The sequence below is a fragment of the Rutidosis leptorrhynchoides genome, chromosome 8, assembly GCF_046630445.1.
Source record: "Rutidosis leptorrhynchoides isolate AG116_Rl617_1_P2 chromosome 8, CSIRO_AGI_Rlap_v1, whole genome shotgun sequence".
Classification (NCBI taxonomy): Eukaryota; Viridiplantae; Streptophyta; class Magnoliopsida; order Asterales; family Asteraceae; genus Rutidosis; species Rutidosis leptorrhynchoides.
The window spans coordinates 26,978,393-27,050,481 of record NC_092340.1 but is presented as its reverse complement, the minus strand read 5'-3'; the positions used below and the strand labels follow the sequence as shown (position 1 = coordinate 27,050,481).

The following is a 72,089-nucleotide window of genomic DNA, read 5'->3' as shown; positions in this document are numbered from 1 at the left end:
TATATCTTGACAAGTTTGTCATTGTTTTCATCGATGACATACTTATTTACTCAAAGAATGATCAAGAGCACGAAGAATATTTGAGAAAAGTGCTAGAAGTATTGAGGAAAGAAAAACTGTACGCTAAGTTTTCAAAGTGTGCATTTTGGTTGAAAGAAGTTCAATTCCTCGGTCACATAGTGAACAAAGAAGGTATCCAGGTGGACCCGGCAAAGATCGAAACCGTTGAAAAGTGGGAAACCCCGAAAACTCCGAAGAATATACGTCAATTTTTAGGACTAGCTGGTTACTACAGAAGGTTCATCCAAGACTTTTCCAGAATAGCAAAACCCTTGACTGCATTAACGCATAAAGGGAAGAAATTTGAATGGAATGATGAACAAGAGAAAGCGTTTCAGTTATTGAAGAAAAAGCTAACTACGGCACCTATATTGTCATTGCCTGAAGGGAATGATGATTTTGTGATTTATTGTGACGCATCAAAGCAAGGTCTCGGTTGTGTATTAATGCAACGAACGAAGGTGATTGCTTATGCGTCTAGACAATTGAAGATTCACGAACAAAATTATACGACGCATGATTTGGAATTAGGCGCGGTTGTTTTTGCATTAAAGACTTGGAGGCACTACTTATATGGGGTTAAAAGTATTATATATACCGACCACAAAAGTCTTCAACACATATTTAATCAGAAACAACTGAATATGAGGCAGCGTAGGTGGATTGAATTATTGAATGATTACGACTTTGAGATTCGTTACCACCCGGGGAAGGCAAATGTGGTAGCCTATGCCTTGAGCAGGAAGGACAGAGAACCCATTCGAGTAAAATCTATGAATATAATGATTCATAATAACCTTACTACTCAAATAAAGGAGGCGCAACAAGGAGTTTTAAAAGAGGGAAATTTAAAGGATGAAATACCCAAAGGATCGGAGAAGCATCTTAATATTTGGGAAGACGGAACCCGGTATAGGGCTGAAAGGATTTGGGTACCAAAATTTGGAGATATGAGAGAAATGGTACTTAGAGAAGTTCATAAAACCAGATACTCAATACATCCTGGAACGGGGAAGATGTACAAGGATCTCAAGAAACATTTTTGGTGGCCGGGTATGAAAGCCGATGTTGCTAAATACGTAGGAGAATGTTTGACGTGTTCTAAGGTCAAAGCTGAGCATCAGAAACCATCAGGTCTACTTCAACAACCCGAAATCCCGGAATGGAAATGGGAAAACATTACCATGGATTTCATCACTAAATTGCCAAGGACTGCAAGTGGTTTTGATACTATTTGGGTAATAGTTGATCGTCTCACCAAATCAGCACACTTCCTGTCAATAAGAGAAGATGACAAGATGGAGAAGTTAGCACGACTGTATTTGAAGGAAGTCATCTCCAGACATGGAATACCAATCTCTATTATCTCTGATAGGGATGGCAGATTTATTTCAAGATTCTGGCAGACATTACAGCAAGCATTAGGAACTCGTCTAGACATGAGTACTGCCTATCATCCACAAACTGATGGGCAGAGCGAAAGGACAATACAAACGCTTGAAGACATGCTACGAGCATGTTTTATTGATTTCGAAAACAGTTGGGATCGACATCTACCGTTAGCAGAATTTTCCTACAATAACAGCTACCATTCAAGCATTGAGATAGCGCCGTTTGAAGCACTTTATGGTAGAAAATGCAGGTCTCCGATTTGTTGGAGTGAAGTGGGGGATAGATAGATTACGGGTCCGGAGATTATACAAGAAACTACCGAGAAAATCATCCAAATTCAACAATGGTTGAAAACCGCCCAAAGTCGACAAAAGAGCTACGCTGACATTAAAAGAAAAGATATAGAATTTGAAATTGGAAAGATGGTCATGCTTAAAGTTTCACCTTGGAAAGGCGTTGTTCGATTTGGTAAACGAGGGAAATTAAATCCAAGGTATATTGGACCATTCAAGATTATTGATCGTGTCGGACCAGTAGCTTACCGACTTGAGTTACCTCAACAACTCGCGGCTGTACATAACACTTTCCACGTCTCGAATTTGAAGAAATGTTTTGCTAAAGAAGATCTCACTATTCCGTTAGATGAAATCCAAATCAACGAAAAACTTCAATTCATCGAAGAACCTGTCGAAATAATGGATCGTGAGGTTAAAAGACTTAAGCAAAACAAGATACCAATTGTTAAGGTTTGATGGAATGCTCGTAGAGGACCCGAGTTCACCTGGGAGCGTGAAGATCAGATGAAGAAGAAATACCCGCATCTATTTCCAGAAGATTCGTCAACACCTTCAACAGCTTAAAATTTCGGGACGAAATTTATTTAACGGGTAGGTACTGTAGTGACCCGAACTTTTCCATGTTTATATATATTAATTGAGATTGATATTTACATGATTAAATGTTTCCAACATGTTAAGCAATCAAACTTGTTAAGACTTGATTAATTGAAATAAGTTTCATATAGACAATTGACCACCCAAGTTGACCGGTGATTCACGAACGTTAAAACTTGTAAAAACTATATGATGACATATATATAGATATATATATATAGTTAACATGATACTATGATAAGTAAACATATCATTAAGTATATTAACAATGAACTACATATGTAAAAACAAGACTACTAACTTAATGATTTTTAAACGAGACATATATGTAACGATTATCGTTGTAAAGACATTTAATGTATATATATCATATTAAGAGATATTCATACATGATAATATCATGATAATATAATAATTTAAAATCTCATTTGATATTATAAACATTGGGTTAACAACATTTAACAAGATCGTTAACCTAAAGGTTTCAAAACAACACTTACATGTAACGACTAACGATGACTTAACGACTCAGTTAAAATGTATATACATGTAGTGTTTTAATATGTATTTATACACTTTTGAAAGACTTCAATACACTTATCAAAATAATTCTACTTAACAAAAATGCTTACAATTACATCCTCGTTCAGTTTCATCAACAATTCTACTCGTATGCACCCGTATTCGTACTCGTACAATACACAGCTTTTAGATGTATGTACTATTGGTATATACACTCCAATTATCAGCTCTTAGCAGCCCATGTGAGTAACCTAACACATGTGGGAACCATCATTTGGCAACTAGCATGAAATATCTCATAAAATTACAAAAATATGAGTAATCATTCATGACTTATTTACATGAAAACAAAATTACATATCCTTTATATCTAATCCATACACCAATGACCAAAAACACCTACACACACTTTCATTCTTCAGTTTTCTTCATCTAATTGATCTCTCTCAAGTTCTATCTTCAAGTTCTAAGTGTTCTTCATAAATTCTACAAGTTCTAGTTACATAAAATCAAGAATACTTTCAAGTTTGCTAGCTCACTTCCAATCTTGTAAGGTGATCATCCAACCTCAAGAAATCTTTGTTTCTTACAGTAGGTTATCATTCTAATACAAGGTAATAATCATATTCAAACTTTGGTTCAATTTCTATAACTATAACAATCTTATTTCAAGTGATGATCTTACTTGAACTTGTTTTCGTGTCATGATTCTGCTTCAAGAACTTCGAGCCATCCAAGGATCCGTTGAAGCTAGATCCATTTTTCTCTTTTCCAGTAGGTTTATCCAAGGAACTTAAGGTAGTAATGATGTTCATAACATCATTCGATTCATACATATAAAGCTATCTTATTCGAAGGTTTAAACTTGTAATCACTAGAACATAGTTTAGTTAATTCTAAACTTGTTCGCGAACAAAAGTTAATCCTTCTAACTTAAGTTTTAAAATCAACTAAACACATATTCTATATCTATATGATATGCTAACTTAATGATTTAAAACCTGGAAACACGAAAAACACTGTAAAACCGGATTTACGCCGTCGTAGTAACACCGCGGGCTGTTTTGGGTTAGTTAATTAAAAACTATGATAAACTTTGATTTAAAAGTTGTTATTCTGAGAAAATGATTTTTATTATGAACATGAAACTATATCCAAAAATTATGGTTAAACTCAAAGTGGAAGTATGTTTTCTAAAATGGTCATCTAGACGTCGTTCTTTCGACTGAAATGACTACCTTTACAAAAATGACTTGTAACTTATTTTTCTGACTATAAACCTATACTTTTTCTGTTTATATTCATAAAATAGAGTTCAATAAGAAACCATAGCAATTTGATTCACTCAAAACGGATTTAAAATGAAGAAGTTATGGGTAAAACAAGATTGGATAATTTTTCTCATTTTAGCTACGTGAAAATTGGTAACAAATCTATTCCAACCATAACTTAATCAACTTGTATTGTATATTATGTAATCTTGAGATACCATAGACACGTATACAATGTTTCGACCTATCATGTCAACACATCTATATATATTTCGGAACAACCATAGACACTCTATATGTGAATGTTGGAGTTAGCTATACAGGGTTGAGGTTGATTCCAAAATATATATAGTTTGAGTTGTGATCAATACTGAGATATGTATACACTGGGTCGTGGATTGATTCAAGATAATATTTATCGATTTATTTCTGTACATCTAACTGTGGACAACTAGTTGTAGGTTACTAACGAGGACAGCTGACTTAATAAACTTAAAACATCAAAATATATTAAAAGTGTTGTAAATATATTTTGAACATACTTTGATATATATGTATATATTGTTATAGGTTCGTGAATCAACCCGTGGCCAAGTCTTACTTCCCGATGAAGTAAAAATCTGTGAAAGTGAGTTATAGTCCCACTTTTAAAATCTAATATTTTTGGGATGAGAATACATGCAGGTTTTATAAATGATTTACAAAATAGACACAAGTACGTGAAACTACATTCTATGGTTGAATTATCAAAATCGAATATGCCCCTTTTTATTAAGTCTGGTAATCTAAGAATTAGGGAACAGACACCCTAATTGACGCGAATCCTAAAGATAGATCTATTGGGCCTAACAAACCCCATCCAAAGTACAGGATGCTTTAGTACTTCGAAATTTATATCATATCCGAAGGGTGTCCCGGAATGATGGGGATATTCTTATATATGCATCTTGTTAATGTCGGTTACCAGGTGTTCACCATATGAACGATTTTTATCTCTATGTATGGGATGTGTATTGAAATATGAAATCTTGTGGTCTATTATTATGATTTGATATATATATGTTAAACCTATAACTCACCAACATTTTTGTTGACGTTTTAAGCATGTTTATTCTCAGGTGATTATTAAGAGCTTTCGCTGTCGCATACTTAAATAAGGACGAGATTTGGAGTCCATGCTTGTATGATATTGTGTAAAAACTGCATTCAAGAAACTTATTTTGTTGTAACATATTTGTATTGTAAACCATTATGTAATGGTCGTGTGTAAACAAGATATTTTAGATTATCATTATTTGATAATCTACGTAAAGCTTTTTAAACCTTTATTGATGAAATAAAGGTTATGGTTTGTTTTAAAATGAATGCAGTCTTTGAAAAACGTCTCATATAGAGGTCAAAACCTCGCAACGAAATCAATTAATATGGAACGTTTTTAATCAATAAGAACGGGACATTTCAAACGGTACCACCATCATCAACATCAACAATATCATTATCACCACCAACAATCATATCCGCATCACACACCTCAACATCACAATCTGTACCTCGGATATCAACATCACACACACCATAGATACCAAGGAATACCAACAACAACAAACGATGAAGTATTAATTCATAACTTCATCGGAGAAACATCCTGCGGTGATTATGTAATCTCTAAAGTCTTAGAGATTATCTATTTCAGCCTTATCCATAAATCAGATGAGTAGAATAGATAGAGATGATAGGGAGAAGAATCAAAACCCTGACAAGAATGGTGAGCGATTTACAAGCTAGACTTGTTATACAAGCATCACCAGCAGTTACCGATAGTATCATTAGCATCAACAATATCATCAACACCAGCACCGTCAGTACTGTCAGCATCATCAGCACTAGCAACACCTATAACATCACGAGTTCCGCCAGTTCAAGAATCGTCGTGGACGTCATCATTGATCAACAACGAGTGTTTTGTATCAACTAGTTATGAAGTATTAACTCATTCTTTTGAAGAAATTATATATATATATATATTTTATATATATATGAATTCTGGAACTATATAAATCTTTCGTACTAAGCTATTGAGTATGAATTGAAAAAGGGTAGATACTACTCGGTTAAATTCATATTACTAATATGCTATGATGTACATCCTTCGTTAACAATCTAACCATGGTTAACTACAATATCTATTTCAATTAAATGAATTCAGTTTCATAATAAATCAAGTGTATCATTCGATAACATGTTTAGATTTTACACTTTCATCTTCGACGTACTCGAAACTTACTGGAAAACAACATTCGTATTTTACGAAGTTAGCAAGAGTTCCATGAGCATCAACATGATTTACTAAGGAAATATCTATAAGAATAGATAATGAAGTATTGATCACAGTAGTGGAAAACTCTGTGAAGATTATATAATCTCTAATGTTTTAGAGATTATTCATTTCTAATTCAATCCAAAAATCAAATGAGCTTAATATGATATTAACTCATTGAATCTATATTACATCTGAAGAAAATATATCCACAAATATTTTCATAAAGACTGTAATGGAAAATTCTTGTTCAAAAATATTATTTGTGAAATTTTTTTTAACGGGTAGGTAGTTGATAATGCTAAAAACGAACATATATTTCATAGCATTATTTCTCAAGAAAGACAAGCTTTTAGTTGCAATTGTTCTATTTACAAGTGATATTCGTTTAAATAATAAAAGGTGAAGACAAAAGACAGATTCGACGAATTGAAGACGCAAACGACCAAAAAGCTCAAAAGTACAAAAGATAATCAAAAAGGTTCCAATTATTGATAAGAAACGTCTCGAAATTACAAGAGTACAAGATTCAAAACGCAAAGTACAAGATATTAAATTGTACGCAAGGACGTTCGAAAATCCGGAACCGGGACCAGAGTCAACTCTTAACGCTCGACGCAACGGACTAAAAATTACAAGTTAACTATGTATATAAATATAATATAATATATAATTAATTATATTAATTATATATATATTATATTTAAATAAAAACCGTCGGCAGAGAAAGACTCCAAGGGTGTGAGCTGTAAATTCATTCTCCGCGACTCGCGGAGTTTGAAGGCAAAAATGCCGCGAGTCGCGGAGCCCAAAAAATCGAAAATTCCTATAAAGCTCGCGCATTCTGATCGTAAAAATTCACAAAATATATATCTCTCTCTCTCAATATATCGTATATATTTATATTTATATTTTAATTTTAATTTTAATTTTAATTCTAATAATAAGGGTATGTTAGCGAATATTGTAAGGGTGTAAGTCGGAATTCTGTCCGTGTAACGCTACGCTATTTTTAATCATTGTAAGTTATGTTCAACCTTTTTACATTAATGTCTCGTAGCTAAGTTATTATTATGCTTATTTAAAACGAAGTAATCATGATGTTGGGCTAATTACTAAAATTGGGTAATTGGGCTTTGTACCATAATTGGGGTTTGGACAAAAGAACGACACTTGTGGAAATTAGACTATGGGTTATTTATGGGCTTTATATTTGTTTAACTAAATGATAGTTTGTTAATGTTAATATAAAGATTTACAATTGGGCGTCCCTATAAATTACCATATACACTCGATCGGACACGATGGGCGGGGTATTTATATGTACGAATAATCGTTCATTTAACCGGACACGGGAATGAATTAATAGCCACTAGAATAATTAAAACAGGGGTGAAATTACATTCAAGGGTAATTGGTGTAATTGCTAACAAAGTAGTAAAACCTTGGTTTACACGCAGTCGATAACCTGGTGTATTCATTAAACAAAGTATTAAAACCTTGTTACAATTCGAATCCCCAATTAGTTGGAATATTTAACTTCGGGTATAAGGATAATTTGATGAGGACACTCGCATTTTATATTTATGACTGATGGACTGTTATGGACAAAAACCAGACGGACATATAAAATAATCCAGGACAAAGGACAATTAACCCATGGGCATAAAACTAAAATCAACACGTCAAACATCATGATTACGGAAGTTTAAATAAGCATAATTCTTTTATTTCATATTTAATTTCCTTTATTTTATATTTAATTGCACTTCTAATTATCGCACTTTTATTTATTGTTATTTAATTGCACTTTTAATTATCGTTCTTTTTAATTATCGCAAGTTTATTTTATCGCACTTTTATTATTCGCAATTTCATTATCGTTATTTACTTTATGCTTTAAATTAAGTCTTTTATTTATTTAATATTTTACATTAGGTTTTAACTGCGACTAAAGTTTTAAAATCGACAAACCGGTCATTAAACGGTAAAAACCCCCCTTTATAATAATAATATTACTTATATATATATTTGTATTTTTATAAAAGTAAACTAATATAGCGTTAAGCTTTGTTTAAAGATTTCCCTGTGGAACGAACCGGACTTACTAAAAACTACACTACTGTACGATTAGGTACACTGCCTATAAGTGTTGTAGCAAGGTTTAAGTATATCCATTCTCTAAATAAATAAATATCTTGTGTAAAATTGTATCGTATTTAATAGTTTTTCCTAGTAAAATATAAACTATTTCGTATCCCTTAGCTTTGACATCAAGTATTTTTGGCGCCGCTGCTGGGGAACTTTCTAAACGCCGGAAGCGCAACGCTAATATAAAAAAAAAAAGAGATTTTTTCTATTAAAAGTCGCTTTTGTAAAAATACGTTTTAAATATTCGAAAATATAAAAAGAAAAACAAAAATATAAATATTTTTAGGAGTTTGATAAATATTTAAGTTTTATAAAGTTTCTTTGTTTTTATAAAAACATAAGTTTTATTTAAGTATTTTGTTTTTATTTAAAAACATATAAATATAAAAAAAATTATATATATATATAAATCTAGTTTTAAGATTTTTATTTATAAAATTATAAAATATTTCTATTTTAGTTTTTATATATAAATTGTTATTATATAAATACTTTTATTAAAACAGAAAATTAAAAACAGAAATTAAAAAAATAAATAAAAAAAAAAGAAAAAAAAACGCGTAAAATTTCAAACTGCTCCAGATCTGAAATTCTGAACCCCGCGACTCGCGGGGTTTGATGTATTAAATACCGCGACTCGCGAAGACTTTCTGACAGGCGACAAAACCCTAAACTGCATTTATTACGGATTATTATTAATTATTATTATTATTAACCCTAATTATTATTAATATTATAATTAAGTTTATTTTTAATTTAAGTTTTATTTAATTTATATTTTAGTTAAATTAGTTTTATTAAATTGTAAAATTAATAGTTTTAATAAACAAATAATATAAAAATAATATTTTTATAAAAATTGTAATTTTTACAACTTTTTGTATATTTTTATATTTTGTCCCTTTTTAATCGTTTTAGCGTAATATTTGTATTTTTAGCTCATATTTAATTTTAAACTTAGTTTTTGCTATAGTTATTTTTACTCCTAGATTTTTAGGCTTTGCCGTAGAATTCCTTAAGTGCTTTTTCTTTAGACTAAGATTTAGGTACTTTAGAATTTTGCGACGGCTTTTTAAGTTTTAGTTTCTTTTTAAGTTATTTCCATTTGGGATTTAGTTTTTCCTGTAAGCTTTAATATTTTTAGACAACTTTTACCTATGTATCAATTATCATTCCAATTAGTAATTTCAATTTGCGATTATAATTTTAAGTTAGTTGTAGTAATAAGGTTAGGTTAGTCAAGTATTTTTAAGTTTTTATAAGTTTCTTTTATTTTTCCGTCACCTTTTATTTTTCAACCATTTTTTTTCTTTTTCGACCTTTTTCGACGAACTCTTTTTCTTTATTATTTCTCGCTATTCTAGTTTTAGGACATAGATTTTTATTCTACTTCTTATCTAAATTTCTTAAAATTACGAAAATTTATTTTAAGTGGTTAAATTGATAGACATCAAAATTTTCTGGTTCGTAGTAATAGTTGGATTTGTACGTGGACCGGGTTATTGGAGCCAAACAGTCCTCAATTATATTGAGACCAAACGAATCCTGCCCCTTTGCTGCATCTTTTGGCTATTCGAAATGTGGGCAAAATCAGAAAAGTCTATTGATTGGATAACTTATTATAATTTTTCTTTCCTTTTTAAAACTAATAGGATATTCAGTGAATGCACCGAGCAAGACGTTCATCACCTTTTGTACGTTCACCACCTGTAACTAGATCAAGACATTTAGCAAATATAACCGCCGTTGATTTTTCTTTAGAATCGTCATCCAGTCGACCAAGTACTTCAGTTCAAATTTCCGATAATCGATTTTTTGAACCCGACCTCACAATTGAGAATCCAGAGAATATTCAGGAACGGTTCGTAGATCCTGAACCATTAAACTTTCCTCCGAAACCACCAATCATTCAAACAGAGATTGTTGAGGAACGAACCATTAAATCAGAATCATCTAGTGATTCCGATTCAACAAATTCAATTATGGAGAATCTGGAACCTTTAAGTATGGAAGACCGAATGAGAGCTAAACGCACTGGCCAAGGTCACGCAATTACTCATCCAGACATTAATGCGCCAGATTATGAAATCAAAGGACAAATTCTACACATGGTGACTAATCAATGCCAATTTAGTGGTGCGCCGAAGGAAGATCCAAATGAACATCTACGTACCTTTAATAGGATCTGCACACTATTTAAAATACAAGAAGTGGAGGATGAACAGATATATCTCATGTTATTTCCCTGGACTTTAAAGGGAGAAGCCAAAGATTGGTTGGAATCGTTACCTGAAGGGGCGATTGATACATGGGACATTTTAGTTGACAAATTTCTTAAACAATTCTTTCCTGCATCTAAAGCCGTAAGACTTCAAGCAGAAATTGTTACGTTCACACAGAAACCAAATGAAACTCTATATGAGGCGTGGACTAGATATGGAAAGTTGTTAAGAGGATGTCCGCAACATGGTTTAGACACCTGTCAAATAGTACAAATATTCTACCAAGGATGCGACATCACTACAAGAAAAGACATAGATATAGCAGCTGGTGGTTCTATTATGAAGAAAACCGAAACTGATGCTTACAAAATTATTGATAACACTGCTTCCCACTCACATGAGTGGCACCAAGAAAAAGATATCGTTAGATCATCTAAAGCAGCTAGAGCCGATTCTAGCCATGACTTAGATTCCATTTCTGCAAAGATAGATGCTGTGGAGAGACGAATGGAAAAGATGACTAAAGATATTCACTCAATACGAATTAGTTGTGAGCAGTGTGGAGGACCACATTTGACAAAAGATTGTCTCAGTATTGAATTAACAATGGAACAAAGAGAGAATATTTCATACATAAACCAAAGGCCTGGAAATAATTATCAGAATAATTATCAACCGCCAAGACCGATTTACAATCAAAACCAGAATTATAACAGAAATATTCCATACAACAACCAACAAGGTCCTAGCAATCAACAAGTGTCCAATAATAATTACAACCAGCAAAGACCTAATTTTCAAAACAAACCACCACAACAAACCGATGATAAACAGCCGAATTTAGAAGATATGATGACGAAGCTAGTTGAAACTCAAACGCAGTTTTTCACATCTCAAAAACAAACCAATGAACAAAATGCTCAAGCATTTAGAAATCAACAAGCTTCTATTCAAAATCTGGAACAAGAATTGAGTAACCTAGCAAGGTTAATAGGTGAAAGAAAACCGGGAAGTCTACCTAGTGATACAAATGCTAACCCCCAGAATGAAACAGCTAAAGCTATTACCACAAGAAGTGGTACAACACTTAAACCACCTGAAATACCTGTAACTTCTGATGAAGCTATTCCTACTCCACAAGAACCACAACCTGATCAAGATAAGGAAAAAGAACCGGTAGTTGAAAAGGTTAATGAAGATAACACAGTTAAGGATAAACCTTATGTTAAACCATATCAACCACCACTTCCTTACCCGAGTAAAATGAAGAAAGAGAAACTTGAAGCCGAGCAATCCAAATTTTTGGATATGTTTAAACAGATAAATGTAAATCTTCCTTTCATTGATGTGATTTCAGGAATGCCTAGATATGCTAAATTCTTGAAAGATCTAATCTCAAATAGAAATAAAATGGAAGAACTCTCGGCTGTTACTATGAATGCTAATTGTTCAGCAGTGCTGTTGAATAAGATACCAGAAAAACTATCTGATCCAGGAAGTTTCACAATTCCATGTTTTCTGGGTAGTCTTAGTTCAATAGAAGCATTGGCAGACTTAGGTGCTAGTATAAATCTAATGTCGTATTCACTATACGCTAAACTAGACCTTGGAGAATTGAAACCAACCAGAATAAGCATACAACTAGCCGATAGATCAATAAAATATCCTAGAGGGATAATGGAGAACATGCTAGTTAAAGTTGGTACTTTAGTATTTCCAGTAGATTTTGTTGTTCTGGACATGGAAGAAGATTCTCAAGTTCCTCTCATATTAGGAAGACCATTCTTAAACACGGCTAAAGCAATGATAGACGTGTTCGGTAAGAAATTGACCCTAAGTATAGAGGATGAGAGTGTTACCTTTTCAGTTGATAGAGCAATGCAACAACCACAATCTGCAGATGATACATGTTATTATATTCAAACTATAGATGCACATGCAGAATTATTAGAAGAATTTCCAGAATTACAAGGAACAGGAGAATGTTCTTTAGGAGAAGGTAATGAACCAATTGATGAAGCTGAAATGTTAGCTACACTTATAGCTAATGGATATGAACCAACAACAGAAGAAATTCAAATGCTAAAAGAAGAAGACAGATATCGATACAAATCATCGATAGAAGAACCTCCGAAATTAGAGTTAAAGCCACTTCCAAACCATTTGGAATATGCTTATTTACATGGTGAATCTGAATTACCTGTAATAATATCGTCTTCTCTTACTGAAAATGAGAAATCACAACTCATTTCTGTGTTGAAAGCTCATAAACCAGCCATTGCATGGAAGATTCATGATATTAAAGGAATAAGTCCTTCGTATTGCACACATAAAATCCTTATGGAAGAAGGTCATAAAACATATGTGCAACGCCAACGAAGACTAAATCCTAATATGCAAGATGTTGTTAAGAAAGAAATTATTAAACTGCTAGATGCAGGTTTAATTTATCCAATTTCCGATAGTCCATGGGTAAGCCCAGTTCAATGTGTACCTAAGAAGGGTGGCATGACTGTCATCACAAATGAAAAAGATGAGCTTATTCCTACTAGGACTGTAACAGGATGGCGTGTATGTATTGATTATAGAAAATTAAATGACGCCACCAGAAAAGATCACTTTCCCTTACCTTTCATAGATCAAATGTTGGAAAGATTAGCCGGAAATAGTTACTATTGTTTTCTAGATGGATTTTCCGAATATTTTCAAATTCCAATAGCACCCGAAGATCAAGAGAAAACCACATTTACGTGCCCTTATGGTACTTTTGCTTACAAACGCATGCCATTTGGACTTTGTAACGCCCCTGCAACCTTTCAAAGGTGTATGATGGCGATTTTTCACGACATGATAGAAGAATGCATGGAAGTATTCATGGATGACTTTTCAGTCTTCGGTGATACATTTAAATCATGTCTAGTTAATCTGGAACGAATGCTAATTAGATGCGAAAAATCAAATCTAGTACTTAATTGGGAGAAATGCCATTTCATGGTTAAAGAAGGCATCGTTCTTGGACATAAAATTTCAAAAGAAGGAATTGAAGTGGATAGAGCTAAAGTAGATGTAATTGCTAAACTTCCACATCCCACCAATGTTAGAGGAGTTAGGAGTTTTCTAGGGCATGCCAGTTTTTACCGACGTTTCATAAAAGATTTTTCTAAAATTGCCACTCCTATGAATAAACTCCTAGAAAAGGATGCGCCATTCATCTTTTCAGATGAGTGTATCAAATCTTTTAATATTCTTAAAGAGAAACTCACTAATGCGCCGATCATGATAACACCAAATTGGAATCTACCATTTGAACTAATGCGCGATGCAAGTGATTTTGCAATGGGAGCCGTTTTAGGACAAAGGATTGAAAAACGATTTCAACCTATATATTATGCTAGTAAGACGTTACAAGGAGCACAAACAAACTATACAACTACTGAAAAAGAACTCCTTGCTATTGTCTTTGCTTTTGACAAATTTCGATCATATCTCGTTCTAGCAAAAACGGTGGTCTATACCGACCATTCTGTTCTTAGATACCTATTTTCAAAACAAGATGCTAAACCAAGATTAATCCGTTGGATCTTACTCTTACAAGAGTTTGATATTGAAATCCGAGATAAAAGAGGAGCAGAAAATCTCGCCGCTGATCATCTTTCTCGTCTTGAAAATCCCAAGTTAGAAGTTCTAAATGAATCAGCCATACAAGACAACTTTCCTGATGAATATCTATTGAAGATAGATTATAATGAAATCCCATGGTTTGCAGACTATGCAAACTACTTAGTTTGTGGATTCCTTGAAAAAGGATTATCGTACCAAAGACGAAAGAAATTCTTCAGTGATATAAAACACTATTTCTGGGAAGATCCACATCTGTTTAAAAGTTGTCCCGATGGAATAATATGCCGATGTGTATTTGGAGATGAAGCTAGTAAAATTTTAAACCATTGTCACACAGGACCAACAGGAGGGCATTATGGGCCTCAACTAACAGCAAGAAAAGTTTATGAAGCTGGATTCTATTGGCCTACAATTTATAAAGACGCACACCTTCTTTGCAAATCCTGTGATGCATGTCAAAGGGCCAGAAAAATAAGTCAACGTGATGAAATGCCACAAAATGTCATCCAAGTATGTGAAGTATTTGACATTTGGGGTATTGACTTTATGGGTCCATTTCCAAAATCTCATAATAATCTATATATACTCGTAGCCATTGATTATGTATCTAAATGGGCGGAAGCACAAGCTCTCCCAACTAACGATGCACGAGTTGTAGTCAACTTTTTAAAACGTCTTTTTGCAAGGTTTGGAACACCGAAAGCTTTAATAAGTGATCGGGGTACTCATTTCTGTAATAATCAACTTGAGAAAGTTCTTAAAAGATATGGAGTAACTCATAAAATCTCCACCGCATATCATCCACAAACAAGTGGACAAGTTGAAAATACCAACCGAGCTTTAAAACGTATTCTAGAGAAAACCGTAGGATCAAATCCGAAGGAATGGTCCATTAAATTGGAGGATGCACTTTGGGCTTTTAGAACAGCCTACAAAACTCCAATTGGAACCACACCTTTTAGACTTGTTTATGGAAAAGCATGTCATCTTCCAGTAGAAATTGAACACAAAGCATTTTGGGCTTTGAAGACATGTAATCTTGATTTACATGAAGCCGGACGTCTACGATTAAGTCAACTAAACGAATTAGAAGAATTAAGACATGAAGCATACGAAAATTTGTTAATCTATAAAGAAAGAATGAAGAAATGGCATGATAAAAGAATCAGAAGTTCAAAAGAATTTAAAGAAGGAGACAGAGTTCTTCTTTTCAATTCACGATTCAAGCTATTTCCTGGAAAATTGAAATCAAGATGGTCTGGACCATTCATAGTCAAAAGAGTTTTCCCATACGGAACGATAGAATTGATAAATTCAAATGGGATTGAATTTAAAGTTAATGGTCACAGAGTTAAACATTACATACATGGTCCGATGGAAGTCGACAACGAAGTTAATCACAATTTCGACACCACAGCTAACTAAGTGTGGGGAGAATCAAGTCTTTAAAAGGATAATATGTATTTCTGTTAGAGTTAGATTGTCTGTTTTCGTGTAGTTCTCGAAAATGGAACCCGAATGGTCTTTCCCTAACAGACCCTAAAGAACTAGTCTTCTCCCCCCATTCTGAATTTTTATTTTTTTAGGATTTTACAAAATGAAGACTGCCTGTGAACTAAACCATGGTCTAATGCTACACGCTTTGATCACTAAACGTAATAATGACATACTCTCGAGTGAATTAGTATCAGTAATCAGAGAAAGAATGGACGGAGTTAGAAAAGAATCCAGATGCGAAGATAATAAGTTACAATTTGGTAAAGGAAAATCAAAATCCACAGCGAAAAGAAGAGCACGACACCTAGAAAGATGTCACAAATGCGGAAAATGGTCACATGGAGGTAAATGTTCAAATAATCAAACCTATTCAAATACCGAATTTGTTACTTTATGCAGAGACGGACCGTTCATATGTTTAGAAGAAAAGACACTGAATGCTCGAGGTTACGCCTATGTAGCCATGGAAAACCAATTAAACCGACTATCTTATGAATGTGATAGATCATATAACTAAGAAATCTATTTCACAGGTATGTCTGTACAGTTTTTATTTTTATTTTTATTTTTAACCTTTTGATAATAAACGCTAATTTGTTCGCTAAAAAGTATTAAATTGGTATTGAATAAAATTAGGTTTGGCGACCGAAATTATTGATATCATTCAAAAATTTATTACATCACTGCGAAATTTAACGTTTATTCTTAAGGTATAAATATCTTTAATCAATCAACCCAAAATATTTCAAAAATTCGTCATGAGTTAAATTAGGTCTTGGAACCGAAATTACTTTACCGAAAAGAGGGGCGCATATTTTTGATAATATTTAATTGATTAAAGTGGGATAAAAAGACAAAAAGATTTTTAATTTTATTTTTACCATGTTTTTAAAATTAATATTTAAATCTTAAATTAATATTGTAAACTTTGTAAAAACAATATATTTAAAATTGTAAATATTCGAAAAATTAATATAAGTTTGGTGTGAATTTATAATATGAATTTTTAATTTTATGCATTTCAAATTTTAAGTTTGGTGTGAATTTTTAATATTAATTTTGAACTTTAAGTTGTGTGAATTTAAAAACAAAAATTTACTTTATCTCATTAAGTTAAGAATATGATTTTTAAAATTCGTCGTAAGTTGAAGACTAGGTCTTTGAACCGAAATTGCTTTACCCGAGGGAGGGACGAGAACTTTTATTATCATTATTTTTAATCTTATTGAATTAAAGTATGCCAAAAACATTGAAAAAACCCAAAAATCTTAGCTTTTAAAACAATCGCTACAAAAAGACAAATTTTAAAATTTTGTCGAAGGACGGACTAGGACATCGATCCGAAACGACCTCGTCCTAAATAACAAAGGAAACAAAATTTTAAAATTAAGTACTTAATTGTTTTATAAGTTAATGATTATAAAAAAAAAAAAAAAAAAAAAAAAATATACCAAACTCCGCGACTCGCGGAGTTTGGAGCTTAAATCTCCGCGACTCGCGGAGGGATGAAAAATCAGAAAAAAAATAAAGAGCTGGAACAGATCAGTCCCAACCCCAAAACAATAAAAACCTGCGAAAAACTACACGCAAAAAACCCGAAAAATACACCCCAAAATCACAATTTTTAACCGTTAATCATCAAATCTTTTGCTAAAATCATGTTGAGAAGGATGCTATCTAAGAATTACTCAAGAAAAACGGTAAATTTCTACACCTAAACACCATTTAATCCGAAATTTGGTGTTCTTGAGTCATTTTTTCCCAATTTGATTTTGATGCTTTTTAGTGTAATTATGCTTAAATTGTTTATGTATTATGCTTGTATAACCTAGATTGATGCTGTTTAACATGATTAGAAGCCTTAAACTTCAATTTTTGAGTAATCTAGGGTTTGTGTTCTTGAGCAAATTTGGGGCTTTTTGATATAAACAGGTTATGGCCGATTTTTGTCATGAATTGTTGCTAAATTGAGTAGTGTAACATGTCTAGGTAGTTAAATGATCCAAACTTTGAGCCTAAACATGATTTTGAGAATTAAAGTGGACTTTTTCAAGTCTAAAAATTCATGAACTTGATTTTTGAAAGATAATGCCATTTGAGACTTGTTTAATTGCTAGTAATGATTATTTTGACATGTTATTTGAGTTGAATGCTTATGAACTTGGCGAACATTTTCGTATATGCTTATTTGAAAAAGTGTAGATTTGATAAAAATGTGAAAATGAGCTTAAGTTTGATATAAATTGATAATGTCATTGTAATTATTTTGATTGATGATTTTGCTGACACTAATGCATATTTGGATGCACAAAAATTGTGTTTGATGTGTTTTGCAGAATGAAAGGGGTGAATCTTCATCCCAAGCCCGCAATGCTCCTGCTGAGAATTTGGAACAACAGGAGGTGGATAACTACTACAAGCAGGATATACCTCATCCAGTCATGACCTTTTCCGATATGCACTTGGAAGAGTTGCACCCGAACCTGAGATTTGACAGACTTTGGATAGATTATCCAAAATATCAAAGGGGTTTGCATACTCTTCATTCTAAGGTTGTTGAGGTACCGAGGGTCATAGAATGGGGACCCTTAGAAGCTGTAGAATTGGCCGGGCCAATTAGGGAATTACTTATACAGAGGTATGGTAATTCTTCTTTTAATGACTGGGTACATTTATTCACCATGCGTAGACCTGTATATAAAGTATGGTGTGAAGAATTGTTATGTAGTATAGAGTTGAATGATCGGGTAGCTAGTTTAACCGATCGTTCTTTTATTAGATTTTTGTTAGGCGGTTCGATGCGCCACATGTCTTTACTGGACATGGCTCAGGCTTTACGTATATATACGCCTGAGGAGTTAGCGTCTGCCGATTGTAGAGGATTGATACTAAACGGTAGAAAGATAGATGAAAATTTTGATACACACGGTGTGTGGAGTCAAATGACAAGCCATCACCGTTTCAAAGGGGGAAATTACTCTTATTTGGATATAGATAGAGCAGAATTAAGAGTGATACATAGGTTTTTAGCTAATTCGATTACACAAAGGGGTAAGAACAAGGAAAAAGTAAATGAACAGGATTTGTTTTACCATATGTGTATTCGAGACCCACAAAGCGCTGTAAGTATACCATATTGTGTGGGTTATTATTTATCAGCTATGGTTCGGGGGATGCGACCGCATAGCATAATAGGAGGTGGTATTTTTATTACTTTGATTGGTGAATATCTCGGTGTGGATATAAGTCGGGGGGGATTATTAGTAGAAGAACCAGAACCCCAGGATACTATAGGTTTAAATGTATACCATGGTGCGAAAGTTTTGAAGAGGCGAAATAACGCCGCAGTACGATACCATGGTAGACATCCACAGGTGGAGAGAAACCAACAGCAAGGTAATGTAGGAAGGGGGAATGAGATGCAAGAAATGCAAAGGTTTATAGCTTCTCAGGAATACGAAAATGCTAGACAGAGAGCATTTGAAGATTGGGAAGTTCATCAGAACCAAATCATAGCTCATTGCCAACATATAGGTAGAAACTATATTCCTACACCGAAACCCATCTTCCCTCCTTGGTCTATAGAGATGCAGCCACCGTATCCTACGTATGACCCTGCCGAAGCATTCTATAGCACCTATGGTTATGCCTGGAACCCCTATTGGTACCAGTATCATCCCTAGTATACTTATTATTATTTTGTAATTTGTAATGATTGATACGTTTAATACTTTTGTTAATATTGTAATCATTTTTATAATTGTCTAACTTTTATTCTTAGATTTTAATAATTTTTGAATGTGGGGTAATATACCAAACTTCAAAAATATGTATATATATTTGCAGTTTATCTTATGTACACAACAGGGTAAAACAACGCATTTTCAAAGACTGGCATTAAGTTCAGCAAAAGCAACTAATTTTGACGACAAGATGCAAAATATAGGTGAAATAACAACAAGACGGAATGAACAAATGATGTGCACCATTTATCATTCAGCAAACAAACGCCAATATATTTGGAAACTTTGGTAAAAATTTAATCATTTTCACACAAATCACCCTCAATAATTTAAATTGTTACTGATTTCTTGTAAATGAGGGCATTGCAAGATCTTAAGTGTGGGAAGGGGTTAAATTCTTTCGGATTTTAAAATTTTTATCTTAAACACTTGGTTACCATTAAAAATACTAGTAAAGCAGTAGTTGTATTAGAATCTAGTGCTCTCTGATAAAAAAGAACAGCCCTAGTCTTATATACTGACTACCCAATTCTAGTAAAATTTTTCAAAATTTTCAATTAAATGAATTCAAAATCATGTTTATACATATTTATGATCGATAAAACTAGGTTTTAACACCGAAATTATTGTTACCTCGGAAAGGACATAAATTGAGAAACAAACTAAAATGTTAAAATTCATTTAAAATGGAATAGAGGACGATAAAAAGTAAAATAAAAGCCAAGTGTGGGAAAATTTACCAAGTTATCTTAAACATATGTCACATATATCTGTAACAAATAACTGAAAATACTTTTGCTTTGGACTAAACTAAACTGTTTTAACTGCTGAAAGAAAAGAAAAGATGGATCAACACGATGAATCAATTCCATCATTAAAAGGAAGTAAAGTCTTCCGAAAAAGACACGCGCTTCTTGATTTAGGTCATGAAGTTGTCGTCCAGACCAGCTGTAGGTTGACGAAAAATCTAGAAAAGTCATCACTAAAATCAGCAGGAAATCCACGGACCTCAGCATTAAACAGGGTCGCCAAGTGGTCAGATTTATCCTAACCATGAGAAGGATTTATCTCGTACAATGGGGGGGGCACCATGCAAATTAGCTGGATAAGACTAATGAATCAGATCCCCAGAAAGGATAATCTCCTTAAAGATTAAAAAATCAGCTTTTAAGACTGATATTACTCAATCCTAGAGATTGACCTTAAAGATTGAGAATTCAAACTCATGGAATTCAATGATATCTAAACTCGAGCTTGAACGAGAAAATATTTTGATCAAAATTATAAACCGATTTGTTTTCTGAAAACCCATTTTCAATGCGTTCATTACCATTGAACGTAAAATCCTAGGAATTCACCTGGAATTCATTAGGTCACCTGAACTAAATCAAGTGTCAACCGTAAGAACGGTGGTTGCATAGTGGTCAAAGACAGGACCTTGTGCCATACCGAAAAATTATAAGGGTGAGCTTTACTATTGCTCCTACCAAGGATAGTAATTGCGTCCGACACGTTATAGACCATAATTAAAAGCATGTCAGGGGACATTGCCTTAACAGTTGCTTGTTCAACGCTTTCCTTTACAACCGAACGGTAGTTTACCGAAAGGTAATATACGGAACAAGTAAACTGGACGTGTTGCTTTCCAAATACAAGGTTAGCAAGTGGGTGACACAAAACCGCAAGTTTTGAGCTAAAATTTTCAAATCTAAAACCCACCAAACCCACAAAAATATTTTGCAAACACCGGTAAAGGGTTATCCCGGAAAACTTATCTAGGGTAAAAACTAGATTTAATTTTCAAAAGATCAAATGTTTTCATAAAGATCCAATTTCCTTAATGGATCTAAATTTTTATAGTCATGTGGGACTGTAAACCATATCGTTACTACCATTGTTTATACCGCCGTATAGAAATCACTGATGTACAAAGTGTGAAGAATAAAGAAGTGATTCTAATATTTCAAGACGATATTGCTTGAGGACAAGCAACGCTCAAGTGTGGGAATATTTGATAATGCTAAAAACGAACATATATTTTATAGCATTATTTCTCAAGAAAGACAAGCTTTTAGTTGCAATTGTTCTATTTACAAGTGATATTCGTTTAAATAATAAAAGGTGAAGACAAAAGACAGATTCGACGAATTGAAGACGCAAACGACCAAAAAGCTCAAAAGTACAAAAGACAATCAAAAAGGTTCCAATTATTGATAAGAAACGTCTCGAAATTACAAGAGTACAAGATTCAAAACGCAAAGTACAAGATATTAAATTGTACGCAAGGACGTTCGAAAATCCAGAACCGGGACCAGAGTCAACTCTTAACGCTCGACGCAACGGACTAAAAATTACAAGTTAACTATGTATATAAATATAATATAATATATAATTAATTATATTAATTATATATATATTATATTTAAATAAAAACCGTCGGCAGAGAAAGACTCCAAGGGTGTGAGCTGTAAATTCATTCTCCGCGACTCGCGGAGTTTGAAGGCAAAAATGCCGCGAGTCGCGGAGCCCCAAAAATCGAAAATTCCTATAAAGCTCGCGCATTCTGATCGTAAAAATTCACAAAATATATATCTCTCTCTCTCAATATATCGTATATATTTATATTTATATTTTAATTTTAATTTTAATTCTAATAATAAGGGTATGTTAGCGAATATTGTAAGGGTGTAAGTCGAAATTCTGTCCGTGTAACGCTACGCTATTTTTAATCATTGTAAGTTATGTTCAACCTTTTTACATTAATGTCTCGTAGCTAAGTTATTATTATGCTTATTTAAAACGAAGTAATCATGATGTTGGGCTAATTACTAAAATTGGGTAATTGGGCTTTGTACCATAATTGGGGTTTGGACAAAAGAACGACACTTGTAGAAATTAGACTATGGGCTATTAATGGGCTTTATATTTGTTTAACTAAATGATAGTTTGTTAATGTTAATATAAAGATTTACAATTGGGCGTCCCTATAAATTACCATATACACTCGATCGGACACGATGGGCGGGGTATTTATATGTACGAATAATCGTTCATTTAACCGGACACGGGAATGGATTAATAGCCACTAGAATAATTAAAACAGGGGTGAAATTACATTCAAGGGTAATTGGTGTAATTGCTAACAAAGTAGTAAAACCTTGGTTTACACGCAGTCGATAACCTGGTGTATTCATTAAACAAAGTATTAAAACCTTGTTACAATTTGAATCCCCAATTAGTTGGAATATTTAACTTCGGGTATAAGGATAATTTGATGAGGACACTCGCATTTTATATTTATGACTGATGGACTGTTATGGACAAAAACCAGACGGACATATAAAATAATCCAGGACAAAGGACAATTAACCCATGGGCATAAAACTAAAATCAACACGTCAAACATCATGATTACGGAAGTTTAAATAAGCATAATTCTTTTATTTCATATTTAATTTCCTTTATTTTATATTTAATTGCACTTCTAATTATCGCACTTTTATTTATTGTTATTTAATTGCACTTTTAATTATCGTCCTTTTTAATTATCGCAAGTTTATTTTATCGCACTTTTATTATTCGCAATTTCATTATCGTTATTTACTTTATGCTTTAAATTAAGTCTTTTGTTTATTTAATATTTTACATTAGGTTTTAACTGCGACTAAAGTTTTAAAATCGACAAACCGGTCATTAAACGGTAAAAACCCCCCTTTATAATAATAATATTACTTATATATATATTTGTATTTTTATAAAAGTAAACTAATATAGCGTTAAGCTTTGTTTAAAGATTTCCCTGTGGAACGAACCGGACTTACTAAAAACTACACTACTGTACGATTAGGTACACTGCCTATAAGTGTTGTAGCAAGGTTTAAGTATATCCATTCTCTAAATAAATAAATATCTTGTGTAAAATTGTATCGTATTTAATAGTTTTTCCTAGTAAAATATAAACTATTTCGTATCCCTTAGCTTTGACATCAGTAGTACTCGAGAAATATTTAAGTTCACAATTAAAATGTTGAATCCTTATATTCAAATTCAGCAAATCATCAACTATACTCCCCACTCGTTGTGATCTATAGAAATCAAAACAACCATACTGAAATGTCCCGTTCTTATTGATTAAAAACGTTCCATATTAATTGATTTCGTTGCGAGGTTTTGACCTCTATATGAGACGTTTTTCAAAGACTGCATTCATTTTTAAAACAAACCATAACCTTTATTTCATAAATAAAGGTTTAAAAAGCTTTACGTAGATTATCAAATAATGATAATCTAAAATATCCTGTTTACACACGACCATTACATAATGGTTTACAATACAAATATGTTACATCGAAATCAGTTTCTTGAATGCAGTTTTTACACAATATCATACAAATATGGACTCCAAATCTTGTCCTTATTTTAGTATGCAACAGCGGAAGCTCTTAGTATTCACCTGAGAATAAACATGCTTTAAACGTCAACAAAAATGTTGGTGAGTTATAGGTTTAACCTATATATATCAAATCATAACAATAGACCACAAGATTTCATATTTCAATACACATCCCATACATAGAGATAAAAATCATTCATATGGTGAACACCTGGTAACCGACATTAACAAGATGCATATATAAGAATATCCTCATCATTCCGGGACACCCTTCGGATATGATATAAATTTCGAAGTACTAAAGCATCCAGTACTTTGGATGGGGTTTGTTAGGCCCAATAGATCTATCTTTAGGATTCGTGTCAATTAGGGTGTCTGTTCCCTAATTCTTAGATTACCAGACTTAATAAAAAGGGGCATATTCGATTTCGATAATTCAACCATAGAATCTAGTTTCACGTACTTGTGTCTATTTTGTAAATCATTTATAAAACCTGCATGTATTCTCATCCCAAAAATATTAGATTTTAAAAGTGGGACTATAACTCACTTTCACAGATTTTTTACTTCGTCGGGAAGTAAGACTTGGCCACTGGTTGATTCACGAACCTATAACAATATATACATATATATCAAAGTATGTTCAAAATATATTTACAACACTTTTAATATATTTTGATATTTTAAGTTTATTAAGTCAGCTGTCCTCGTTAGTAACCTACAACTAGTTGTCCACAGTTAGATGTACAGAAATAAATCGATAAATATTATCTTGAATCAATCCACGACCCAGTGTATACGTATCTCAGTATTGATCACAACTCAAACTATATATATTTTGGAATCAACCTCAACCCTCTATAGCTAACTCCAACATTCACATATAGAGTGTCTATGGTTGTTCCGAAATATATATAGATGTGTCGACATGATAGGTCGAAACATTGTATACGTGTCTATGGTATCTCAAGATTACATAATATACAATACAAGTTGATTAAGTTATGGTTGGAATAGATTTGTTACCAATTTTCACGTAGCTAAAATGAGAAAAATTATCCAATCTTGTTTTACCGATAACTTCTTCATTTTAAATCCGTTTTGAGTGAATCAAATTGCTATGGTTTCATATTGAACTCTATTTTATGAATCTAAACAGAAAAAGTATAGGTTTATAGTCGGAAAAATATGTTACAAGTCGTTTTTGTAAAGGTAGTCATTTCAGTCGAAAGAACGACGTCTAGATGACCATTTTAGAAAACATACTTCCACTTTGAGTTTAATCATAATTTTTGGATATAGTTTCATGTTCATAATAAAATTCATTTTCCAAGAATAACAACTTTTAAATCAAAGTTTATCATAGTTTTTAATTAACTAACCCAAAACAGCCCGCGGTGTTACTACGACGGCGTAAATCCGGTTTTACGGTGTTTTTCGTGTTTCCAGGTTTTAAATCATTAAGTTAGCATATCATATAGATATAGAACATGTGTTTAGTTGATTTTAAAAGTCAAGTTAGAAGGATTAACTTTTGTTTGCGAACAAGTTTAGAATTAACTAAACTATGTTCTAGTGATTACGAGTTTAAACCTTCGAATAAGATAGCTTTATATGTATGAATCGAATGATGTTATGAACATCATTACTACCTTAAGTTCCTTGGATAAACCTACTGGAAAAGAGAATAATGGATCTAGCTTCAACGGATCCTTGGATGGCTCGAAGTTCTTTAAGCAGAATCATGACACGAAAACAAGTTCAAGTAAGATCATCACTTGAAATAAGATTGTTATAGTTATAGAAATTGAACCAAAGTTTGAATATGATTATTACCTTGTATTAGAATGATAACCTACTGTAAGAAACAAAGATTTCTTGAGGTTGGATGATCACCTTACAAGATTGGAAGTGAGCTAGCAAACTTGAAAGTATTCTTGATTTTATGTAACTAGAACTTGTAGAATTTATGAAGAATACTTAGAACTTGAAGATAGAACTTGAGAGAGATCAATTAGATGAAGAAAATTGAAGAATGAAAGTGTTTGTAGGTGTTTTTGGTCGTTGGTGTATGGATTAGATATAAAGGATATGTAATTTTGTTTTCATGTAAATAAGTCATGAATGATTACTCATATTTTTGTAATTTTATGAGATATTTCATGCTAGTTGCCAAATGATGGTTCCCACATGTGTTAGGTGACTCACATGGGCTGCTAAGAGCTGATCATTGGAGTGTATATACTGTAAAGACCCGTCCTAATCCATCCGGCGACGTCCATATTGATTATAAACGATTCACAACAGTTGATTTCATCGCGAGGTACTTGACCTCTATATGATACATTTTACAAACATTGCATTCGTTTTTAAATGACAAACTTTCATTACAACGAATGTTGACAGGCATGCATACCAATTCATAAAAAATCTAACTATAATTGACTTAATAATATTCTTGATGAACTCAACGACTCGAATGCAACGTCTTTAGAAATATGTCATGAATGACTCCAAGTAATATCCCTAAAATGAGCAAATGCACAGCGGAAGATTTCTTTCATACCTGAGAATAAACATTCTTTCAAGTGTCAACCAAAAGGTTGGTGAGTTCATTAGTTTAACATAAATAATCATTTCCATCATTTTAATAGACCACAAGATTTTCATATTTCAATACACATCCCATACATAGAGACAAAATCATTCATATGGATTGAACACCTGGTAACCGACATTCACAATATGCATATAAGAATATCCCCATCATTCCGGGATCCTCCTTCGGACATGATATAAATTTCAAAGTACTAAAGCATCCGGTACTTTGGATGGGGCTTGTTGGGCCCGATAGATCTATCTTTAGGATTCGCGTCAATTAGGGTGTCTGTTCCCTAATTCTTAGATTACCAGACTTAATAAAAAGGGGCATATTCGATTTCGATAATTCAACCATATAATGTAGTTTCGATTACTTGTGTCTATTTCGTAAAACATTTATAAAAATTGCGCATGTATTCTCAGCCCAAAAATATAAAGGGTAAAAAGGCAAATGAAACTCACGCATATAATTATTGTAAAACAGTTAATAAAACATTTGCATGTATTCTCAGCCCCAAAAATGTAAAGAGTAAAAGGGAGCAAATGAAACTCACGCATATAATTATTGTAAAACAGTTAATAAAACATTTGCATGTATTCTCAGCCCCAAAAATTTAAAGAGTAAAAGGGACAAATGAAACTCACCTAATGTATTTTGTAGTAAAAATACATATGACTATATTGAACAACTGAACAATGCAGGGTTGGCCTCGGATTCACGAACCTATATCATTTGTATATATATTAAAACATATACTCGTATTCGAATAAATCTATATATTATTTTTAATAATATACTTGTTAAATTATTTGTTATATAGGTATATATATATAGATATATTTGATTTATCTATTTGATTTAATTAGTGTTTATCTTTCATTATAACATATTAATAATAATTATTTATATTAGGGTTTATATAAAAAAAAAATATATGTATATATTAATTGATATATTTCATATATATAGCTTAGTTACTATCTTGTTAATAATAAAATTATAGTGATATGTGATTTTAACGTCCTAGTAATGTATTTTTATATAAACATAATTATTTGTATTAATAATAATAATAATAATAATAATAATAATAATAATAATAATAATAATAATAATAATAATAATAATAATAATAATAATAATAATAATAATAATAATAATAACAATATTCTTAATTATAACTATAATCATACTAATAATAACGATAATATCCACAATACTTGATAATGTTAATAAATGATAACTTTTATAAATACACTTATATTAGTAATAATAATAATAGTAATAATAATAGTAGTGGTACTAGTTGTATTAACACTAATAATAATTCCTTTTCTAATATTACAAATAACAATAACTAATGATATTAATGATAATAATGGTAATAATAATAAAATGAAAAGAAAGGTATACCCTCATGAAAAGCTTTTCTAAAAAGAATAACCTTGAACCAAACTCGAACCCAAGACCTCTCGATAACACACCTTTCTCTCAAACCATTTGAGCCATTTTGTTTTTCTGTTTTTATTACCCGAATAATTCTTTTTATCATGTATCTCTTGACTCAACTAAAAGCCCAACTCAACGTTTAAACCCCACAGCCCAACAGAGGATAATAGCTTTCGGCCCAACTGCAAATTAGAAGCCCGATTGTACAGTCCAGCAAGGGGAATAGCAGTAACCTAAATTCGATTCTTAAATTTTTGATAAAAATAATTGCAGTTGCCTAGATTCGAACCTAGGGCCTCTCGCTCACCCAGCACCCACTCTAACCATCCATCTATTGTTACTTTTCTGATTTAAAGCAATTTCTAATTATATATAAACCGCATATACCTGTTCCCTTTTCTTTTTCAAAAACCAAAACCCAAAACTATTCATTTATCTTCTTCACTTGATCAATTATCAATATCATCTATCATCATTATCTAATCCTTATAATTATCATCATCGTTCATCCTTATCATTAAACTATATCATCACCGTCCCTAATCTATTAATATCGTCATCATCATAACATCTCTAACATAACCGGAGATCCCCATCTTCATCCTCATTATCATAAATCATCCTTCGTGATTCATCATCATAGTATCATCAATATCTTTATTTTCTTCCTTTCACGTTCTACTCCCCAACAGTACAGTAGCAATGGATAAAAGTTTACGGTGATTGAGTAACAACAAAAATATATATTGAAGCAGGTACAGGAGAAGGTATTTGTGGGTTTTATATGACAAATTAGCCCAACAAAAATCTAGTGGCCCAGTTAACAAGTTATCAATGCCCATTCGATCAACAGGCCCAACCTTTAAGTAAATAACCTATCCATTATTTTATAAAATATTTACGAGTATTTGATAGCGGCTCAAAACAGGAATAGAATAGGTACTGCAGTAGTAGTTAACAACAACAGAAGTAGGGTTATTTGATTGATAACAATAGCTGTGTTGTGGGTGGTTGAACGTAACAGGAATAGAAACGGATATAACAGCTGGTTTTGTTTGAATTACATTAGAGGCGTAAATGGGTACAAGCAGCAGGTTTTAAATTGTAAACAGAAACAAGAATCACGAGTAACAGCGAGTACAGACTCTTTTTCTACTTCGTTTTAAAGCAGAAAGTTAACGGGCGTGCCAAAGAAAGAAAGAAAGAAGGAAGAGGGAAAGAGGAGAGAGTGAGTTGGGTCGGTTTTTGATAGTTGTTTGAAGATACCGATTTAACAATAGAAACCAAAATAAATGATTGTCGCTATGCAGTTTTCTTGATCGATAAAAGAATAAAATAGGATATAAATGGTCACAAGTTTTTAGAGAGGGAGAGAGAGGTGAAAGTCTTAAGGTGGGCAAGGGTGGTGTGGCGTTTGATTGAAAAAGAAATAGACTAATAGATTGCAATAGGTGTAGGTTGGTTCCTGGGTTGATGATATGGTAAAGATGGTGGTTGAAAAATGTTTATGTATACTCGTGTAATTATCATTATATTGGGGTGATGGTATAAATATAACATATACATGTATATATCATAATAATTGGTAGCAAGTGGTTTGATTGGAGTGGGTCTTTGATTGAGACATTAAACAGAAAGCTAGTAATAATAATTGTGATATGAGTTGGTGATGAGTCATATTAATTAAAAATAGAAGATAGAAAACATGAAATGGTGGAGTGTGTTTGTTTTTATATCACATTTCATTATCAATATGTATGTATATATTATATGTATATATAAATCATATTAACTTAAACACGATATCAATCAAGAATAGTAATAGAGGTAAGAAGTTGATGGTACATGTGATGGTTTGCTGGGTGTGGTTTACATTCATAAGCAATTATATATATAGATATTAGAGATAGATATATGCATTAGAATATAATATTAAAATATTATAAATCTTCATCAAGTGGGAATGTGAGAATTGAGAAGAACATACAAGCAGCAGGATGATTAAGATTATTCTAAGGACATTTTTCCCATGGAGTGCTATATCATGCTCTATTGATAATCAGTGATGGATAAAAGTCTCTGGAAAAAAATTCCAAATTTTTAGATTAACTATATTTATTTATTTTGGTCATTATGGTATAAAATTTGATCCTTAAATTGTTAAATAAAAATTACATCAATTGTCCCTCTCAATTCTTGGTAAAATATAAAAAGTGTTGAAACTTAACAAATAGTTCCTAAATATATTTTTAATAAGCCTAAAATTTATAGAACTCATTTTCGTATCACCGTTTATTTTAAAATTACATAAGTTTGAATTTAACTTGCTTAATATCAATCGAAACATCAAACGAGCATTGAAATAATTTAATATTTATTTTTAATATACTTTATATACATATATATAGATTCAGGTTTTATTATGTAATTAAACACATTAAATATATGTTTTCAAATAAATAAATTTAATATTTAATCTTATATATTTACAATTAATATTCATGTACATATATATATACATACTTAAATATATATGAATTTATTTACAAATTGTTGTTCGTGAATCGTTGGGCATAGGTAAAGGTCAAATGATTACATGAACACAGTTTAAAATTCTTGAGATTTAACTTAACAAACTTTGCTTATCATGTAGGGATCATATAAAGATTACAGTTTAAATTTGGTCGGAAATTCCCAGGTCATCACAGTACCTACCCGTTAAAGAAATTTCGTCCCGAAATTTGAGTGAGGTGGTCATGGCTAACAATAAAAATGTTTTCATGACAAATATGAGTTGATGAATGGACTAATATAGATAAAATGATTCGATTAGGTGAAGCGTACGAATGAAGCTGTCACAATAGATTTAGATAGAGATTTAACTTTTGACGTAGTTACGGTGGAATTTAGGAAATAAGGTGCGTCTTAGTTTTTGACGTTGTCTTGGTTGAATTCCAAAATTCAAGGGATTTATAGAAAATCTTCGAAATAAATAAAAAAAAAAATTTGATTCTTCGGCGAATAAGGAAATTAAGATCTCTCGAATTAAATGCGGTGATTTGCTTTGATTACTCTGTCTGATATTTCCATTATAAATTAAACTCTTCCGTTCCATTATTCTCACCATTCCTATACTCAATTCCCAAATTCAAAAGATTGTGAAAATGCTTAATCCAGTTCTAATCCTTGTCCTTATCATGACTATCGCCACAATCATTCTCCTTTTCCAACTTCCACCGGGGGAATCTGTTTTCTTCTACTTCGCCCTTGGAATTATAGTGTTTTTAATTCTCCCGTGTCTTTATGTTGCGATAAACATTGATATACACGGTTTGTAATTCTTATGTTTGTGATCGGCTTTATATTTTCCTTTATTTTTTGGAGCTCCATGCTCTTGTTTTCTCTTCCCGACTCCAAGTCAAGCGAATAATGGTCCAGAATTCGTAGATATAGAGTTTCGAATTATTATAATGTTCTAAGCAGGGTGGAATGTGATAACATGATTTGATTTTCAAATTTATCAAAAATACAGACGATAGAACTATCAAGAATATATTCTTCTTGATATGTTCGGAGGTTATGTAGAATGAAAGAGTTATGTAACATGACACATGATGATGGTATAATCTACTGTGAACCATCATCACGTTTCATTAGAAACTCAGCATGACTTACTGTAATATAATCACGTTGATCAAGTGTCATTATATTATACTAACTCATGCATCAGTTCACAACATTACTTCAATAACATTCATATTTTAAGCTCGAAAGTTTACAGACTATAGAAACTAACAGTTTCTATATGATGTAACACTGATAGCACGAAGAGATTAATGATTTCAGATAAGAATAGTTATAAAAATATCTTCAGAAATATGGAGGATATTTATAATGAAAGATATGATAATATCTTTGAATATCTAAGATCAGATGATGATGGAAACTATTGTCTGCAAGGGTTTAGAGTAAGGAGCAAGATATTCACTAAAGACTTTAGCAGACATTGAATCATTTGGATTCTTTGAAGTTAAACTTATTCTTTGTGATTTATCCACGGCTTTCTTCCTAGTTTCGCATAATCTGCTTTTCAGTACTAAATTTTCTATTGAATGTTTCCAATATAATGATACACAGGAAGCACGAGGAGGTATATAATTTTGAACGAGAATATTTATGAAAATATCCTCAGAAATATCGAAGATATTGATGATGATATTTTGGAATTTCTAAGTTCGATGGTTGATGGAGAATGATTTTCCGCAAGATTTAAACATGACTTCGGAGCAAGATATTCTCTAAAGATTTCAACGGATCCAGAATTACCTGAATCCTTTGAATATAGGGTTTGGTCCTTGTATTTGTCCTTGGTCTCCTTCATGGTTAACTCTATCCGTTTTCCAGTTCTAACGTTTCTGAGCTTTTACAACATATTATTCTTTATCATCAAATTTCCGACAACTAAGGTCGTTTACGGTTGCCTACAATTTCTACTGTTTCATTCAGCTTTTTTAACATTCAGAGTATCGATTCGTAAACTGAGTACCTTTTCAAAATTTCAGAATTGAAGGTCGTAATTCTAGGAGATAATTATTATATATATAATTGTTGATGTAGATATGTTGTGAGTTTTCAAAGTACTGATTGCCGATTCCTCTACATTTACTGCTACCATATCTGAATCATTGGTTATCGTTCTGAGATGATTTCAAGAGAATTGTGTTTTTAGATGATTAAACGCTGATGGTAATATGGTGGAATATAAAAGGTTCCCTGGTAACAATAAAAGAACACACATATAAGTCAAGGTGATAATAAGGTTGTTTCGAACGAAAAGTCGAAGTTGATTTGCTGAAGCTGTGACAAAATTTGCTACCTTGAAAAGGGATTGCAAAGTTATTTTTGCTAATAAATGCCAAAGGATCTGACGCGGCTACGTGTTAAACTTTTACTCAGTTGCCGAGAGTTTCTCAGGTGCATAACTATATGCACAAATCTTTCCTTCCGTAGATGAAGTGCGGTTGATTCATCCTATCGATTGAGGTGTTTTCAAGAATTATGAAAGTTTGAATGCAGTTTGGAATCGTCAAGGTACAATTAAGGTTTAAGATGAAATCAAGTGGCAACTTGAAGAATTGTTTAGTTTCATAAGTTATAATCAATATTTTAATTCATTTTAATTGTCCAATGTTGATAGTCCACAATTAGCAATTCAATAATTCATATATAATTATATATATAATATTCGAATTAATATGTATCGTGACCTGTATACGTCTCAGACTCGATCACAACTCAAACTATATATATTATTGTAGAATCAACCTCAACCCTGTATAGAGAACTCGATCATTACTGCATATAGAGTGTCTATGGTGATTCCAAATAATATATATAGATGCGTCGATATGATATGTCAAAACCTTGTATACGTGTCCCGATATTTAAAGTGCGTAAAAATAAATAACAGAAATTAAATGACGATAAATAAAGTGCGTAAAGTAAATAACAGAAAATTAAATGACGATAAATAAAATTGCTAAAATGTAAATTGAATTAATTAAATTGTGATAAATAAAATATAATCAGTTAGCTTGGAACAATTAGCTAGGAACAGTTAGCGTGGATTCTTAACAAAATTCCTCATAGTTAATTTGTTTGTTTATAACAAATTTTATTGTGTCAATTATTTTCCTCGTTATGCCACTTGTTAGATTCTGATAAATCAAAATTCAAATATGAAATTGGATGAATATGGTTATTCTGTGGTGATCGGATTTGTATATAGGTGGATGTAAGTAGGATAGTAAATGACTGTTGAATCAGATTCGAAGAATGTACAGTGTAACTTATTAATGCGAAATCTAAATATTCCTCGGGTATTACCTACCCGTTAAAATATTTTCACCATTAACAGTTTATACAATAAAAATTTTAATTACAATCTTCATGAAAACATATATACATATATATTTTCTTCAGATGTAATCATGGATTCATTGAGTTAATATGATATTAAACTCATTTGGTTTACCGTTAGAACTAGAATACATAATTTCTAAAACATTTAGAGATTACTTAATCGCCATGAAGAATGAAGATAATTAATGTATAACGATACGTAGAACGATGATTATACTCGAGGTACAGAATGAGATGTTGAGGCATGGATTGTTGATGGTATTGATGCTGTTATTGATAGTACTATTGGTGCCGGTGATGTTGCTGAATCTGGTACGTTTTACACCATATTTTCCAAATTGATTACTCGAGTGTGAAGTCCGTTGACTTATTCTATTATTCCTAGATGATTGGCGATTGGAACGAGCGGATGAATAAGATTCAAAAACTGAGATAATATATAATCATGGTGAGATATCCGGAAAATGAGGGTGAATTTGGTGTTTCGAATTGGTTTAATCGGTACCTGCTTTAGGTTCTTCATCAAGAGGTGAATTTGGTTGATGGAAAGGATCGCCTTCTTCTCGTCTCCATTGATTAAGTCGACTACAAACCCATCTCCAATTCATCCAGAATAGATGATGGCTAATTGATTGATTCATTCCGGTTACACTGCTTTCGGAGCTCGAGTGGAAATCCCTATCGGAATAGTTGTCGGAATAACTATCGAAATAGCTATCGGAATCTGAAGGACTCGAACTGATTGAGGGATTCATCTCGTACGATCAGATGAAGGATTTTTGATAAGAAATAGATTATAAGATATAGATTAGTACCCTGCAATACATAATTTACATATGCATATATAATACTAAAATCCCATAAGTTACGAAAGAATCTACGGAATCTATCAGACAAAGGTAACAATAACAGATACGCTAAGATATGAATTTATCTATACACTGTCTATGCATTAGAGGCAGTAAGACGTATCGAGATTTTAAGGATGATAAGCAAATAATTTTTGACACTACTGATAAGCAAAACTTTTGACATGCAGACACGGTCGAAGTCCAGACTCACTAATGCATCTTAACGATTTATCAGTTATACACACTAATGCAGACCTGGTTCGCTAAGACCACCGCTCTGATACCAACTGTAAAGACCCGTCCTAATCTATCCGGACGACGTCCATATTGATTATAAACGATTCACAACAGTTGATTTCATCGCGAGGTACTTGACCTCTATATGATACATTTTACAAACATTGCATTCGTTTTTAAATGACAAACTTTCATTACAACGAATGTTGACAGGCATGCATACCAATTCATAAAAAATCTAACTATAATTGACTTAATAATATTCTTGATGAACTCAATGACTCGAATGCAACGTCTTTAGAAATATGTCATGAATGACTCCAAGTAATATCCCTAAAATGAGCAAATGCACAGCGGAAGATTTCTTTCATACCCGAGAATAAACATGCTTTCAAGTGTCAACCAAAAGGTTGGTGAGTTCATTAGTTTAACATAAATAATCATTTCCATCATTTTAATAGACCACAAGATTTTCATATTTCAATACACATCCCATACATAGAGACAAAATCATTCATATGGATTGAACACCTGGTAACCGACATTCACAATATGCATATAAGAATATCCCCATCATTCCGGGATCCTCCTTCGGACATGATATAAATTTCAAAGTACTAAAGCATCCGGTACTTTGGATGGGGCTTGTTGGGCCCGATAGATCTATCTTTAGGATTCGCGTCAATTAGGGTGTCTGTTCCCTAATTCTTAGATTACCAGACTTAATAAAAAGGGGCATATTCGATTTCGATAATTCAACCATATAATGTAGTTTCGATTACTTGTGTCTATTTCGTAAAACATTTATAAAAATTGCGCATGTATTCTCAGCCCAAAAATATAAAGGGTAAAAAGGCAAATGAAACTCACGCATATAATTATTGTAAAACAGTTAATAAAACATTTGCATGTATTCTCAGCCCCAAAAATGTAAAGAGTAAAAGGGAGCAAATGAAACTCACGCATATAATTATTGTAAAACAGTTAATAAAACATTTGCATGTATTCTCAGCCCCAAAAATGTAAAGAGTAAAAGGGACAAATGAAACTCACCTAATGTATTTTGTAGTAAAAATACATATGACTATATTGAACAACTGAACAATGCAGGGTTGGCCTCGGATTCACGAACCTATATCATTTGTATATATATTAAAACATATACTCGTATTCGAATAAATCTATATATTATTTTTAATAATATATTTGTTAAATTATTTGTTATATAGGTATATATATAGATATATTTGATTTATCTATTTGATTTAATTAGTGTTTATCTTTCATTATAACATATTAATAATAATTATTTATATTAGGGTTTATATATAAAAAAAATATATGTATATATTAATTGATATATTTCATATATATAGCTTAGTTACTATCTTGTTAATAATAAAATTATAGTGATATGTGATTTTAACGTCCTAGTAATGTATTTTTATATAAACATAATTATTTGTATTAATACTAATAATAATAATAATAATAATAATAATAATAATAATAATAATAATAATAATAATAATAATAATAATAATAACAATATTCTTAATTATAACTATAATCATACTAATAATAACGATAATATCCACAATACTTGATAATGTTAATAAATGATAACTTTTATAAATACACTTATATTAGTAATAATAATAATATTAATAATAATAGTAGTGGTACTAGTTGTATTAACACTAATAATAATTCCTTTTCTAATATTACAAATAACAATAACTAATGATATTAATGATAATAATGGTAATAATAATAAAATGAAAAGAAAGGTATACCCTCATGAAAAGCTTTTCTAAAAAGAATAACCTTGAACCAAACTCGAACCCAAGACCTCTCGATAACACACCTTTCACTCAAACCATTTGAGCCATTTTGTTTTTCTGTTTTTATTACCCGAATAATTCTTTTTATCATGTATCTCTTGACTCAACTAAAAGCCCAACTCAACGTTTAAACCTCACGGCCCAACAGAGGATAATAGCTTTCGGCCCAACTGCAAATTAGAAGCCCGATTGTACAGTCCAGCAAGGGGAATAGCAGTAACCCAAATTCGATTCTTAAATTTTTGATAAAAATAATTGCAGTTGCCTAGATTCGAACCTAGGGCCTCTCGCTCACCCAGCACCCACTCTAACCATCCATCTATTGTTACTTTTCTGATTTAAAGCAATTTCTAATTATATATAAACCGCATATACCTGTTCCCTTTTCTTTTTCAAAAACCAAAACCCAAAACTATTCCTTTATCTTCTTCACTTGATCAATTATCAATATCATCTATCATCATTATCTAATCCTTATAATTATCATCATCGTTCATCCTTATCATTAAACTATATCATCACCGTCCCTAATCTATTAATATCGTCATCATCATAACATCTCTAACATAACCGGCGATCCCCATCTTCATCCTCATTATCATAAATCATCCTTCGTGATTCATCATCATAGTATCATCAATATCTTTATTTTCTTACTTTCACGTTCTACTCCCCAACAGTACAGTAGCAATGGATAAAAGTTTACGGTGATTGAGTAACAGCAAAAATATATATTGAAGCAGGTACAGGAGAAGGTATTTGTGGGTTTTATATGACAAATTAGCCCAACAAAAATCTAGTGGCCCAGTTAACAAGTTATCAATGCCCATTCGATCAACAGGCCCAACCTTTAAGTAAATAACCTGTCCATTATTTTATAAAATATTTACGAGTATTTGATAGCGGCTCAAAACAGGAATAGAATAGGTACTGCAGTAGTAGTTAACAACAACAGAAGTAGGGTTGTTTGATTGATAACAATAGCTGTGTTGTGGGTGGTTGAACGTAACAGGAATAGAAACGGATATAACAGCTGGTTTTGTTTGAATTACATTAGAGGCATAAATGGGTACAAGCAGCAGGTTTTAAATTGTAAACAGAAACAAGAATCACGAGTAACAGCGAGTACAGACTCTTTTTCTACTTCGTTTTAAAGAAGAAAGTTAACGGGCGTGCCAAAGAAAGAAAGAAAGAAGGAAGAGGGAAAGTGGAGAGAGTGAGTTGGGTCGGTTTTTGATAGTTGTTTGAAGATACCGATTTAACAATAGAAACCAAAATAAACGATTGTCGCTATGCAGTTTTCTTGATCGATAAAAGAATAAAATAGGATATAAATGATCACAAGTTTTTAGAGAGGGAGAGAGAGGTAAAAGTCTTAAGGTGGGCAAGGGTGGTGTGGCGTTTGATTGAAAAAGAAATAGACTAATAGATTGCAATAGGTGTAGGTTGGTTCCTGGGTTGATGATATGGTAAAGATGGTGGTTGAAAAATGTTTATGTATACTCGTGTAATTATCATTATATTGGGGTGATGGTATAAATATAACATATACATGTATATATCATAATAATTGGTAGCAAGTGGTTTGATTGGAGTGGGTCTTTGATTGAGACATTAAACAGAAAGCTAGTAATAATAATTGTGATATGAGTTGGTGATGAGTCATATTAATTAAAAATAGAAGATATAAAACATGAAATGGTGGAGTGTGTTTGTTTTTATATCACATTTCATTATCAATATGTATGTATATATTATATGTATATATAAATCATATTAACTTAAACACGATATCAATCAAGAATAGTAATAGAGGTAAGAAGTTGATGGTACATGTGATGGTTTGCTGGGTGTGGTTTACATTCATAAGCAATTATATATATAGATATTAGAGATAGATATATGCATTAGAATATAATATTAAAATATTATAAATCTTCATCAAGTGGGAATGTGAGAATTGAGAAGAACATACAAGCAGCCGGATGATTAAGATTATTCTAAGGACATTTTTCCCATGGAGTGCTATATCGTGCTCTATTGATAATCAGTGATGGATAAAAGTCTCTGGAAAAAAATTCCAAATTTTTAGATTAACTATATTTATTTATTTTGGTCATTATGGTATAAAATTTGATCCTTAAATTGTTAAATAAAAATTACATCAATTGTCCCTCTCAATTCTGGGTAAAATATAAAAAGTGTTGAAACTTAACAAATAGTTCCTAAATATATTTTTAATAAGCCTAAAATTTATAGAACTCATTTTCGTATCACCGTTTATTTTAAAATTACATAAGTTTGAATTTAACTTGCTTAATATCAATCGAAACATCAAACGAGCATTGAAATAATTTAATATTTATTTTTAATATACTTTATATACATATATATAGATTCAGGTTTTATTATGTAATTAAACACATTAAATATATGTTTTCAAATAAATAAATTTAATATTTAATCTTATATATTTACAATTAATATTCATGTACATATATATATACATACTTAAATATATATGAATTTATTTACAAATTGTTGTTCGTGAATCGTCAGGCATAGGTAAAGGTCAAATGATTACATGAACACAGTTTAAAATTCTTGAGATTTAACTTAACAAACTTTGCTTATCATTTAGGGATCATATAAAGATTACAGTTTAAATTTGGTCGGAAATTCCCGGGTCATCACATATGTAACGACCCGGCTTTTTCGACTTGCTTTTGTGCCTTGTGTTTTTGTGAAACTGCGTATTTGTGCGTACTGTGTTACTTTATACTCTGGAAACTTGATTTACGTGGTTTACTTCCATTTATATGTTAAAACGTGCCTTATAGTACGTAGGATACATAACTTGATCATTGGAAGCCTTTATAACCGTTAGTGTTATTTAACGTTTCGAATAAACCGCGAACTTGCGCGCACGTTTAACTTTTGTCATAATCGGAATATTATGACTGCGAAATATTAATTATTATTTTATAATAATAATTACCTGGGTTTTTGGATGCTTAATTACGCGTAGTAATTTAATTATGCACAATAGTTAGTCTTGTTGGACATTCTACCTGGTTGGGCTCAAGCCCACCCTACTCTAGCTAGTGACCCAATTAATTAGCCCTTGTCCATGTCATCAATCCTTGTCAAATTCCTTGCTTATAAATACTAGCCCTTGTCCATGTCATCAATCCTTGTCAAGTTCCTTGCTTATAAATACTAGCCCTTGTCCATGTCATCAATCCTTGTCAAATTCCTTGCTTATAAATACTAGCCCTTGTCCATGTCATCAATCCTTGTCAAATTCCTTGCTTATAAATACTAGCCCTTGTCCATGTCATCAATCCTTGTCAAATTCCTTGCTTATAAATACTAGCCCTTGTCCATGTCATCAATCCTTGTCAAATTCCTTGCTTATAAATACTAGCCATTTACCTCTCATTCAAATCACTTGCTCATTTGGTTTTCACACACACTTGTTCTTTCTTTCTTTCCTTTCTAGTATTGCTTGTTGACGACCTTTCGGACCGACTTACTACTTGCGTACTTTCATTACCGACTTTACCACTTTTATCACTGTGAGTTATAGCATTCCCTTTTTACTTTAACTTATTTTGGGAACTGAGAATACATGCGGATTTTATGTTTTACATACTAGGCACGAGTACTCAAACTTATATATGTGTGGGTTATACAATGGCATAAACATTCCCTTTAGCTCGGTAACGTTTAATCATTGGTTTTTGAACCATGAACGCGAATCTTAGATATGGATCCATAGGGTTTGACATCCCCACTCGGGCTAGTTGCGCTAGCAGTCAACGAGTGTTTAATACTTCGTAAACATGTGCACTCGCCAAGTGTACTTTCAGGGGGTATTTTAAACGTTAAGTTAGTTACCAAGTGCCCACGGTTAACATATACTTTATCATACTGTTTTGAAACGCTCTTTGTAGCACTGAAATCTCGTGGCCTACCTTACATACTGTTATACTTAAACTATAGCTCACCAACCGTTGTGTTGAAGTTTTTAAGCATGTATTTCTCAGGTGCTTGAGGTTGCTTCCGCTGTGTACTAGTCGTCCTGTAGAACCCGCTGCTTAGAGTTGTTATCGCATGACTACTTATCTTGCATTCAAACTTATTTACTTTTGAAACTATGTTATGTAACGACCTTTGGGGTCACGTACACTTATTTATTTGCTTCTACTTAGTGAAGCAGGCTTTTGAAATGTAAAACATTTGATGTCAGTTATGACATCACCTTTTTATCGTGAATGCAACTTCTTTAATTACAGCATATAGTACTTAACCTTGTAATGATCCTGTTGTTGATGATTCGTACACGATGGTTTTGTACGGGGCATCACATTTGGTATCAGAGCATTGGTCGTAGGGAATTAGGTTGCATTAGTGAGTCTAGGACCGACCCGAGTAGGATTCACTAATAGGACTAATCTACAACTTGCTAGTTTACTTGTTTCTGCGGAACCTGCTGCATGCTACTATGTTATATTACTACATGTTACTGCTTACTACTACTGCATGCCACTGCTTACTTTTACTACCGTATGAACTTGCTCATGCTACCGTTTCCTTTTACTGCTATGTAAACTCGCTGCATGCTTTTGCTTATTCTAGCTACTGCATGCTACTATCTGCTTTCGATTGCATGTTACTTCTGTTTAGTACTGTTAATATTGCCATGCTATATACTACTGTAAATGAGCTAGGTTGCTGTAGTGCCTGATTACGTGCTTGCTTCATGCCTGCTATTCGCTGCACCGACTTGGAAAAACTTACCTTTTCTAGTTCAGATGTTCTTCTGAACCCATTTCCCATACGTCTAACCCTAAGGATTAGTATTGTAATCCACCTGTTACTATTGTTCCACCGTTCCAGAGATCGAAACGATTCTTCACGCAATCTAGGAGGAGTACCCCTCGGATTACACGCCCACTAAAGTCGATCCTCGGAGGAGGAGATATTGGAGGATTTGTCGGAGTAACCGCACCCCGAGCTCACTCTAAATAGCCACGTACGACGTGTGAACATTCGAAGGTTGTTCAGTTCCTGCAAGATGGCTCGTATCTCGTACGCTTTCATGACCGTCACTTATCTCTTTCGTTCTTCACCACTGCTCGACGATCTGACGACATTTCTGGATTTAGTACCCTAACACTCTTAGGCATTTGGGAAGTCGGGAGGACATCTCCTTTCAGAAGGTCAGAGTGCCTTCTACTGATGCACAACCATACCCAAAGACTTGGGAGTCGCCTCAAGACATATCGTACTACTACTTGCTACACATACAACTCGACGCGAGACCCAGATTGAATTTCTAGAAAGGAACCTAACGATGTTACCTGAACCTGAACATTTTGAAGAAATTTCAGGACATTTAGGCATTGGTGCATGACCTACGGAACTTACGCACCCACACCGAGAAACCGTGAGATTAATTATGTAGATTTTGTTTTGAGATAGCATAGATAAAGCACTGTTGGATGAAATTGAGTAGAACTGAAAGTGATCACGTTACATTGACCATATGGAGTGATATTGGAATGAACGTACGATTTAGTACAATATAATAACGCCAGGCCAGCGTAATTATATTGAAGTGAATCATGCAGAAGTCCCAATGTTACTACATAAGGAATATGAATCGATTCAAAGGAAATTTTGGTAGGAACCACTTGAGTATACGCATTATGGTCTGATAAAGGCAGGAATAACCACTTAGTCTAGATACTGTACGAGAAGGGCCTGGACTGCAGAATTGATAACCCAAAAATTTGTTATAGATATAGACACCCTGGATACTTAAGGAAAAAGTTCTCAAATAGGAAAAAAAAACTTTGGACTCACATACGATAGAGCAATCGTTATCTCAGCTATGGAGACTCGCATGGATCATGATTTTAGTTAGGGTACGTTTCTTCACAACGATTTATCGTCTCGGAATTGTTTAATACTAGAGTGATAGAAACCTTATATCTAAGAATCCTAGTGTGATGACTAATAAGCTATTAACAATTATGAGAGTTAAGTATTCTATAGGACAAGCTAATGGTAAGTTGGCAGAGATAGAGGAGTTATTTAAGATAGTACCTTAAAAATTAACAGGTGGGTCATTTGGAGATGACCTCATGCCAACAAAACTTGGAAGTTTTATAGTAGTAGTTGGAAAGGATTTGTTACCTGCGCACAAGCAGATGTTATTTGAGAAGGTTGATAAAATTTTCACGGCAGTATAATAAGATTTGGTTAGAATGGACCTTAAAATTAACCTAATACTCATCGAGTTAGAAAGCTTTGAGGAAATAGTTGGAACGGACTGACTTTCAAGGACGAAAGCGAAAGTTATTTATAGTAAGAAGATTAATCGTATACCTCGCGAGAATGGTGAGCCAAAAGCCATCTGGATTACTTCAACAACCCGAGATCCCACAATGGAAATGGGAAGGGATGACGATGGATTTCATTCTGAAACTACTGAAAACAGTCGGTAGTTATGACACTATCGGGGTTATCGTTGATTGCCTCACCAAATCTGCTCACTTTCTAGCCATGAAAGAAACCGATACAATGGACAACGATACATAAAGGAAATTGTATCCCGTCACTTCAGCAATTCAAATTCTATACTACCCAAGAATCGTATTTGATACCCATTCTTATGCGACACTGAATCCTAACTTATTCCGAGAGAATTCTTAATCAATGATAATCACACCATCACCCTTCTTACTTCGATATTAGTCATACCAGTTCGGAATTTCCAAAATCAATGGGTAGTTAATCCCCGTCCTCATACTCTCCCTTTCGTTTCTCACTTATAAGCAACAACTTTATACTTAAGCATTTTTGGTCGAAGGACTTATGCCCTACTAATAGTCATCAACCACATTAAAATTCAACAGTTTTCATTACCTCGTAACATTTTTGCTCAAATATCACCCGAGATTTTCAAAAGTCTTTTACTCGATTCTCATCAATCTTTTTTCAACTTGTAACCTCCGAAATATGAAAATTTTGTTTGCCAAAATTTTACTTACACTATTTTACTGTGCGATCCTCTCAAAACTTAATAAAAATAAATTTATTTTATTTGCCATTCGTGCAAAATTTTTGAAATCGTATACGTTATATAAAATAAAGTAAATAATTACTTCTTTTTGACAAATACATATGAAATTTTACTTTCACTTTTACAAATCAAATCTTTTATTCAAAGGATATTTTACCTTGAATGGTACGTGTTGTACATAACCCTAGTTTGCTAAGAACTTAATTTCTTTTCTTACATCGTCACCTTAAATGAATTCTATAAAATTTTCGTTGCTTGTCAATATAAAATTTTTCGTTGCTTATTCGTATCCAAGTCATCATGAAGACAGACAACTGTCAAAACTAAGAGATTCATGTGTGTGTATGTGATGAAGGTACTTACTACCACGTCATGCAGAGCCTTCGGGCATCCACAAACACTTAAACCATTCAAAATTACTGCGTTACCCCAGGGATCTTATTCTTCACACCTGTCGGAGCGATGCTCTATCTTACATAACTCAAAGTCCTGACCTATTCCAAGGAAATTCTCATCTAGCGATATTAACATCATTAGTATTCCGACTTTAATATTAGCCATAACCTGTGTGGCATTCTGCAAAGTCAAGAAGCGATTAACTTCTCATCCTCATGCTCTATCCTTCATACCTCACTTTTTAGCAACGGCTTCGCACGTAAACATTTTTGGGCCAAAGACTTAAGTTCGGATAATCATCAAATCTACATTTAATTCATTAGTTTTCATTACCTAGTAATATGTCAACTGATGATTCAAAGATTTTTCACTCGACCTTTTTCAACTCGTAACCTCTGAAATACGAAAAACTATGTTTATCAAAAATTTTACACGTTGATTTACACGTTCCTTATTTGTGCAGTGCTCACGAGATTTATGGACAAATGAAAGTACTAAAAACTTTTCTATTACTTACGCGATTTATAAAATCATATATGTATAAATTTACCCTTACTTATTTTGGGTTAGTACATACTAAGTTATACCTTCAAGATGATTAAAAATCGAGCCTTTATTGAGTTGTTTTAAGTCAAATAATTTTGTGCAAATGGTACTCGTTATACATACTTCTAAATTTACCAAGAACTTCGTTCCATTTATGTTGTCGCATCAAACGTTTAAAGGTTTTTCAAAACTTCCTCGGTTGATTTTATTAAAGGTTTCCGTATTAGACTACACCATGTAGGGATCACACTTCTTCTCTCCCTCCGTTAGGGATGAAGCTTACTATTAAAATCCTTGTTAAAAACGCTTGAGCCACTTTGGGTGGCAGATTTATAAAAAAAAAATTTGTTAGGAAGTCTTTTTACTCGAAAAATGTTCCTTTTAAGGTTAAACATGGCAAAATCGCGGGCCGATAAATCAGTTTTCTCAGGTACACTCAATGGTCACCCCATTGTAGGAAGGGCACTAGGTGGGTTTCTATTTTCAATATTTCACGGCTAATCGCAACATCCTCGTAAAAATCATCTCTATGAATTAGTAGGTTGAGGTACAAGGAATCGTTTTGAGATTCTTTTCACTTAGAGTAAACCGTTCTTTACGACCAAGGGTCCACGTATCTTCTTGTCCGCGCATCTCCTTAAGTATAAGGATAAATTCAGAACAAACCGCTCGAAGAGTTCACCCTGGTTCAAAGATCACACCTTTCATGCGATTCTCTTTCAGAAATGTAAAGTAACATACTTTAAGAATCTATGAATCTTGTTATCCTCTTGGAAGGGACTGCTTAAAACATCTGTAATACGGATATGGTTACTCTACACATTCCTTTCTTCGTTGGTTGCAACTATATGTTGTTCTAGTTAATGTTAACCCTAACTTCAACATGTAACTAAAAGGATAAAGTTACATTATGGAACTGTTCTTTCATTTCATCTAAGGATAAGTTCACCTGCAGTATGGTAAACTGGGTGATATCCTTCATTATTCGTTCAGACCGTCCTGAAGGCACTATAGATAATTATGGCTTGCATTGCATATAAGTCCGATTATTCACTTTCAGCAAGAGTTTCAATTCATATAGTCAAATGAAACGTTCTTAAATATCGAGTTCTTTATGCCTATGGTCTCTTTCCGAAATCAAGGGGTTAGTAAAATCCGTGGCTAACACTATCCAGACATCAAATCGCATGGTTATGATCACCATGTTTTCCATCCTACCTGTCAGCTTTGTATTGCGACATAAGCGCTCAATGTTTTAGATGAGTTTAGTAACATTCATGATGTATTTCATGCATCCAGCTTACTAAAGATGCCTGTAAGGCTAAAAACATCATCTTTTCTTTTGTGGATATATTCAGACAACATACTCATGTTAACCAGAAACGAAATCAATTTGTTGATCTCCTAAGAGACTTAATTAATAGCATATAACTATTCTTACTTTTATACGCCAGAGTACCTTTCAAGGTAAATAGCTCACTTTTTTTAGCCCACGAATCTTTCGGAACTTTGATACGCTACTTCTTATTTAAATACGGTACCATTTTTTTTTGTCACTCCTCAAATTTCGGGACGAAATTTCCATTAACAGGTGGGTAATGTAACGACCCGGCTTTTTCGACTTGCTTTTGTGCCTTGTGTTTTTGCGAAACTGCGTATTTGTGCGTACTGTGTTACTTTATACTCTGGAAACTTGATTTACGTGGTTTACTTCCATTTATATGTTAAAACGTGCCTTATAGTACGTAGGATACATAACTTGATCATTGGAAGCCTTTATAACCGTTAGTGTTATTTAACGTTTCGAATAAACAGCGAACTTGCGCGCACGTTTAACTTTTGTCATAATCGGAATATTATGACTGCGAAATATTAATTATTATTTTATAATAATAATTACCTGGGTTTTTGGATGCTTAATTACGCGTAGTAATTTAATTATGCACAATAGTTAGTCTTGTTGGACTTTCTACCTGGTTGGGCTCAAGCCCACCCTACTCTAGCTAGTGACCCAATTAATTAGCCCTTGTCCATGTCATCAATCCTTGTCAAATTCCTTGCTTATAAATACTAGCCCTTGTCCATGTCATCAATCCTTGTCAAATTCCTTGCTTATAAATACTAGCCCTTGTCCATGTCATCAATCCTTGTCAAATTCCTTGCTTATAAATACTAGCCCTTGTCCATGTCATCAATCCTTGTCAAATTCCTTGCTTATAAATACTAGCCATTTACCTCTCATTCAAATCACTTGCTCATTTGGTTTTCACACACACTTCTTCTTTCTTTCTTTCCTTTCTAGTATTGCTTGTTGACGACCTTTCGGACCGACTTACTACTTGCGTACTTTCATTACCGACTTTACCACTTTTATCACTGTGAGTTATAGCATTCCCTTTTTACTTTAACTTATTTTGGGAACTGAGAATACATGCGGATTTTATGTTTTACATACTAGGCACGAGTACTCAAACTTATATATGTGTGGGTTATACAACGGCATAAACATTCCCTTTAGCTCGGTAACGTTTAATCATTGGTTTTTGAACCATGAACGCGAATCTTAGATATGGATCCATAGGGTTTGACATCCCCACTCGGGCTAGTTGCGCTAGCAGTCAACGAGTGTTTACTACTTCGTAAACATGTGCACTCGCCAAGTGTACTTTCAGGGGGTATTTTAAACGTTAAGTTAGTTACCAAGTGCCCACGGTTAACATATACTTTATCATACTGTTTTGAAACGCTCTTTGTAGCACTGAAATCTCGTGGCCTACCTTACATACTGTTATACTTAAACTATAGCTCACCAACCGTTGTGTTGACATTTTTAAGCATGTATTTCTCAGGTGCTTGAGGTTGCTTCCGCTGTGTACTAGTCGTCCTGTAGAACCCGCTGCTTAGAGTTGTTATCGCATGACTACTTATCTTGCATTCAAACTTATTTACTTTTGAAACTATGTTATGTAACGACCTTTGGGGTCACGTACACTTATTTATTTGCTTCTACTTAGTGAAGCAGGCTTTTGAAATGTAAAACATTTGATGTCGGTTATGACATCACCTTTTTATCGTGAATGCAACTTCTTTAATTACAGCATATAGTACTTAACCTTGTAATGATCCTGTTGTTGATGATTCGTACACGATGGTTTTGTACGGGGCATCACAACATATACCAATAGTACATACATCTAAAAGTTGTGTATTGTACGAGTACGAATACGGGTGCATACGAGTAGAATTGTTGATGAAACTGAACGAGGATGTAATTGTAAGCATTTTTGTTAAGTAGAAGTATTTTGATAAGTGTATTGAAGTATTTCAAAAGTGTATAAATACATATTAAAACACTACATGTATATACATTTTAACTAAGTCGTTAAGTCATCGTTAGTCGTTACATGTAAGTGTTGTTTTGAAACCTTTAGGTTAACGATCTTGTTAAATGTTGTTAACCCAATGTTTATAATATCAAATGAGATTTTAAATTATTATATTATCATGATATTATCATGTATGAATATCTCTTAATATGACATATATACATTAAATGTCTTTACAACGATAATCGTTACATATATGTCTCGTTTAAAAATCATTAAGTTAGTAGTCTTGTTTTTACATATGTAGTTCATTGTTAATATACTTAATGATATGTTTACTTATCATAGTATCATGTTAACTATATATATATCCATATATATGTCATCATATAGTTTTTACAAGTTTTAACGTTCGTGAATCACCGATCAACTTGGGTGGTCAATTGTCTATATGAAACATATTTCAATTAATCAAGTCTTAACAAGTTTGATTGCTTAACATGTTGGAAACATTTAATCATGTAAATATCAATCTCAATTAATATATATAAACATGGAAAAGTTCGGGTCACTACAGTACCTACCCGTTAAATAAATTTCGTCCCGAAATTTTAAGCTGTTGAAGGTGTTGACGAATCTTCTGGAAATAGATGCGGGTATTTCTTCTTCATCTGATCTTCACGCTCCCAGGTGAACTCGGGTCCTCTACGAGCATTCCATTGAACCTTAACAATTGGTATATTGTTTTGCTTAAGTCTTTTAACCTCACGATCCATTATTTCGACGGGTTCTTCGATGAATTGGAGTTTTTCATTGATTTGGATTTCGTCTAACGGAATAGTGAGATCTTCTTTAGCAAAACATTTCTTCAAATTTGAGACGTGGAAAGTGTTATGTACAGCCGCGAGTTGTTGAGGTAACTCAAGTCGGTAAGCTACTGGTCCGACACGATCAATAATCTTGAATGGTCCAATATACCTTGGATTTAATTTCCCTCGTTTACCAAATCGAACAACTCCTTTCCAAGGTGCAACTTTAAGCATGACCATCTCTCCAATTTCAAATTCTATATCTTTTCTTTTAATGTCAGCGTAGCTCTTTTGTCGACTTTTGGCGGTTTTCAACCGTTGTTGAATTTGGATGATCTTCTCGGTAGTTTCTTGTATTATCTCTGGACCCGTAATCTATCTATCCCCCACTTCACTCCAACAAATCGGAGACCTGCACTTTCTACCATAAAGTGCTTCAAACGGCCCCATCTCAATGCTTGAATGGTAGCTGTTGTTGTAGGAAAATTCTGCTAACGGTAGATGTCGATCCCAACTGTTTCCGAAATCAATAACACAAGCTCGTAGCATGTCTTCAAGCGTTTGTATCGTCCTTTCACTCTGTCCATCAGTTTGTGGATGATAGGCAGTACTCATATCTAGACGAGTTCCCAATGCTTGCTGTAATGTCTGCCAGAATCTTGAAATAAATCTGCCATCCCTATCAGAGATAATAGAGATTGGTATTCCATGTCTGGAGACGACTTCCTTCAAATACAGTCGTGCTAACTTCTCCATCTTGTCATCTTCTCTTATTAGCAGGAAGTGTGCTGACTTGGTGAGACGATCAACTATTACCCAAATAGTATCAAAACCACTTGCAGTCCTTGGCAATTTAGTGATGAAATCCATGGTAATGTTTTCCCCCATTTCCATTCCGGGATTTCGGGTTGTTGAAGTAGACCTGATGGTTTCTGATGCTCAGCTTTGACCTTAGAACACGTCAAACATTCTCCTACGTATTTAGCAACATCGGCTTTCATACCCGGCCACCAAAAATGTTTCTTGAGATCCTTGTACATCTTCCCCGTTCCAGGATGTATTGAGTATCTGGTTTTATGAGCTTCTCTAAGTACCATTTCTCTCATATCTCCAAATTTTGGTACCCAAATCCTTTCAGCCCTATACCGGGTTCCGTCTTCCCGAATATTAAGATGCTTCTCCGATCCTTTGGGTATTTCATCCTTTAAATTTCCCTCTTTTAAAACTCCTTGTTGCGCCTCCTTTATTTGAGTAGTGAGGTTATTATGAATCATTATATTCATAGATTTTACTCGCATGGGTTCTCTGTCCTTCCTGCTCAAGGCATCGGCTACCACATTTGCCTTCCCCGGGTGGTAACGAATCTCAAAGTCGTAATCATTCAACAATTCAATCCACCTACGCTGCCTCATATTCAGTTGTTTCTGATTAAATATGTGTTGAAGACTTTTGTGGTCGGTATATATAATACTTTTGACCCCATATAAGTAGTGCCTCCAAGTCTTTAATGCAAAAACAACCGCGCCTAATTCCAAATCATGCGTCGTATAATTTTGTTCGTGAATCTTCAATTGTCTAGACGCATAAGCAATCACCTTCGTTCGTTGCATTAATACACAACCGAGACCTTGCTTTGATGCGTCACAATAAATCACAAAATCATCATTCCCTTCAGGCAATGACAATATAGGTGCCGTAGTTAGCTTTTTCTTCAATAACTAAAACGCTTTCTCTTGTTCATCATTCCATTCAAATTTCTTCCCTTTATGCGTTAATGCAGTCAAGGGTTTTGCTATTCTGGAAAAGTCTTGGATGAACCTTCTGTAGTAACCAGCTAGTCCTAAAAACTGGCGTATGTGTTTCGGAGTTTTTGGGGTTTCCCACTTTTCAACAGTTTCTATCTTTGCCGGATCCACCTTAATACCTTCTTTGTTCACTATGTAACCGAGGAATTGAACTTCTTCCAACCAAAATGCACACTTTGAAAAATTAGCGTACAATTCTTCCTTCCTCAATACTTCTAACACCTTTCTCAAATGTTCACCGTGTTCTTGGTCATTCTTTGAGTAAATAAGTATGTCATCAATGAAAACAATGACAAACTTGTCAAGGTATGGTCCACACACTCGGTTCATAAGGTCCATGAACACAGCTGGTGCATTAGTTAAACCAAACGGCATGACCATAAACTCGTAATGACTGTAACGTGTTCTGAAAGCAGTCTTTGGAATATCATCTTCTTTCACCCGCATTTAATGATACCCGGAACCGTAAGTCAATCTTTGAATAAACAGACGAGCCTTGTAGTTGATCAAATAAGTCGTCGATTCTCGGTAGTGGGTAGCGGTTTTTGATGGTAAGTTTGTTCAACTCTCGGTAGTCGATACACAACCTGAATGTACCATCTTTCTTCTTGACAAACAAAACAGGAGCTCCCCAAGGTGATGTGCTTGGTTGAATGAAACCACGCTCTAAAAGTTCTTGTAATTGACTTTGCAGTTCTTTCATCTCGCTGGGTGCGAGTCTGTAAGGAGCACGAGCTATTGGTGCAGTTCCTGGTACAAGATCTATTTGAAATTCAACGGATCGATGTGGGGGTAATCCCGGTAATTCTTTCGGAAATACATCGGGAAATTCTTTTGCAATGGGAACATAATTGATGCTCTTTTCTTCAGTTTGAACTTTCTCGACGTGTGCTAGAACAGCATAGCAACCTTTTCTTATTAGTTTTTGTGCCTTCAAATTACTAATAAGATGTAGCTTCGTGTTGCCCTTTTCTCCGTACACCATTAAGGGTTTTCCTTTTTCTCGTATAATGCGAATTGCATTTTTGTAACAAACGATCTCTGCTTTCACTTCTTTCAACCAGTCCATACCGATTATCACATCAAAACTCCCTAACTCTACTGGTATCAAATCAATCTTAAATGTTTCGCTAACCAGTTTAATTTCACGATTCCGACATATATTATCTGCTGAAATTAATTTACCATTTGCTAATTCAAGTAAAAATTTACTATCCAAAGGCGTCAATGGAGAACTTAATTTAGCACAAAAATCTCTACTCATATAGCTTCTATCCGCACCCGAATCAAATAAAACGTAAGCAGATTTATTGTCAATAAGAAACGTACCCGTAACAAGCTTCGGGTCTTCCTGTGCCTCTGCCGCATTAATATTGAAAACTCTTCCGCGGCCTTGTCCATTCGTGTTCTCCTGGTTCGGGTAATTTCTAATAATGTGGCCCGGTTTTCCACATTTATAACAAACTACATTGGCATAACTTGCTCCGACACTACTTGCTCTGCCATTACTCGTTCTGACACCATTTGTTCCTTTCGTTCTATTAACCCCTGGTCCGTAGACCTCACACTTCGCCGCGCTATGACCATTTCTTTTACACTTGTTGCAAAATTTGGTGCAGAACCCCGAGTGATACTTTTCACACCTTTGGCATAGCTGCTTCTGATTGTTGTTGTTGTTGCGGTTATTATTGTTATTGGGATGATTGTTGTAGTTGCTGTTGTTGTTGTTGTTGTTGTTGTTGTTGTTGTTGTTGGTGGGCCGTTTGTTGTAGTTGCGATTGATGTTGCGATTGTTGGGATAATTGTTGCGATTATTGTTGTAACTGCTGTTGTTGTTGTATTGGTGATTCTTATCATCGTTTTCCTCCCACTTTCTTTTGACTTGCTTCACATTGGCCTCTTCAGCAGTCTGTTCTTTAATTCTTTCTTCAATCTGGTTCACTAGTTTGTGAGCCATTCTACATGCCTGTTGTATGGAGGCGGGCTCGTGTGAACTTATATCTTCTTGGATTCTTTCCGGTAATCCTTTCACAAACGCGTCGATCTTCTCTTCCTCATCTTCGAATGCTCCCGGACACAATAGGCACAATTCTGTGAATCATCTTTCGTACGTGGTAATATCAAATCCTTGGGTTCGTAACCCTCTAAGTTCTGTCTTGAGCTTATTGACCTCGGTTCTGGGACGGTACTTCTCGTTCATCAAGTGCTTGAATGCTGACCACGGTAGTGCGTACGCATCGTCTTGTCCCACTTGCTCTAGATAGGTATTCCACCATGTTAACGCAGAACCTGTGAAGGTATGTGTAGCGTACTTCACTTTGTCCTCTTCAGTACACTTACTTATGGCAAACACCGATTCGACCTTCTCGGTCCACCGTTTCAATCCGATCGGTCCTTCGGTTCCGTCAAATTCCAAAGGTTTGCAGGCAGTGAATTCTTTGTAGGTGCATCCTACACGATTTCCTGTACTGCTAGATCCAAGGTTATTGTTGTTATGTAGCGCAGCCTGTACTGCGGCTATGTTTGAAGCTAGAAAAGTACGGAATTCCTCTTCATTCATATTCACGGTGTGTCGAGTAGTCGATGCCATTTCCTTCAAAATAGTCAAATGGAACAAGTTAATCATACAGAATATTAAGAGTAGTTAATAGTATTTCGTAGCATAATATGAACTCATTTATAAAAGCTTTTTCTTCATATTAGCGTTTTATAAGTTTAAATTCGGGTAGTACCTACCCGTTAAGTTCATACTTAGTAGCTAATATACAATTCAACTACTACAATTCTATATGAAAAACTGATTATAATAATATTTCGCGTTCAAACTTTTACCCAATATTTTACAAACTTACAATACCGCTTATTTTACATATAGCATGAAATATAGCACACAATAAATTTGATACAAGATGGTTGTGAAGATAATTCTAGCTAGTACACAAGTCGTTCAGCAAAGGCAATAAAGACACGTAATTCATACGTCCAGAAACAAGTCATGCATTCTGGTTTTACTAGGATTACTTCCCATCCTTGGTCTTGTGGAACATAACCGTTGACAGCTTGTTGTAACGTCGTCAAAGGGACGAGGGTTATGTAATGTCCAACAGTCCCGTAACAATCTAAAAACCTCATTTCTTACCCCAATTACCGACTCCGTCACTTGTGGGAACGTTTTGTTTAATAGTTGTAGCGCGATGTTCTTGATCTCACTTTGGTGAGAAGCGAACATTACTAATCCGTAAGCATAACATGCTTCTTTATGTTGCATGTTAGCCGCTTTTTCTAAATCACGAAGTCCAATATTCGGATATATTGAGTCAAAATAATTTCTTAACCCATTGCGTAAAATAGCATTTGGGTTCCCCGCAATATATGCGTCAAAGTAAACACATCGTAACTTATGGATTTCCCAATGTGATATCCCCCATCTGTCGAACGAAAGCCTTTTATAAACCAAGGCATTCTTAGAATGTTCTTCGAATGTCTTACAAACTGATCTCGCCTTAAATAGTTGTGCCGAAGAATTCTGACCGACTCTAGACAAGATTTCATCAATCATGTCTCCCGGTAGGTCTCTTAAAATATTGGGTTGTCTATCCATTTTGTGTTTTTATACTGTAAAATAGACAAGAGTTAGATTCATAAAAAAAATATTTATTAATACAAGCAATTTTTACATATATCATAAAGCATAAGCACACTATATTACATATATTACACCACACGAATACAACTATCTTATTCTGACTCGCTTGTTTCTTCTTCTTCGGTTTTGGTTCGTTTTGCCAAGTTTCTAGGGATATATGATGTTCCCCTAATACGAGCCGTCATTTTCCACATTGGTTTAGAAAAACCTGGTGGTTTAGAGGTTCCCGGGTCATTGTTACAACTTAAGGACTTCGGGGGTTGACGATACACATAAAGTTCATCGGGGTTGGAATTAGATTTCTTTATTTTTATGCCCTTTCCCTTATTATTTTCTTTTGCCTTTTTAAATTCAGTTGGGGTAATTTCTATAACATCATCGGAATTCTCGTCGGAATCCGATTCATCGGAGAATTGGTAATCCTCCCAATATTTTGCTTCCTTGGCGGAAACACCATTGACCATAATTAACCTTGGTCGGTTGGTTGAGGATTTTCTTTTACTTAACCGTTTTATTATTTCCCCCACCGGTTCTATTTCTTCATCCGGTTCCGATTCTTCTTCCGGTTCCGATTCTTCTTCCGGTTCCGACTCTTCTTCCGGTTCCTCTTCGGGAACTTGTGAATCAGTCCACGAATCATTCCAATTTACATTTGACTCTTCATTATTATTAGGTGAGTCAATGGGACTTGTTCTAGAGGTAGACATCTATCACATAATATCAAACGCGTTAAGAGATTAATATATCACATAATATTCACATGTTAAAAATATATAGTTTCCAACAAAATTTGTTAAGCAATCATTTTTCAAGTAAACACGGTCGAAGTCCAGACTCACTAATGCATCCTAACAAACTCGATAAGACACACTAATGAAAAATTCTGGTTCTCTAAGACCAACGCTCGGATACCAACTGAAATGTCCCGTTCTTATTGATTAAAAATGTTCCATATTAATGGATTTCGTTGTGAAGTTTTGACCTCTATATGAGACGTTTTTCAAAGACTGCATTCATTTTTAAAACAAACCATAACCTTTATTTCATAAATAAAGGTTTAAAAAGCTTTACGTAGATTATCAAATAATGATAATCTAAAATATCCTGTTTACACACGACCATTACATAATGGTTTACAATACAAATATGTTACATCGAAATCAGTTTCTTGAATGCAGTTTTTACACAATATCATACAAATATGGACTCCAAATCTTGTCCTTATTTTAGTATGCAACAGTGGAAGCTCTTAGTATTCACCTGAGAATAAACATGCTTTAAACGTCAACAAAAATGTTGGTGAGTTATAGGTTTAACCTATATATATCAAATCGTAACAATAGACCACAAGATTTCATATTTCAATACACATCCCATACATAGAGATAAAAATCATTCATATGGTGAACACCTGGTAACCGACATTAACAAGATGCATATATAAGAATATCCCCATCATTCCGGGACACCCTTCGGATATGATATAAATTTCGAAGTACTAAAGCATCCGGTACTTTGGATGGGGTTTGTTAGGCCCAATAGATCTATCTTTAGGATTCGCGTCAATTAGGGTGTCTGTTCCCTAATTCTTAGATTACCAGACTTAATAAAAAGGGGCATATTCAATTTCGATAATTCAACCATAGAATGTAGTTTCACGTACTTGTGTCTATTTTGTAAATTATTTATAAAACCTGCATGTATTCTCATCCCAAAAATATTAGATTTTAAAAGTGGGACTATAACTCACTTTCACAGATTTTTACTTCGTCGGGAAGTAAGACTTGGCCACTGGTTGATTCACGAACCTATAACAATATATACATATATCAAAGTATGTTCAAAATATATTTACAACACTTTTAACATATTTTGATGTTTTAAGTTTATTAAGTCAGCTGTCCTCGTTAGTAACCTACAACTAGTTGTCCACAGTTAGATGTACAGAAATAAATCGATAAATATTATCTTGAATCAATCCACGACCCAGTGTATACGTATCTCAGTATTGATCACAACTCAAACTATATATATTTTGGAATCAACCTCAACCCTCTATAGCTAACTCCAACATTCACATATAGAGTGTCTATGGTTGTTCCGAAATATATATAGATGTGTCGACATGATAGGTCGAAACATTATATACGTGTCTATGGTATCTCAAGATTACATAATATACAATACAAGTTGATTAAGTTATGGTTGGAATAGATTTGTTACCAATTTTCACGTAGCTAAAATGAGAAAAATTATCCAATCTTGTTTTACCGATAACTTCTTCATTTTAAATCCGTTTTGAGTGAATCAAATTGCTATGGTTTCATATTGAACTCTATTTTATGAATCTAAACAGAAAAAGTATAGGTTTATAGTCGGAAAAATAAGTTACAAGTCGTTTTTGTAAAGGTAGTCATTTCAGTCGAAAGAACGACGTCTAGATGACCATTTTAGAAAACATACTTCCACTTTGAGTTTAATCATAATTTTTGGATATAGTTTCATGTTCATAATAAAATTCATTTTCCAAGAATAACAACTTTTAAATCAAAGTTTATCATAGTTTTTAATTAACTAACCCAAAACAGCCCGCGGTGTTACTACGACGGTGTAAATCCGGTTTTACGGTGTTTTTCGTGTTTCCAGGTTTTAAATCATTAAGTTAGCATATCATATAGATATAGAACATGTGTTTAGTTGATTTTAAAAGTCAAGTTAGAAGGATTAACTTTTGTTTGCGAACAAGTTTAGAATTAACTAAACTATGTTCTAGTGATTACAAGTTTAAACCTTCGAATAAGATAGCTTTATATGTATGAATCGAATGATGTTATGAACATCATTACTACCTTAAGTTCCTTGGATAAACCTACTGGAAAAGAGAATAATGGATCTAGCTTCAACGGATCCTTGGATGGCTCGAAGTTCTTGAAGCAGAATCATGACACGAAAACAAGTTCAAGTAAGATCATCACTTGAAATAAGATTGTTATAGTTATAAAAATTGAACCAAAGTTTGAATATGATTATTACCTTGTATTAGAATGATAACCTACTGTAATAAACAAAGATTTCTTGTGGTTGTATGATCACCTTACAAGATTGGAAGTGAGCTAGCAAACTTGAAAGTATTCTTGATTTTATGTAACTAGAACTTGTAGAATTTATGAAGAACACTTAGAACTTGAAGATAGAACTTGAGAGAGATCAATTAGATGAAGAAAATTGAAGAATGAAAGTGTTTGTAGGTGTTTTTGGTCGTTGTTGTATGGATTAGATATAAAGGATATGTAATTTTGTTTTCATGTAAATAAGTCATGAATGATTACTCATATTTTTGTAATTTCATGAGATATTTCATGCTAGTTGCCAAATGATGGTTCTCACATGTGTTAGGTGACTCACATGGGCTGCTAAGAGCTGATCATTGGAGTGTATATACCAATAGTACATACATCTAAAAGTTGTGTATTGTACGAGTACGAATACGGGTGCATACGAGTAGAATTGTTGATGAAACTGAACGAGGATGTAATTGTAACCATTTTTGTTAAGTAGAAGTATTTTGATAAGTGTATTGAAGTATTTAAAAAGTGTATAAATACATATTAAAACACTACATGTATATACATTTTAACTAAGTCGTTAAGTCATCGTTAGTCGTTACATGTAAGTGTTGTTTTGAAACCTTTAGGTTAACGATCTTGTTAAATGTTGTTAACCCAATGTTTATAATATCAAATGAGATTTTAAATTATTATATTATCATGATATTATCATGTATGAATATCTCTTAATATGATATATATATACATTAAATGTCTTTACAACGATAATCGTTACATATATGTCTCGTTTAAAAATCATTAAGTTAGTAGTCTTGTTTTTACATATGTAGTTCATTGTTAATATACTTAATGATATGTTTACTTATCATAGTATCATGTTAACTATATATATATATATATATATATATATATATATATATATATATATATATATATATATATATATATATATATATATAGTTTTTACAAGTTTTAACGTTCGTGAATCACCGGTCAACTTGGGTGGTCAATTGTCTATATGAAACATATTTCAATTAATCAAGTCTTAACAAGTTTGATTGCTTAACATGTTGGAAACATTTAATCATGTAAATATCAATCTCAATTAATATATATAAACATGGAAAAGTTCGGGTCACTACACATACTCATTCAAATTCAATTACATATTCTGATTTTGAAATCTCAGAATGCAACTCGAGATATAAGCAAAATCATCACTCTTAGATCCTTACATTTTTCAAAGCTATACTTTGACTTCAGAACTGTGATAGAACATCACTTTTATTTGTAACACTCAGAAGGATATGAGAATCAATCGAGATTCATGACGATTTCATCCTTTGGATATTAACAATGACAAGCTGCATTTAAAACACTTCGAAATTTCGGAAGACACTTCAAATAATGAACAATCGAGATGATGATCCAACCACACATTACCCGAAGTCTTGTACCTGAAAAACTCTCGAAACTAAAGTCATGGTTTAACATGTACCCGAGTCGAATTCTTTAGCATTTATTACCAAAAACAACCTTATGATTCCTTTTCAAAGTAGCTAGTTTTGTCACAGCTTCAGCAAGTTAACTTCGACTTTTCAGTAAAACTAATTTTATTATAACCTCGATAGATATGTTGCCCTTTCGACATTGTTACTAGGGAACCTTTTATATCTCACCACATTAGCAGTAAACTCATCAACAACTTCATGAACCTTCGACTTAAGCCTCTCCAAAAAGTCACTATACTTATTCATTGAAACCTCATCTTTTACTCATCCGCATCTTGCAACAAGAATTGTCATACCAATTACTGAAAATCAGCAATCAGTATTTTGAAATCTCGCAGCGTTTCTACTTCAATAGTTATATATACATATAACGTCTATCTCCAAGATTTACATACTTCGAATGTGAAGTTTCTGAAAAACATCTCAAACTATGAATTAGTTCTCGAAATGCTAATGAAGCAGCAAAAACTGTAAACGACTTTAACAGTCAAAAGTTTGATAATAAAGAATAATGTGTTGGTAAAGCCCAGAAAAAGAGAAGAGTTGGTACTGAACAACGGATTGAGCAGACCATGAAGGAGACCAAGGACAAATACAAGTACCAAACACTGCAGTTAAAGAATCCTGATGATTCTGTTTCTGATGAGGTCATTAACGAAAGCCTTGCTCCTGACTCTAAACCTTTGCGGACAATATTTTCCATCATCATCATATCTTAAACGTTCAAAGATATCATCGTACCTTTTATTATAAATATCCTCGATATTTCTGAAGATATCTTCATAACTATTCTTATCTGAAATCATTTATCTCTCCGTAATATCTGCAACATAAAAGAAACTGTATTAGTTTCTAAATTCTAAAAAATTCGAATATGAATGTTTTTGAAGTAGTGTTGGGAACTGAAGCATGAGTTAGTATAATATAATGACACTTGATCAACGTGATTATATTACAGTAATTCATGATAAGTTTCTAATAGAACGTGATGATTCACATAACATACCGTCATCATGTGCCACTTACACGACTCTTACATTCTATCTAATCTCTAAACATATCAAGAAAATATTTTTCTTGATTATTCGGTCTTTTCCGGGATATTCTGGTAATTTGACAAATCAAGATCGTGCCATTACCATTCCCTTCTTAGAATATTAACTATGTTCATTTCAAAATCCATACTTACAAACTCTGGACCATTATTCGCTTGACTTAAAGTCGGGAAGAGGAGACAAAAGTATGGAACTCTTGAATATAAAAGAAAATATAAAGCTCGACAACAACACATAAATTACAAACCGTGCATATCAATACGTATTGCCACGTAAAGGCACTGGAGAATTAAAAACACTATAACCCCAAAGTAATAGTAAAAGTAATTAAAATATTCTGGTGGTAGATGAAAGAGAAGAATGATAGATATGAAAGTTAGGAGTATATTAAGAATCAGAACGGGATGGAGCATATTGACGAATGCTTTAAATTATGAATCAAGGGAGAAAGAATAGAATGTGTGAGTTGTGGAAAATAAAGAAACGAAGAGGGTGGATTTATAGTGAAATGTCCGACAGAGCAATCAAAACAGATGATCGTATTTAAAGCGGATCCTAATTCCCTTAATTACCGAAGAATCAAATCTTATTACGAAGATTTTCTTCAAATCCCTGGAACTCTGGAAATCAAGCCTATCTACGTCAAAAGATGTGACGAATCTACATTTACTCATTTCACTCTTTTGTGATAACTTCACTCGTACTCTTCACATAAACAAATTGTTTTATCCATATTACTCAATGATGATAAAACTCTGTTTATCAACTCATATTCGTCATGAAAACATTTTTATAGTTAGCCATGACATCCTCGATCAAATTTCGGGACGAAATTTCTTTAACGGGTAGGTACAACGTAACATCCGTGTTACATCCGTCCCACATCGGTTGGAGAGGGGAACTAAGCATGCCTTATAAGGGTGTGGAGACCTTTCCTAGCATGACGTGTTTTGGGACCACAAGCGCAGCAGATCCCATTAGAACTCTGCAGTTAAGCGTGCTCAGGAAAGGGCACTACCAGGATGGGTGACCTCCTGGGAAAGTTTTCGTCGTGTGTGGTCACCAAAAAAAATCCGTGAGCAACCTACGGGGGAGACAAGGGTACGTCCCTATCTCTGCAAAGCAGACAATATCATGCTAAAGGGAACGTTTTACCTGGGGTGTTACAGATGGTATCAGAGCCAGGCCCCGGACCAAACGTGCACAGCAAGGACGCTGTGTCCCATTAGGGGGAGGATTGTAACATCCGTGTTACATCCGTCCCACATCGGTTGGAGAGGGGAATGAAGCATGCTTTATAAGGGTGTGGAGACCTTTCCTAGCATAACGCGTTTTGGGACCACAAGCGCAGCAGATCCCATTAGAACTCTGCAGTTAAGCGTGCTCAGGAAAGGGCACTACCAGGATGGGTGACCTCCTGGGAAAGTGTTCGTCGTGTCTGGTGGCCAAGAAAAATCCGTGAGCAACCTACGGGGGAGACAAGGGTACGTCCCTATCTCTGCAAAGCGGACAATATCATGCTACGGGGAACGTTTTACCTGGGGTGTTACAATATAATTGCCGGGATTATATTACGGTGACTCATATGAACATTCCAACATTATGACATAATGAATTTAAGGCGAGTCAAGGAAAATTTCTCTCTATCCTTATTCCATATCATGGTTAGTATTATTAAGAATACTAATCAACGATATTCTTGTGTTTTGAAGGAACAATGGCTCCTCGCCATGGACCACGCCGTGAAACACCCGAACAAGCTCTACAATGAATGGTAGCCACCGCCGTAGAGGTGGCCATGGCCGGTCACTCCACCAACAACAATAACAACAATAATAACAACAATAACAACAATAACAACAACAATCAAGGGGCCGGTAACTCAAGCGAAGGGTGCTCCTACAAAGCTTTCATGGGGTGCAAACCTCACACTTTTGATGGGACCGGGGGACCGGTTGTGCTCACCCGATGGTTCGAGCAAACGGAAGCCGTATTTAGCATAAGCGGTTGTCGGGACCAAGACAAGGTCAAATACTCATCTCACACTTTCACCGATGTCGCTCTCACATGGTGGAACACTTATGTACAATCGGTGGGTACCGATGAAGCTCACGCCCTCTCTTGGGCCGACCTAAAGGGAAAGATGATCACCGAATATTTCCCTCGTGAAGAAACCCAAAAGCTCGAACAAGAGCTAAGAACTTTAGAGGCGGCCGGAAACGATCTCAAGGCCTATAATCAACGATTCGCTGAACTATCCTTGATGTGCCCAAACCTCGTGAACCCCGAATCTCAAAGGGTTGAACTCTATATGGATGGTCTTCCGAAGAGCATCAAACAAGGAGTGATGTCATCCAAACCCACTAACCTACAACAAGCTTTAAATATGGCCTGCCAATTGATAGAAACGGTGGATGAAATCGTAGTTTCGGCACCTAAGGCCGATGATAAGTCGGATGGTAACAAAAGAAAGTGAGAACCCTCTCAATCAAGCAACTGCAACAACAACCCCGCCAAGAAGCCTTTCACCAATGACGGCAAAAAGGGTTATGCCGGAAACCTACCTTTTTGCAACAAATACAACAAGCATCACTATGGCGAATGTAGCAAGCTAATTTGCCACCGGTGCCAAGGAATTGGTCATAAGGCCAATGATTGTAAAAGTACCGCCCCCGTCACTCGAAAGGGGCCCAACGCACCAAAGACGGTCACTTGTTACGAATGTGGCCAAAAGGGCCATTATAGGAATGAATGACCAAAGAAGAAAGCTAACCCCAATCCATGTGGCCGAGCCTTCAACATCACCACCGAGGAAGCCCGAGATGACAATGAACTAGTCACGGGTACGTTCCTTCTCAAGAACTCTTATGTTACTTGCTTATTCGATTCGGGTGACGATAAATGCTTTGTATCCAAGACTTTAGCTCATACTCTTTGCACTTCACCACTTCCCCTAGATACTACTTATGCCATTGAGGTGGCCAATGGGAACCTATTAAGTGCCGACACATATTACCGAGGGTGTACTTTAAACATTTTGGGTAATGAATTTGAAATTGACTTGATACCCATGGAACTAGGGAGCTTTGATATAATAATTGGTATGAATTGGATGGTCAAAACGAAATCTCACATCCCTTGTGATCTTCACGCAATCCGAATTCCTATCGAGAACGGTGAACCTTTGATTGTTTATGGCGATAAAAGTTGCACCGGACTCAACCTCGTTTCGTGCCATAAAGTTAGAAAACTAATCCGTAAGGGTTGTTTTGTGATCCTTGCTCATGTTAAGAAAGTCGAGTCCGATGAGAAGTACATCGATGATGTGCTAATTGTTAGTAACTTTTCCGATGTATTTCCCGATGAAATTTCGGGTCTTCCACCTCATCGATCGGTTGAATTTCAAATCAATCTTATTCCGGGAGCCGCACCCGTAGCTCGTGCACCGTATAGACTTGCTCCATCCGAAATGCAAGAATTGCAAAGTCAAATCCAAGAACTACTTGATCGTGGTTTCATTCAACCTAGCCATTCACCATGGGGCGCTCCGATTTTATTCGTTAAGAAGAAGGATGGATCCCTTCGAATATACATTGATTATCGTGAACTAAACAAATTGACGGTTAAGAACCGATATCCTCTTCCTCGCATTGATGACCTCTTTGATCAATTACAAGGGTCTTGTGTATATTCGAAAATCGATCTCCGTTCGGGTTATCATCAACTAAGGGTTAAGGAGGAAGATGTCTCCAAAACCGCTTTCCGAACTCGTTATGGTAGTTATGAATTCCTTGTCATGCCATTTGGTCTCACTAATGCACCGGCAGTGTTCATGGATCTTATGAACCGCGTGTGCAAACCGTACGTTGACAAATTCATTATCGTGTTCATCGACGATATTTTGGTCTATTCTAAAAGCGAAAAAGAACACGAGGAACACCTCCGACTTGTGCTTAAACTTTTAAGACAAGAACGAATCTATGCCAAATTCTCCAAGTGTGAATTTTGGTTAAAGGAAGTTAAATTTCTTGGTCACGTTGTAAGTGATCAAGGTATTAAAGTCGATCCCGCTAAAATCGAAGCCATTAGTAAATGGGAGACTCCTACTACTCCTACTCACAATCGTCAATTCTTGGGTCTCGCCGGATACTATCGTAGATTCATCAAGGATTTCTCCTTGGTTGCTCGTCCTCTAACCGCGTTAACACATAAGGGAAAAAAAATTCGTTTGGGCGACCGAACAAGAATCCGCATTTCGAATCTTGAAAATGAAGCTAACCACCGCTCCTATCTTGTCACTTCCCGAAGGCAACGATGATTTTGTTGTGTATTGCGATGCCTCAAAACATGGTTTTGGGTGTGTGTTGATGCAACGAACGAAAGTCATTGCTTATGCTTCTCGACAACTCAAAATTCATGAACAAAACTATACGACACATGATCTCGAACTCGGAGCCGTTGTCTTTGCACTTAAAATGTGGATACACTATCTTTATGGAACCAAGAGTACTATCTTTACCGATCACAAAAGTCTCCAACACATCTTCGACCAAAAGCAACTAAACATGAGACAACGAAGGTGGATTGAAACCTTAAACAATTACGATTGCGAGCTTCGTTACCATCCCGGGAAGGCAAATGTACTAGTCGATGCCTTAAGTCGAAAAGAAAGAGCGGTGCCTCTTCGTGTCCGAGCTTTAAACATCACCATCCACACCAACCTTAATAGTCAAATTCGGGTAGCCCAAGATGAGGCTCTCAAGGATGAAAACGTTTCACACGAGCTCTTGAACATTCTCATCTCTCGATTCGAAACTAAGGAAACCGGACTCCGATATTTTGCCGAAAGGATTTGGGTGCCTAATTATGGGGACCTACAGGGCCTTATTTTAGATGAAGCCCATAAGTCACGATACTCGATTCACCCCGGTGCCAATAAGATGTACCACGACCTTAAAGAACAATATTGGTGGCCGAACATTAAAAGAGACGTTGCTACTTATGTCTCCAAGTGTTTGACATGTTCCAAAGTCAAAGCCGAACACCAAAGACCGTCCGGGTTACTTCAACAACCCAAAATCCCACAATGGAAGTGGGAAAGAATAACAATGGACTTTATCACCAAGCTACCAAAGACGGTGGGCGGTTATGATACTATTTGGGTTATTGTTGACCGTCTCATCAAATCTGCACACTTTCTCGCTATGAAAGAAACCGACAAAATGGAAAAGCTTGCACAACTTTACATCAAGGATATCGTAGCCCGTCACGGTGTACCTTTATCGATTATCTCCGACCGAGATGGCCGTTTTATTTCTAGATTTTGGCGTACTTTACAAGAAGCGTTGGGAACGCGTTTAGACATGAGCACCGCATATCATCCCCAAACCGACGGATAAAGCGAACGCACAATCCAAACTTTGGAAGATATGTTACGAGCTTGCGTTATCGATTTTGGAAAAGCTTGGGACAAGCACTTACCTCTCGCCGAGTTCTCTTACAACAATAGTTATCACGCGAGTATAAAAGCCGCACCATTTGAAGCACTATATGGCCAAAAATGTCGTTCTCCTCTTTGTTGGGCCGAAGTAGGCGACGTACAAATCACCGGACCCGAACTCATTCATGAAACAACCGAGAAAATCATTCAAATCAGAGATAGGCTTAGGACGGCCCGTAGTCGTCAAAAGTGCTATATTGACAAAAGACGCAACGACCTCAAATTCCAAGTCGGTGATCGCGTAATGTTTAAAGTCGCACCTTGGAAAGGTGTAATCCGTTTTGGGAAATGCGGGAAGCTAAATCCGCGGTATATTGGTCCTTTCGAGATCTTGGAGCGCGTTGGAACCGTTGCTTATCGTTTAGATCTTCCGCCACAATTGAGCTCCGTTCATCCTACCTTCCATGTATCTAACTTGAAAAAGTGCCTTGCCGAACCCGATATCGTCGTCCCCCTCGAGGAACTTACTATAAAGACAAACTTCATTTTGTGGAGGAACCGGTTGAAATTGTGGACACCTCCGATAAGAATCTAAAACAAAGCCGAATCCCGATTGTTAAGGTCCGTTGGAACGCCAAAAGGGGACCCGAGTTTACTTGGGAAAGGCGAGATCAAATGCAAAGGAAATACCCTCATCTATTCCCGGTTCCAGAAACGCAAGATTCCGAGGAAGAAACAACGACTACTACGCCTACTTAAATTTCGGGACGAAATTTCTTTTAAGGAGTAGGTAATGTAACATCCCGCCTTTTTCCATTTACTTTTCCGTTATACTATTTTAAGTCCGTTATATATATATATATATATATATATATATATATATATATATATATATATATATATATATATATAACACATTCCGTTAATACGCGTTTTAAAATATCTCGTTTAGGTAATTCACGCACCCAAACGAAACGTGAGGGACTAAACTTGACAAGGGATCAAACCTTTGACTAGGTCAAAGGGTCAAACCCTTTTCATCCATTCATTTCCATCCTCATCTTTCTACTACTTCCACCATTTCCTCTCAACACCCAATTTCAAAGAATCATCAACCAAATCCGAGCTAGCAGTTGTTTTGCAAAACAAATTACATTTTTGGAATCCTTGCAACTTCCTCTTCGATTCCATACCGATTTTATTGCATTTGGGTAACTTTCTAAAATCACTAGATTTTGTGTTCTTGAGATTTTTAACTTATAAAGTTGTTAATTAGTGTCTATGGCTCGAGTCTAGCATGATTATGTGATTTATATGTTCGTTCTTGCTATTTTGATTTAACTAGCTCAACTTGAAAGAATACTTGCTTAATCTTGAGTTTTGGTTGTTTATATGTTGTTAGATACTAAAAGTTCATGTTTTAATTGTGTTCCTAGTATCACTAGCTTCAATTTGATGTGTAGTTTGATTAAGGAAACCTCATAAACTTGATTATTGAATTTGGTGAATTTGGGTTAGGGTTTGATGAACTTAAAATGGACTTTTGATGCTTGAAATTACATGAGATATTATTAGTAAGTGTTAGGTTGTATCGTATGCTTGATTACCTTCGAAACGGCATATCATTCATGTAAATTGGTTGTCGAATCATTGATTTGCATTTATGAACTAGAATGCATTAAATGAGGAGCTTTGAATGTGATTTTGGTTGTTGTAATGGTAAATGTGATTGATGAAATGTGTTTAGATGTTTTCCTCGTCAAAATACCTTTCCGATGATATAAGATACATGTCTTGATTGCTTGCGAGTCATAAATTGGGATTATTTGGTTTTTGGTTCGTGCACTTAGGAGTTTCAGCCTTCACAGCTGGATGCCGTCCAGACAATCTGGACACCGTCTAGATGAACTAGCAGATTCTGATTTGGTTGGCCATTTCACGAAAAATGTGTGGCATGCTATGGACCTCCGATTCACATGTAACTTGTTCTAATATGCTTATATATGACTCCTAACCTCAGAAAAATAGTTCGGGACCCGACCCAAACGTGTTGACTTTGACCCGACCAAGTTTGACTTTTAATCAAACTTGACCAATTATTTATGCAACCTTTCTAACTTGTTTCTATACTTGTATCTTGCATGAAACTTGACAAATTGATTCACATGCTACATAATCGAGTCGTAACGAGCCATAGGACTAATTGAACTTCTTTGATCAAACATGTTTACCAATATTGATACAACCTAATTGTTTAGGTCAAGACTAGCATTATTCTTTGCACACGTTTACTTGTTGAAGTATTTTATGACTCGTGCACTCAAGGTGAGATCATAGTCCCACTTTTACTCTTTTGAACTTACATTTGGGATGAGAAAACATAAACGTTGCATTTTTACTAAGTGAACACAAGTACATGAAAACAAACATTCTATATACGAGTTTAGAACAAAATCCTCAATTCGATTATCATTAGTTACACTTGCCGGGTGTAAGCGAGAACTTATGTTATATGGCCATATGGGTTTGACAAACCCTCATTCGGACTATACGCTACCATTATTCGGATGGAAAATATTTCCGAGAAACAGTGTATGTTCTAACACTATTGTGATGGGGTTCTATGGAAGGAAACGTTAAGTCTTGATAATTGGGTACTCGTGAATATTAACTTTTGGAATGCATTACTATTTATCAATGTTGTAAATCTTGTGGTTCGACTTATTTATTTATTCACTTAATTACTTAAACCTATGATTTCACCAACGTTTTCGTTGACAGATTTCTATGTTTTTCTCAGGTCCTTGAACTTTAGGTGATACATGCTTCCGCTCATTCTTTTTGATACTTGCTTGAATGTCGAGTATACATGCATACATGGAGCATCTTTTGGCTATTTTTAAATCGTGTCGCATATGTTTCATTGTACTTATAACTTGATAACGTAACTTTGATTGAACAATTCTTGTAAACTTTGAAACAATCTTTACATATGAAATGAATGCGACATCTTTTGGGTCAAACGTCTGTTTTAAAGACTTATGACCATGCAATGGGACCTAAGTAGACGGCGCCGTCAAATGTCGATTTGTCAGGTCGCTACAATGCCAAAATGATAAAGGAAGAGATGCATGAGATAGAAGTGTATGAATTATGTTATTGATGGCGCGTATTTTTCGTTTAGATTTACCATTTTGAGGAGATGAATAAGGGCAAGAGAATCGAAATGTCATTCCATTATTTTGACAGAATTGGTGAAATTGTTTATTATTGTATTCGGTACCATTATCACATTGGAATGTTTTGATAGGTTTATTGAATTGTGTACTAATGTATTTGCTAAAGTTCAGAAAAGTGGAGAAAACATCAGACTTATTATTTATTGGGTATGTCCAAAGAAAGTTGGAGTAATTATCAAGAAATAATATATAGTAACGGTGTCCGGTAGTACTAGGTATAGGGGAAGTCCATAAATCACTATGAATGATATCAAAGGGTAACAAGGTAGTAGACGAAGAAGAGATAAAAGGCAACTTTATTTGTTTACCAAACACACATGATTGACAAAAAGAATTCAATGAAGTTTTATTGCAATCAATAAACTTTCTATTTCTAAGTGAACCTAAGACTTCAATGCCTGGATGTCCAAGACGATGATCCCAAATGTCCGGAGATAACGCAGCAAACATGGAAGGTGAGGATAGATGGTTCAGCAATGCATTATTGAAAGGATATAAATCGCCAGTACTGTTACATCTCAGAATTTGTGTGCCCTGTGGAAAATTTTTAACAGTGAAACCAAAAGGATCAAATTCTAATGAAATATTATTGCCAGTTGATAAACGGCGAACAGAAATAAGGTTTTTAATCAGGTTAGGAGCGTGTAAAATATTGCGTAGGTATAAAGGACGAGAGGGATTAGGTAAGATAGATTGACCGAAACCTTGAATTGGAATACCATGGCCATTACCGACGATTATATTTTTATTTTGCCTCAAAGGATAATAATATTTAAGATTACCTAAACTCATGGACATATGAAAAGTAGCCCCTGTATCCATATACCAAGTGTCCTCCGGAGGGTTGAGCGTCATAGTGTGCATCACATTCTCAATATATGTTGGATAGTAGCTGGAGGAAGAAGCATGTGATAGGTGGGCCTGAGGTCTAGGTCCAAGTAAACCAGCGTGTGATAATGGAGTATTGGGCCTGGTCCAAGTCGTGGTAGGATATGGACATGGAGGAGGGGCAGCCTATTGGGCTTGTTGAAAACCATACGGACCATAACCATTCCATGGTAATTGATTCCATTGTTGATGCTACCAATTCAGCTGAGAATAGCCACGACCACGACCTCGTGGATTTTGACCTCGATAACTGTTGCTCCCACGACCACGTCCTCATGACTGATTGCTCCGAGAATTGTTGATAGATCGGTCAGAATTTTGAGTGGGATCAGGAGATGACGGTTTGCGATTTGCAGAAGTGGTGGTGATGAGTGCCGATTCATTGGAGGCAGGAGAATTAATGGCGGCCTGTTTTTGCTTTCGTGTTTCTTCAAGAATTAACTTAGATCGTGCTTCATAGAATGAAGGTAACTTGTTTAATTGCGTGAAGTAGGTCCCAACAGTATCAAAATTGTCAATGAGTCATGCAATTAGTTGCAGAACCATTTTGTCTTCAGAAACTTTATCCCCAACATTTGCCAATTGATCAGCAAGTGCTTTAATCTCTTGACAATATGCCGAGACATTGGCAAAATCATCTAATCGAATAGTGTTGAATTGGCGATTTAGGTATAGGGCCCTGGAACTTTTGTTGTCTTGGAAGACACTTTGCAAACGAGTCCAAGCACTCTCTGCAGTAGTTTCATCTTCAAGAATAATATTGAGTAATTCGAGAGATATAGTGCCATAGATCCATTAAAGGACAAGGGCATCTAGTCGAAGCCAGAGGGCATCGTGATTAGTTGTGATGGTTGATGTAGAATCGGCTGTTGTGGATGGAATAATGTGATCAATAACATCGTATGCACGACAATGATTCTTAAAAAGCTGCGACCAGGAGTTGTATTGACTTGTGTCAAGTGTTAAGGTGATTGGGATTAAGTTTTTGATGTTGGAAATAGTGAGTGCAGGGTGAAATTTGGTACTTTCAGCCATGAGAAAGATGAAAAAGAGAAGGTTAATTCGATGCAGGAGATGAAAGAAGAAGAAGAAGAAGAAGAAGGCCTGATACCATGTAAGTTTTCAATTGTTTGATGTATTTCATTGAGGCATACAGCCGTATATATACACATGTTTTCCCTAGCATATCTCAACTATACAAGCAAATAATATTCTCTACCAACTATAGCTTGATCATAATTACATTCACATATATTCTATATATACAAAGATATCGATGCTAGCTGTATATCTTGATGTTTGCAAGCTGGTGATCATATCATATCTAATATTTAGATACCAACGTACTCGAAGGCCATATTCCGTCAAGCTTGGGGAACTGTCGTCAATTATCAGAATTATTTCTTTATAACAACAAACTTAGTGGCAGCATACCTAAAGAAATTTTACAACTTTCATCATTAACCCTAACATTAAGTCTTTCTAATAACAATTTGACTGGTTCAGTTCCAGTTGAGGTTGGAGACCTCAAGATGTTGAATACTTTGGATTTATCTGATAATCGTCTATCGGGTAACATACCTACTAGTCTTTGTGGTTGCACTAGCCTTGCATTGTTGTCCCTCAAGGGAAACTTATTTCAAGGCATGATACCATCATCGTTAAGTTCTCTGAGAGGACTTGAAAGGCTTGATCTTTCTTATAATAATTTATCAGGCGAAATCCCATAGTTCTTTGAATGGTTCTCGTTACAATATTTGAACCTATCCTTTAATGATTTTGAGGGTGAAGTACCGGTAGTAGGAGTGTTTGCTAATTCAAGTGCGTTCTCAATTTTGGGTAATAGTAGACTTGGTGGTGGCTTAGTTGAACTCGGGTTACCCAAATGTAAGGAGACGAAAACGAAGAAACATAACGAGAAATAGTTTCCTCTTTTTGTGATATTCATTTTGATTGCATGTGCACTCGTCACCCTGTTAGGTTTTATGTATACTTTCTGTAAAAAGAAAAGTAGGGACCTAGTGTTTGAATCATCATCATCGATGGATGGACGATTCTTAAAAGTTTCATACAGTCAACTTCTTAAAGCTCCCAATGGCTTCTCTAAAGCCAATTTAATTGGCAAGGGTGGGTTTAGTTCTGTTTATAAAGGAACACTTGGTGAAGATGACAAATTGGTTGCGGTCAAAGTATTGCATCTTCAAAACCGAGGAGCTGAGAGAAGCTTCTTAGCTGAGTGCGAAGTATTGCGAAGTATTCGACATCGTAATTTGTTGAAGA

At 34.4% G+C, this 72,089-nt stretch overlaps 1 protein-coding gene across 1 annotated transcript in view; it reads left to right on the top strand.

Moving 5' to 3' along the window:
• The first annotated feature begins 71,851 nt into the window (after positions 1–71,851).
• Positions 71,852–72,089, top strand: part of LOC139863250 (receptor kinase-like protein Xa21) — a 1,079-nt gene continuing 841 nt past the window's right edge. Inside the window, exon 1 of the mRNA XM_071851889.1 lies at positions 71,852–72,089. This exon is cut by the window's right edge and continues 109 nt beyond it. Within this exon, the coding sequence (XP_071707990.1) occupies positions 71,852–72,089 (238 nt within the window).